The following is a 72089-nucleotide window of genomic DNA, read 5'->3' on the forward strand; positions in this document are numbered from 1 at the left end:
GAAAGAATATTGCCATTCTCTAAGACAAACTCTAACCTTAACCAGCTCCTTAACAGCGCCTAAACTTAACCGTTCTAACCTTAACCAACTCCGAAACAATGCCTAACCTTAACCTTAACCTTAACCATGCCTAACCTTAACCGGCGAAAGAATACACGTTAAAAAAAAAATCACGTTAAAAAAAAAAGATTTTATGGGATTCGAACTCACCAACAACGGACCGCAGGATCGCAGGACTGCTGCTCTGCCAGGTGAGCTATAGCACCGAATGAGAGTCATGGCGTATTTGGACGGTTACGTAATTCCGTAAGCTCTGCCGCTCGGCTCCGCGGAGCGTGCCGCGCGGCAGAGAAAGTTGCGCGTCACGTGCCTGTCGGGGCCAATCAGGCCTACCCCGGAAGTCACTTACTGTTGCGGAACAGTTACACGCCACCCGGACAACGCAGCTGCAGCAGGCCCAAAGGAAGGGACTGATCATGGACACAGGTGCGTCGTCCCACGTCATCAACGACAGGAGTCGATTCAAGAACTTTGACAACACCTTCGACCCGGAGAGACTGCTGTGTACCAATATGAAATAAACCATGCCTCATGAACATATTATTGTCGCCCCATAGCTGACTCTGTCAACAGGGCTCAAACACATACCCAGGTGTGGCTACCTGGTGTGTTACTGCAACACGCACACCTTCCTTCAGCTCAGTGTCACATAAACAGGTAACATCCCAGGGAGGAATAGGCAATGTCTTGAGTGTGAGTGCCTGTATAGTTGTTTCTCTCTCTCTCATTCTCTCTCTCTTCATTTTGTTTATTTTTTGAGAAGTTTGGAGCCAGGAGAGGAGAGGGAGAATAATAGCGGAGGTGAGAAGAGAAGAGAATAGTAGAGGAAGGGAGGGAGGATAGGATAGGGGGGGGGGGAGACAGGAGAAGGGGTGACAGCAAGATGGGTGTTCAGGTGCTGTTGTTGAGGGATCCAGGTCCTGAGCTGGGCTTGGCGGGACTATGACACACTACCGTCATGTGAAGCAGGTGATCGTTTAAAAAATATATAATACATTTTTATTTTTATCCTCAAACTAAATCCTCAATTTGAATAAAGTGATTCAAACTTCTGACGATTTTTAGTTTGAGGATAAACAAATATATATTTTTTAATTTTTTTAATTTTTTTTTGCTTATTACATTTTTTGTATTAAAAACGAAGGTTCGAATGTCCGTTCGAAGAACCCTGACGAAGTTTGAATCGCAAAAAAACAGGGTTCGGTGACAGCCTTACCAAACATATTGTTCAAATGGGACTCAAACATGTTCCGTTGTGATGTCACAGTATGATGTCATAATAGAACATTCTAGAACAATTGTGATGTCACAGTATGATGTCATAATAGAACATTCTAGAACATTTGTGATGCCACAGTATGATGTCATAATAGTACATGCTAGAACATTTGTGATGTCACAGTAGGAAGTCATAATCAAACATTCTAGAACATTTGTGTATCTATTCAACAAATCTCTCAGAAGATCTCATTGAACAGTACTGAACAGATAGACTAAACAACATAGATTGAAGCCTGCATTTCTCAACCAAGGTGCCTTGCCTACCGTTTTGCTGTGGAAAGAGACAATACAGACCCTCTCCCGTTGGCCGGCGGTGCACAGGCATCACCCACACTTTCACAATTTCCCCGCACGGAATTGTCTAGTTAGTTGTTGTTAGCTATTTTGGGAAACAAGCTAACGACATTAGCAGAGCGCTAACTAACTAACTCAGACTGTCGACTTGTGAACATTGGCTTTGTTTTATTGTATCCCTGTTGTTTTGGGAGCATGGAGTTTCACGGAGGTGGATCTGGAGGTGTGGTCGTTAGCGGCAGCAGCGTTCCAGCTTTTCTGACCAAACTTTGGACACTGGTGGAAGACTCAGAAACTGAACCTCTCATCTGCTGGAGCCCAAATGGATCTAGTTTTCATGTATTTGACCATTGTCGCTTCTCCAAGGAGGTTCTTCCAAAGTTTTTCAAGCACAACAACATGGCCAGCTTCGTACGACAACTCAACATATATGGATTCCGTAAGGTGGTCCACGTCGAGCATGGGGTTCTTGTGAAACAGGAGAAAGACCACACAGAGTTCCAACATCCTTATTTCATCAGAGGACAAGATCAGCAGCTGGAGAACATCAAACGCAAAGTCACCAATGTGTCCAATCTGAAGCAGGATAAGCTGAAGGTGTTTGCTGAGGAGATCCTCAGTGATGTTCAGCTGATGAAGGGGAAACAGGAGAACAACGACTCTAAGATCATCTCTATTAAACACAAGAACGAGGCTTTGTGGAGGGAAATCAACAGTCTGAAACAGAAACACTCCCAGCAGCAGAAAGTTGTCAACAAGTTGATTCAGTTCTTGGTCACCCCGGGCCAGTCCAACAGAGTTCTGGGCATGAAAAGAAAGATCCCTCTGATGCTGAACGACAGTAGCTCTGCCCACTCCATGCCTAAATACAGCCAGCAGCACTCCTTGGAACCATTGCAGTCCTCCCAAGCTATATCTGCTTCATCAGGAGGGTTTAGTGCAGCCAGTCTATTTCCTGCTGACAGCCCTCTGAATTCTGGCAGTATAGACTACAGTCTGGAGAACCTACAGTACATCAACGTCGACTCCTTGTTTTTCAGCTCTGTACCCAGTGGAGACATCGATCTGGACAGTCTAGACATTCTGCTGTCTCCAGAGCCTGCTAAAGGAGCGGACGGTGGAAACGACTCTTCCAACACAAGGAAGCAACTAGTGCAATATATGGCCACGCTCCTAGTAAAGACTGAACCAATGTGCTTGGGGCAGGTTGATCTGCCTTCTCTGCTGGAGCTGGAAGAAGATTCTTATTTCACATCGGAACCTTCTGAGGAGGACGATTCCACCATGTAACTAACCTGGACCTGGACATCTCCCAAAACCCCCATTTAGCTAACCTAGACCTGGACATCTCTCAAAACAACCATTTAACTAACCTAGACCTGGACATCTCCTCTCAAAACCAACATGTAACTAACCTAGACCTGGACATCTCCCAAAACCACCATGTAACTAAGCTGGACCTGGACATCTCCTAAAACCAAGCTAGTGTTCACACACCAGCTACAAAAACAATCGGTCTACATCGATCTATCGAACAGGCACAACTTCTGTCTCCAAGCTAACTCTAGCCAGAGCTATTGATCTGAAACTAGCTTCTCCAAGCTAGCTCTAGCCAGAGATATTGATCTGAAACTAGCATCTCCAAACTAGCTCTAGCCAGAGATATTGATCTGAAACTAGCATCTCCAACCTAGCTCTAGCCAGAGCTATTGATCTGAAACTAGCTTCTCCAAGCTCGCTCTAGCCAGAGCAGATGATTACAATATTTCCAGGTTGCTGAATCGACAAGAAAACCTACTAACGTTGTTCATCTTTCATATCCACTCCAAACACACTAACACGGCATTGATGGTAATGTATGCAAGGATGAATGAATGAATGAATGAAATGAATGAAATGAATGAAATGAATGAAATGAATGAAAACTTTATTTAACAGATTGCAGAATGGGTACAATACAGTACGGCTCAATACACACAATTGTTAAGGGGATGCAGACCTGAAAAAGACGTTTGTCTTGTTTCCATCAGGAAACAACCGAGACTCTGCGATGGGTGCGACCGAAGAGATTCTCAGCCCTATCAGACTCTCAAATACTCGTCCAAGAGCCATCCTGGCGGGGATCACCGTCATGAGAAGCTGCGAGAATCCTCAGACGCCACTCCTCCCTGTAAAATGCTCAGGCGGTCTGACAGTCCTGAGAACAAACATATTGACAGCACGGGCCAAAGCCAGGGATGCGTTCTTCATGGGACAAGGCTGCATTCCGTGCAGCCAAAGATTTGAGCAGAAGCGCGTGCACGCACATGCACGGATGGACACAGGAATGCGCTGCACTCGCTATAAGTACCCACCTGGGCTACTTTGCATATCAATAGAGCCGGTCGTCAGGTGTGTTAAATATACGTTCTCAGATACATTCACACCTAACTTGTGAATGAAATGTGTTACATTCCATTCGTAGAGGCAATTAGGCATCGTCTTTAGTCTGTGCCAGAGTCATGATTATAAGGCTCTGGTCTGTGCTTAAGCGAGGGAACATTTATGCGCACGCGCCGGGAGCGAGCGTGCACGTGCCGTCATTAGCGTGTGTGCAATCAGAGTTGATATGAGGAATGCACCGCTGGCCACAGCAGAGCCAAGGCTGTCCACACACACCGGGACAGGGACGGAGGGACCAGTTATTCTCCACAAGAAAACTCTCACAACCACAGCTCACTTCAAAGCTCCAACTCACATTCTAACCCCAGCAAGACCTCAGACACACCTTACGAGCCTGGGGACCACTGGTCAGAGCACATCAGCTCCTCTGGGAAGAAGTACTACTACAACTGCAGGACGGAGATGTCCCAGTGGGAGAAACCCAAAGAGTGGCTGGAGAGAGAGCAGAGGCAGAAGGAGGTCACGAAGATTGCTGTTAATAGTTTCCCCAAAGACGGACTACAGAAGGGAGGCCATGCAAGCATCTGCAGCCTCTGGCTTCACTGCTGCTAAGTCAGTCCAGGTGGAGAAGCCCACCAGCGACCCTGGCCACCCAGTCCCATTCGTCATCCTCAGGCTCAGGGAGCCTGAACCCCTCCACGGGGCTACCGGGCTCCTCCGCCTCCACCGTGCCCGTGCCCAGCACTTCAGACCGCACTGCAGCTCAACAACGCCAGTGTTGACATGGCCAAGATCAACGAAGTTCTCACAGCTGCTGTCACACAAGCATCATTACAGTCGATGCTCCACAAGATCCTCACCGCTGGACAGTCGGCGTTCAATATCACTACTCTGCTCTCTCAAGCTGCTCATCTCTCTAACCAAGTCCAGCAGTCGAACCAGTCGCCGATGTAGTTAATGTCAGACGCTTCATCGCCCAGGTCCTACGTGTCGCCCAGGATCAGCACGCCACAGACCAACGCTGGCTCCCACAAACCCCACCACAGCACGCCTCCCGTCATCTCACAGCCAAAAGTGAGCACGCCGGTGGTGAAGCAGGCATCCCATCCTCATCGATTTATAACAAACATGTGGTGTACACACTGGAGGGGAAAACTGCTTCTGGTATGGACTTTTATATTTTTATGTGGACACTAGTGATGTATTGAACTAATGTTACACATATTGTCAACATTGTTGACATGTTTACCTTTTTTTACTTTCACAAGAAGTGTTTATTTTAGAGTAATGTTTTGTCCATGTATTGTCTTTTTCTAGATCGTTTTTCTACCATCTAACTGCTTGTGGGTTTATGGGAATTACAGAGCAACCTGTTGCACAAGTAACTAACTATTTTGTCATTATTGTGTGTATACTGACAGAGTGATGGCTGTAGTATTGATGAAACTATCAAAATGGTATAGGGTTGGTGTTGAAGGCAGAGGCTCTGTGTAGGATTGTTAGTAACTGTCTAACTGCATAATAACTGTTTACACTAGTAGCTATCTACCTGCATATATAACTGTTTCCACTGGAGGGCGCTCTAGGCCGAGCCACTCAAGTACACCACCATGTGGCGAGTATAAATGTAGATGTCTCCTCCCCCTTCTTTTTCTCCCCCCATGTCTTTCAGTGAGAGAAGACCTGTAGAACTGCTGCTCTCCATGTGAATAAAAGAAACCACGGCAGTTAAGGCTCAAGATAGAAACCATGCCTCTTGACCACATTATTGTCGCCCTATAGCCGAATTCTGTTAACAGTTGGAATCAATTCACTTTAAATTCAATCAATTAAAATCAAAACAAATTGTTTACTTTCTGATGATAGAACATCCATTCATATTTACTTGTCATGAGGTTGGATAGTAAAACCTTTTCATGACAGAACAATATTTAAAATAAAATCTACATCTTGAATTAAAAAGTGAATTGATCCCAACTTTGAAATATTCTCATTAGAATGTACGATTAGCTAATAATATGGATGAATTGTAAGCGTCAAGATAAGTGGGAACTGGGAAGGTGTGAATTGATGTCTTAGAAGAAGTAACTAACTCAGAAGAAGTATGAAAATTAAATATTACATTTTAACCTACTTTGTTGTATGAAAGGCTTCATCTTTTGAGTGCAATAATGATACTTTTTAGAAAATGTTCTGCCATTGACTAGAAACACCTTCAAACAATATCTGAAATAACAAAGAAATAAAATATTATACTACTACCTATCTTGCTAATATGTCTACCGGTATACTACTATGTACTCAGAGTGTAACAGTCAAGCTTGATATTATTTGATGAACAATGCCACTGACCCTTAGCTGCCACAGATGTACCTCCTGGTGACATGCTGTTTACAATCTAAGTTGCTTTGGATAAAAGCCTCAGCTAAATGACTCAATTGTAAAAGTTTTGAATTCTCACATTTAATGTGAGAATTCAAAACTTCATTGTCATTGTTTATTTATCCTGATGAGTCACTGAGAAATAAATCAAACTCTTTTTCTCCTTTATATTTTTTTATAAACAAGCGCTTACAAGGTCAAACATGTACGTTCAGTTGCAAAGATTGCTCCAGGTAAAAAGTCAAGACCAAAAATACATGAAGCAAAAGTAGAATCTAAAATCAGGTAAATTTGAGGAAAATAGTGTTAAAACGGTTCAACCTTGAATTCTGGTCACAAGGTCTTTGAGTGAGAAATTACCTTGAATCAACATTTAATAACAGCCACATTGATGATAAAGGGATTTCTGAGACATTTTCACAAATAAAAGCTGGGACCAAGTTTTGCAGGATGTCCAGATTGTTTTTTTTATTATATTGTTTTGTCAATCTGAAGAAGCAATTAAAAAAAACTAAAAAAGTTTAGTCTGTTAATAATGCTAGAGTGGTCTGGGACCCCCATGCCAAGCCTAAAGGCCTTCCAGGGGGACCCCTAAACATACGCAGTATCACCCCTAAAAGTGAACAGATTAAACAACTATTCAAATCAAATTTGGATTATTTATTTTTCTCTGAACCCTGGCTTCATGATAACTCCCCAGCTGCTGCTCTGACTACCTGGCTATAATATATTTAGAGCGACCTGAAGGGAGATGGGGAGGTGTGATGTTTTATGTTAAAGATAACATCCACTGTACCCAGATCCACTTTTCAGATAAGGAATTAGAGTGTCTCCCCAAATGTCCTTTACCCTCCTAGGGTTGTACTGATCACCAGACTCCAAAGCTATATTTTCTGACCAGCTGAACACACCATACTTAGAGAGTGCAACTTTGATAAAGAAGTACTGTTGATGGGAGATTTCAACAAACTGGGAAGATAAACGTGGCAGAAAAGCCCTAAAAATTTCCTTTTGTTCAGAGGATAAGACCCAAATGGACCTAGTGTTTAGTAACAAGCCACAGAGGATTACTAAATCATTACATTTAGTCACTGACCTATCTGACCTTAACGCTTGTATCTAGAAAACTGTCTAAGAATGGATTTAATCTGACTACCACCAAAAAGCAGACCTACTGTACAGATGAAGCCGTTAGTTTTCATGGACACTTTGCCGCGACGGGCGCATGGTGATGTCACGTCATTGGAATTCATTAGGAAACCAGGCTGCTGTTCTGTTTTACGCCGCCAGGAGGCGCAAAGTTGACGGGCGGCGGTCTGTTGACTTCCTCATTCATCACTGTGTTGATAACAGACGAGCCACTGTCAACGTTGGGATGACACGAGACTGAGAGAGACTTGTTTATTGTTAATTGAAAATACGCTGGTAAAGTGGGGTGGGAGACTTGTTCATTCAAGTAAGCTATAATACAGTATTATATGGCCACCAGACATATTCTCTCCGTGACATTGCATTCCTTATTCATTTCAGTAACGTTATATTTTCAAAGAATTAAGGACATGTCAACAACAGGGTGGATCTGGAATGCAACTATGTCTGGATTATGCATTGAAACTCGAAAGACGGTAAATAAACTAACTAATAAAACATTCAAACTGTTCCAACTTGTGTATTGTTTTCATAAAAGTCGACTAAGATTGTACTCTTGTATTTTGCACTGTATGTCACAGGTGAGCTTGCTAGCCATTAGATTGTTAACGTGATACTCTGCAGTGCAGGTGAATAAAGTAGAAGCACTTTTTTTTTTTTTTTTATCCACTTTTTCTCCCATTTTCTATATTTTTCTCCCATCCCAATTTCGTATCATCCAATTCAACCCTCCCCTGTCACGAACGCTGTTTCTTGCCTCCCACAAGCCGGCTGCAATGTGGACTAAGTCATACATAGCACAAGTCCCCTCCGGTACTTGAGGTAACAGCAGTCGCATCTTTTCACCTGCGCAGCTCGATCTCTCAGTGGCGAGGAGTAACGCGTGGGAGGCTCACGCTGCCCCCGACACTTCCTGATTCTATTGCGCAGGCGCACCAACCGACCTGTAGGAGTCGCTGTCCACAACGCCCGATCCCCACCCATCAGTTTCCCACGCCCTAATACGGCCAATGTGTATTAGTACGAACGACCAGCTAAACTGAAAGCAATGTGGAGCGCTGGGCTCGAACAGGCGAGCCCAGCGTCTCCGCATTCGTGGCGAGCGCCTTGCCCACTACGCCACGTAGCCGCCCTAAGTAGAAGCACTTCTTATAGTGTACAATGGGGGAAATAAGTATTGTTCAGTAAATTTATTTGTATTTCCAATGAGCGTATTCAAGCGAAATTTGCACCAGACGTTTGTATTAACTCAAGAAATCTGCGGTCTCGACTCCCGGAGAGTCAGCATTGCCTTGGCTCGGGCTGATCGCTATACTAACTCGTTTGGCTGAGTTAGGGGGAGGGGAGCCGTGGGTGGGTCCTGGGCATTGTGGACAGCGACCCCTACAGTTCGGTCGGGGCGCCTGCTCAGCGAAGGTAGAATCTGGTGAGAGGTAGTGTGGCCTCCCACACGTTACTCTCCCAGTGAGAATCTGCACGGCCAGGCTGGCTGCCGGCTGGCTGCACATGCGTCGGAGGAAAGCATGTGACAGTCTCCGGCCTCTCGGACCAACAGTAGGGGAAAGTGTGCAACAACCAGGAAGGGGGTTGGGAATTGGCATAACGACTAACAGTGGGATGGAAGAAAAATCGGAAAAAGAAGGAGGGGGAAAAAGATTATCAAAAAAATTAAAAATAACTCAAGAAATCTAAACATTAAAGTCCATATGTAAATAAAGTTATGTGTAATAAAGTGGAATGAAACAGGAAAAAAGTATTGGACACACTAAGAAAAAGCAGTAGACCACAGCAAGGAAAGGCAAGGAACTAGCAGAATGGGTACAGTACAGTACAGCTCAATACATACAATTGTTAAGAGGATGCAGACCTGAGAAAGACTTTCGTCTTGTTTCCATCAGGGTCCCCCATTTTCAATTCATCATATGACACACACGACATACAGATAGACAGTACTGCTACATCTATACATTTATGACATACCAGATTTTCAAATACAGTACTGTTTGTGATACTAAAAAAATCCAGAAAAATAGTGTATATACATTTGACATAGAAACTGTGCATTGGGGGAGGTTGGGTAGGTGGGGTGGGGCTGTACATTGGAGGTGGGGGGGGGACACTGTACATTGGAATACTGACATACATTTGACATAGAAACTGTACATTGGAGGAGGTTGGGTAGGTGGGGTGGGGTTGGGTGGGGCTGTACATTGGAATACTGACAAAGCCATGCTTGGTCTTTATTGTACAACTGGGTTAGGACATTTGTAGGGGCCAGTTTTGAATTACAGTCTCCCGTAGGTGTTCTTTGAGAGTGTTTTTGAAGGTGGGTAGTGATTCACATTCCTTTACAGCTTTGGGTAGGGCGTTCCACATTGTTGTGGCATAATTGCGAAACGTGTTTAGTCCCTTGTTTGAGCCGAATCTGGGTTTTACATGATTTGTGGAGCTCCCTCTGGTGTTGTGATCATGGTATTCACTGACCTTTGGGAAGTATTTTGACATGTACATGGGTACCTTGGTCGTGTAGTGTATCTTGTAGACCAGGCCCATTGCAAGTTGCTGTACTCTGTCGTCTACTCTAAGCCATCCTAGGTTGGCAAAGTGTGCAGGGGTGAGGTGGGTTCTAGGAGTCAGGTCAAGCAGTAGTCTGACTAGTTTGTTTTGAGATGTTTGTAATTTGGTTTTTAGTGCCTTTGAGGTGCTTTGGTACCATGAGGTGCAAGCATAGTCGTAGTACCCTTGAATGAGTGCTCCTGCCAGAGTCTTCAGGGTATTCTTGTTTACCAGGGAGGAGATCCGGTGCACATTTGATAACTCCTCACTAAGGGTCCTCTCCACTACTGCCAAGTCCTTATGAGAGACCAGAATGGCTGAGTCATCCGCATAAAGAAAAAGGTCTGATGAACAGGCATTCTTCATATCATTTATGTAAATGAGAAAGAAGAGAGGCCCCAGGACACTCCCTTGAGGCACCCCGCAGGTGATCGCCTTGGCTGAGGAGTAGGTCCCGTTTACATCTACCATCTGAGACCTGATAGATATGAGGTGACCCAGTCCAATGCGCTGACCCACTGAACCCAATCGCCTTCAATTTAAATAAAAGGACACTATGGTCAACCGTATCAAAGGCCTTTTGTAGGTCCAACATGATCATTCCACAGAATTTCTTTGCATCAATCTTCTTTCTGATGCAGTTAGTCAAATACACCAGACAAGTCTCAGTGGAATGAGATTGTCTAAAGCCTGACTGATGCTCAAATAGGATACTGTTTCTCACTAAATATGTATTGATCTGTTCATGAATGATTTTTTCCATGACTTTTGATAGTACATTTAAAATGCATTTTTTTTTTATCTGAGGTCAATTTACCCTTGTGGTTCAAACTAAGGCTGCTAAGTTTGGTTTTTAGCCTTTTGCTGTAGCCTAGATCCTTTAATGATTTCCACAATTTACTGGGGTTGTTCCTGTGTTCGACTATCTTTTCAGAAAAGTGGGATTTTTTGGCTGTCATAATCTCCCTGTTCACTTCACTTCTTAGTTTCTTAAACTCTTGGTAGTCTGAATTATCCCTTGATTTCTTACATTTTGAAAAACTTAGATTTCTTAAATGTATCAGTTTTAAAATATCATCAGTAACCCAGGGCTCTGTTCTATGCTTGATCCTTACCACTTTGCTTGGTGCTAGTTTCTCCACTACATTTAGAAGAATAGATTTAAAACATATCAAGGCTTTATCAATATTATTACATTTCAGTAGTAATCCTGTCACTTTACTGGAATTAAGTTGACTTAGCCTCTTGAGGACTGCGCTCTCTGTCACTTTACTAAAATAAAAAGAGTCCTCTTGCAGCCCTAGTTGTGAGTAATACTCATTAACCTGTGTTTCTCCGAAACGCCCTGAATGCTCTGGGAGATCTTTTACTAGATTATTTGCCACTGATGTAAAGTACGTGTTCAGCCCCTCCGCCACTTCTTTTTTGTCTGAGGTCAATTTACTCTTGTGGTTCAAACTAAGGCTGCTAGGTTTGGTTTTTAGCCTTTTGCTGTAGCCTAGATCCTTTAATGATTTCCACAATTTACTGGGGTTGTTCCTGTGTTCGACTATCTTTTCAGAAAAGTGGGATTTTTTCATAATCTCCCTGTTCGCTTCACTTCTTAGTTTCTTAAACTCTTGGTAGTCTGAATTATCCCTTGATTTCTTACATTTTGAAAAGATTTCTTAAATGTATCAGTTTTAAAATATCATCAGTAACCCAGGGCTCTGTTCTATGCTTGATCCTTACCACTTTGCTTGGTGCTAGTTTCTCCACTACATTTAGAAAAATAGATTTAAAACATATCCAGGCTTTATCAATATTATTACATTTCAGTAGTTGCCCAATCTACATTATTAAAACACTTGATGAGAGCAGCTTTGCTGTAGTTTTTCAGAGACCTAATTTTCACTGTATTGTGACACTTAAATATATTTCTCTGAATCTTCCTAGTCACAAAGATCATGGAATGGTCACTGATAGTATATTCTACTACTCCACTTTTGCTTATCCTGGACTTCAGGAAGAAAGCAGCCCTGCCCCCTCCCATCATACTGGGAGGCACTCAGGCGATTCCTCGGCATGACCATCTCCCGGGATTTGAAGTGGGAGCTCAACATCACGGGCCTGCTCAAGAAGGCCCAGGGGAGGATGTTCTTCCTCCGGCAGTTGAAGAAATATAAACTGCCGAGGACCATGATGGCCCAATTCTACACGGCCATCATTGAGTCCATCCTCACCCACTCCATCATCTCCTGGTTCCCCGCTGCAGCGGCAAAAGATCTTGCCAAGCTGCAGCGGGTGATTCGCTCCGCGGAGAGGGTTATCGGCTGTCCCCTGCCCTCCCTCAGGTCCCTGCACGACTCCAGGGCGCTGAAGAGGGCGAGGAAGATCATGGCCGACCCATCCCACCCCGGTCACAGCCTCTTCACCCTGCTCCCCTCTGGGAGAAGGCTGAGGATCCCAAAGGCTGTGAAAGCTCGACACAGACTGAGCTTCTTCCCCTCAGCCGCCAGGCTGATCAATGCCTCAGGTCCCCCCCCCCCTCTGCCCCCAAGTGACACTGGCACAATGACACTGACTGCACTGCACTAGTCCGTACTGGAACTCTGCACTCTTCACTTTATATATATATATATATGTATTTTATTGATTAATCCCCCACTGCACTGTTTCGTTTCTTGTCTGTGTTGGTGTTGTTTACTGTGAAAAAAGAAAGGTTCCTGTATCGTCTGATGCAGATCAAACAATCTACAAAAGGTATCACAAGCTTTGAAAATAGTAGAGTCCTTCTTGAGAAAGTCAGTGTTTAAATCCCCAAGGACAATAATCTCTGCTGTGGTAAAGTCATCACAATTAGAGCAGGTCTCTCCCAATAAATCATAAAAATCACTCTGATTTGGGGGACGATAGCACACCCCAACAAGGATTGGTTTTCTTTTGGGGAGAGAAATAGCCAATCAGACTGCCACTATTTGATCATTATTTAAATCATCTCTAACATTAAAATCAATATCTGACCTCACATATATACAGACACCACCGCCATTCCTATTTCTATCTTTCCTTATCACCGTGAAATTCTCTATTTCAATTTCAACATCTGGTACAGAATCATCTAGCCATGTTTCACTACAGCAGATTATTGAAAGAGTATTCTTACTAGCAAGCAGTCGAAGTTCGTGGAGTTTGGGGAGGAGACTCCTAGTGTTTACGTGTATCAGGTGTAATCCTCTGGAATCAAAGACAGAATCCAGATTACCTGCGTCCTTTATAGTTCCATTTTCAATGGTAAAAATTGATGATCCCGCTGTAATTTCACCATCACGGAGAGGTGATCGTGATCGATGTGGATCCACCCGACTATCCCGGCCCAGTCTTTCTTCACTACCCGCGTCAGGTAACGATTTAATGGTAGCTCCAGCTTCCTCAATCCGCTCGAAGTCGCCTCTCCTCCCGTTGTCGTTCCCTGCTTCACCGTCTCCTTCTCCCGATGCTCCGCACTCGGATCACCCGGCGTCATCTCCTATGGCCCTCGGAACAGCTCCCAGGCAGAGAAGTGGAGACGGATCAGTGAAGATGTCACAGGTAACACCCGCAGATTCCCCGAACCTTGAGCTTACCTGAGGGGAGGTCTAGTCGCTCCTCGGCAGATCCGTTAAGTTGATTCCTTCCCCATTTGAAGTTGAATTTCCCGGGCCAGGACACTGATGAATATCCCCGGACAATAGCAGGCAAATTGCGATAAGCCTTCCAGCGTTTACGTTCCGCTTGTTTGATTTGGATTTGATGCGGTGTTGCCCCAGGTGACACACAAACGTAGTCAACACAGCCGCTTTACCGACGCCAAAATGTTTGCCATCATCACGTTTGAGTATCATCAATTTGTGATTTACATTCCTTTAAGAATCTGCAATTAAAATCATGGGGGGTATAGCCTAGAAACCCTGCAATGTTTAACAACAAGATAAAAGTTAGGAGAGCTGTTGTCGCTCCGGCCACACCCAACGCCATAGTGACAGCTGTCTAGTCTCTAGTCTCCGGGTCTGGAAGCTGATGACGTCGGATGGATGTATCATGTGTGCAGAATCGCCATTAGCTTTACCTATAGTAATTCCAGAGCCATATACATTTGAAGAATGTGCTAAAACACAACAGAGAGAGTGTAGAGAGGGTAGATTTACTCCTACAGATGGTATATCACCATTGTTTAAACTTCCAATGTGTGGAATTCAGCGTAGACTGCTATATGGTTAAAAAAGAATACATGAGCACTTATCTGCGCCAAATCTTTTTCTGTTTCAACATCCCGACATTCAAGTTTATTTTAAAGAAGCCTGTAAGGAATTTGAGACTACTACGAACCAGAAGGAACCAACCATAGATTATAGAGTAGATGAACTAGCAGAGTATGAGTGTTTTACTAGTGGAGGACATGCGACATATGAGAAAAGAGTTGTGGTAGGTAACACAACAGTAAACTGCAAGACCACGTGGGTGGTGTCGTGGTTTCCAGAGTCAAGGATGAGGAATTTGTTCATAAGAAGACTATTTGGTTTGAGAATCCTGAACCAATGGATCAAACGTGTGCAACTATAAAAATGACCAATCCACTTTTGTATCTGTTGAGTGAGCAGACATTTGCTGTCGCAGAGTTATTAGATGTGTGGTGACAATATTCTGCTAAATGAACTCCCACCACGATGGGTAGGCATGTGTGCCCTGGTAAGACTAAAGATTAATGTAGTCTTAATGTATGATGGAGTGAGTGAGATGATTAAAGTGGATGAGGCTTTAAATAAGCTTGATAGAACAAGGAGAGGCCTTTGGTCTCCTGAAGGAACAGATGGGGTTGTTTTGAATGAAATTAATCAGCCCACTGGTGTTCCAAAGGAGTTCAGAGCCCAGAATGTAGTAGAAGCAGGGTTAGCCTCCATCTTTCCATGGATCACAATTAACACAAATGTAAATTGGATTAACTACATCTATTACAATCAACAAAGGTTCATGAACTATACACATGCTGCATTCACGGCCATAGGCCAGCAACTACACGCCGCAAGCATAATGACTTGGCAGAATAGACAGGTTTTGAATTGTTTGATGGCAGCCCAGGGAGGAGTGTGTAGTATGTTCGGTAAATACTGTTGCACGTACATTCCAAACAATACCGCAATAGATGAACGTTTTGCTGGTTATGGAAAAATTGGAAACGCTGGCAGCGAGGGCCTTTCATGGGATTGGCTAGAGCTAAATTTAGGGAAATGGGGTGCTATTTTAGCTAAGATAGCAGTATCTGTGGTAGTGGTACTAATTGTAATCTTCTTGTTGGCATGTTGCATTGGACCCTGTGACGAGATGGTGTCGAAGGACAATGGACAGACGAATGGACACTGAAATTGACATACAAGGAGCGATGATGATGAATGGACAAGGCATACAGCCATCAGCCCCGTATCTGGATACAGGATACTACGAAGGACTGAACCAGGAAACACAGAACTGGGAAAAGAGGGAACAGGGTGACACTAATGTCGGACAATATTGAATGTTCTCATCTAACTTCTGTCACCATGTCATAGGGTTTTGGGGGTGGAGAGAAAACTATAAAAGAAGTTGAACATGTAATGTAAGTCAGGATAATGAGCAACCTTGGTTTCATGTCTTGAACCAAATAAACGTATTCCTCACACCGCGGAATTCCGATTGGATCTCAGCAGCCTGCCGTCTCTTCATTGACATTTAATTTATAATTGGTACTCATAGAAAATCTACCATAAAGTGGCACTCAACGTGGGTGAATAGGGGCCGGGGGTCTTTTGATCTACACAGCAGACTGCCGGCATACAAGGTGCGATGTTGTCTCTTATATAATTACATAATTAATTGTCTGCTGTGTGGTATCAGGAGGCTTGCTGGTCGTAATTTCAAAGTAACCTAAAAAAAGCACTGAGGCCTGGCAGCAGACTTTATTGTCTCCCTTAGGAAACATTTGTTTTAAGCATCAAGAGACAAAGATGACGTAGCAGCACACAGCCTCTCCATATACACACAATACATCAGTATACATGTACAATCACACTACAGTTAACATGCAGTATGTCACATACCAAAGTCTAATGACCATACAGAATATAAGCTGGAGCGGGCTGTATGTGAAAACCAGCCCCTCCAGTAGTGCATTAAGCACAGTCCCGGGCAGGTAAGAAATAAACAAAGGCGTTTTCAAATGGCAAATGATATTTATTATAGCGGGGCTTGAAACCCACTGTTTTCCCAAAGGAAAAATTATGTTTATTATAGTGGGGATTTAAACCCACAGCACACACAAAGGGTAAAGGGTAATGGAGAACAAACAGGGAATATATAAATAAGACAAACAAACACTAAGCAAAATATAGACGTGTCATAAGACACAAAGCTATTAAGCAGAGGTAAACACTGGGAACCACCCAGCAATAAAGCACTACAGTATATGTCCCCCTTGATGGAGGGAGATGGCGCAGAGGCCAATAATATATACAATAATAATCCCACCTGTTAGGGAATCACACAAAGTGGAAGATAAGACCAACACAATAAGATTGCCCACACACAGTGGTTAATGGTTACAAAAGGTGCTAAAAAGCATCCACTCAATAATGGTGAGATAGGCAACCTCCAACGCTCTGGTCACTGGCAATTGACACAGAGAGGCGCCAGGATGTGTCATCTCCCACTCTATATCCACTCATCTCCCTCGACTGTCTGAAGGTGCACCAACCAGGTGCAACCAATCCAATCAAGGAGATGAGTGGCATCTGTGAAACAGAAACAGGAGGTTAGGAGATGACACAACATCACACAAACAAAACAACACATTAAATATACTAACCTGAACCATGGTTACATGGTGTTAAAATATATGGCAATAATGATAATGAACAACCCACGTACATGACAAGTATCACACAGATCCATATACACACAATACATCAGTATACATGTACAATCACACTACAGTTAACATGCAGTATCACACAGGTCATAGGTCGACAGGACTACCCTATTGACTGTTATTTTTGTGAATGAACTGTGTGAGCCCTATTTTCTTTGCCCCAGGTTGTGTACAAACCAGTGACATTGACTGTGATTAGGTTAACATGGGACTGCTGAGTGGGGAACTTAGACTAATTGGGGAGGCTTCAGGCTAGATCTTTCCCATATGGATTGGCTGGTGTGTTTTGAGCTAAATCGACCTGGACGTAAAAAGTGGGTGGTATGTTCCCAGACAGAGTGGACAGACACAACCGGTGCAAAAAAGTAAGAATCTTTATTGACAAATTGAATATAGTAATGCAAGCACAGAAACAATGTGAAATGTTGCCGGCCAATGGCTCTTCTGGTTTAGAGGTGTCGGGAGGCTCTCTGGCTCCGCTACGATATGACTCTCACTACTTGCACAGGATGGGTTAGTTAACTAGCATTAGTCTTGGTGTCACAGTTACATTAGCCACTCGCCATAGGTGGAACACACACAAAATCACTACAATTATACTATACACACTATAGGCCACTCTGACACATCCACACACACTGTAGGCCACAAGGATTATGGTCCAGTTTTTAATATTAGGGGTAGTTCAACCAAAATAATAAAAACAACCGGTGTGCTATGTATCCATCCAGATACATACACAATGGAGCTGAATGGCACTCAAAGTGCTAACAAAATACATTTGAAAAGTAATGTCCAGTAATGTCTTCAGACATTTTTGTGAACAGTTTCATTTAGGAACTATTTTATACTGAAGTAAAGATAATTCATTCCCACAATTCAAATTTTTTATGCAGAACTTGTAGAGTATTTCTACATTTTACTTACAGTAAGTAAAAGATCATTCTTCCACCACTATTAATGATTAAGGAAATCAGCAATGAACCAGAGATGTGCATATTTTTCAAGAAATAAACATATAAATCGACTAATCAACTTAGTTTTGGTCAATCAAGACCAAACTGACCTAATAATTGACTATGAGGGAGGAACCCTAATGGCTGTACAGCATTTCAAATTACAAGACTCATGAGTCAATACAAGCATATAATCAGAAATTGTATTGACTACATAAAAAGAGGAGGTACAGAAACTTAGTATTTAATATGAATGAAGATGAAGGTCACAAAAGAAAAACAAGTCAAGACTCAATAACATCAACTGTTCACGGTTGACAATATGTTATTGTTGAGACATCCTAGTCATTAGGTAGATATTAATGAACAAGGATCCAGAATTATATGCATTCAAGATGACAAAGACGTTTTCAAAGATCCTGTATGACAGAGCAGTGGAAACTAGGGGTGGGTGGTATAAACGGTATACGGTATAAACGGTATCAATTTGCTCTACGGTATGGATTTTGACTATACCTTGTAACCGGTAGAGCAGCTCTAAAATAGCAATGATGTCATGTAACCACAGCGTGACTATTTCACTCGTATTTGCCCCTAAAAATAGATAGAATTAGTCATAGATAATAGATATGTGCGAACTGGAAAAAGTTATTTAGGAGCACAGAGGCTTTGCGCAGTGGGCGTGTCACACGCAATTGTCATTTCATAATAAACACAGAAGCAAACTAGCTCTTCCGCGCTGTGCTTGAAGGCTGTGTGACAACTTCTCTCGCGAGTCGCGCAGTGTCTATGTGTAATGTAAACTCTGCAACGAGTCCAATGGTCTAACATGCTTTGCATCCTCGCCATTCTGGAATGCCCACGCTGCGCTAAAACCTTATGTAATGTTAACTGTCGATGTGCTGGTAGCCTCTGCAAGCTAACGTTAGCTGGCTCCAGCAACTTGTCGATGTGCTGGTAGCCTCGGCAAGCTAACGTTAGCTGGCTCCAGCAGCTTGTCGATGTGCTGGTAGCCTCAGCAAGCTAACGTTTCCATAAACTGAACTAAATGGTTTCTATCCAGTATGAGTTTTCATGTGTGTCTTCAGATTGCCTTGCTCACTGAACCCTTTTCTACAAACTGAACAACTAAATGGTTTCTCTCCAGTATGAGTTCTCATGTGTTTCTTCAGATCTCCTTTCTGACTGAATGCTTTCCCACAAACTGAACAACTATAGGGGTTTTCTCCAGTATGACTTCTCATGTGTATCTTCACATATCCCTTCGTACTGAACCCTTTCCCGCAAACTGAACAACTAAATGGTTTCTCCCCTGTATGGGTTCTGATGTGTTTCTTCAGATATCCCTCCGTACTGAACCCTTTTCCACAAACTGAACAACTAAATGGTTTCTCTCCAGAATGAGTTCTCATGTGTCTGTTCAGACCTCCTTTCTCACTGAACCTTTTCCCACAAACTGAACAAATATAGGGTTTCTCTCCAGTATGAGTTATCATGTGTTGCTTCAGACCTGCTTTATCATTGAACCCTTTCCCACAAACTGAACAAATATAGGGTTTCTCTCCAGTATGAGTTCTCATGTGTATCTTCAATTTTCCTAGATGACTGAACCCTTTTCCACAAACTGAACAACTATAGGGATTTTCTCCAGTATGAGTTATCATGTGTATCTTCACACATCCCTTCGTACTGAACCCTTTCCCACAAACTGAACAACTATAGGGATATTCTCCAGTATGAGTTCTCATGTGTTTCTTCAGACATCCCTTCGTAATTAACCCTTTTCCACAAACTGAACAACTAAAGGGTTTCTCTCCTGTATGAGTTATCATGTGTCTTTCCAGATCTCTCGCCCTACTGAACCCTTTCCCACAAACTGAACAAATATAGGGTTTCTCTCCAGTATGAGTTATCATGTGCATCTTAAGATTTACTAGATGACTGAACCCTTTCCCACAAACTGAACAATTAAATGGTTTCTCTCCAGTATGAGTTCTCATGTGTATTTTCAGACCTCCTAGCTGACTGAACCCTTTTCCACAAACTGAACAACTAAATGGTTTCTCTCCAGTATGAGTTCTCATGTGTATCTTCACATATCGCTTCGTACTGAACCCTTTTCCACAAACTGAACAGCTAAATGGTTTCTCTCCAGAATGAGTTATCATGTGTTTCTTCAGACTTTCCTTACTACTGAACCCTTTCCCGCAAACTGAACAGCTAAAGGGTTTCTCTCCTGTACGAGTTATGTGTGTCTTCAGATCTCCCTTCGTACTGAACCCTTTTCCACAAACTGAACAACTAAAGGGTTTCTCTCCGGTATGAGTTATGTGTGTCTTCAGATCTCCATTCGTACTGAACCCTTTTCCACAAACTGAACAACTAAATGGTTTCTCCCCAGTATGAGTTCTCATGTGTGTTTTCAGACTTTCCTTCCTAGTGAACCCTTTCCCGCAAACTGAACAGCTAAAGGGGTTCTCTCCTGTATGAGTTCTCATGTGTCTTTCCAGATCTCTCTCCCTACTGAACCCTTTCCCGCAAACTGAACAGCTAAAGGGTTTCTCTCCTGTATGAGTTCTCATGTGTATATTCAGATGTCTTTTATCACAGAACCTTTTCCCACAAAATGAACAACTAAATGGTTTCTCTCTGGTATGAGTTCTCATGTGTATCTTCAGACCTCCTTTCTCACAGAACCTTTTCCCACAAACTGAACCAATATAGGGTTTCTCTCCGGTATGAGTTCTCATGTGTAACGTCCGAATTCCCTTACTACTGAACCCTTTTCCACAAACTGAACAACTAAATGGTTTCTCTCCGGTATGAGTTCTCATGTGTATCTTCAGATCTCCCTTCTTGCTGAAGCCGGGACTACTTCGTATTTTCTGTGTCTTCTTTGGTTTCAGAGTCATCAAACCTGGTCCTTCACTCTCCTTCCATTCATCAGTGTCATCAGTCTCATTTTCAGAACTTTTATCATCACTGTCTTCAGTCTCAATTAGAGAACAGTCTAAAGAAAGGGGCTGGCTATCTCTAGTTGGTTCTAAATCACCAGCTGGATCCAAGTTACTGGCTGGTTCTGATACTCCACAGTCCTCTCCATCAGGTTCTGTTTTCATCTGTTCAGTTGAGGTGCTGGGTAAAGAGTAAACTTCTCTGTTTCTCTTCCTACAGGTTTGAAGAGGCTGGAAGGGCTGAGCGTTCTCTTGACCATCTTCACATTTCACTGGGTGTCCTGTGATCTCGGAGCCACCAGCTTCTGACTGAGGTTTATCATCATCATGCTCACATTTCACAGAGACAGGCTTGAATGTGCACTTTACATCAGCCTCCTCCAGACCTTGAAGCTGCTCTCCCTCCTGACTGCTCCAGAGTTCCTCCTGTTCCTCTTTAATCTGTAGGGGCTCCGACTCCTCTTGGCCCAGACTGGGGCTCCTCTCCTGCTGCTCAGGGGGAACCTCCTCTTCGCAGATAAACACCTGTAAGGCAAGGGAGTCTAGAAAGAAGGGCATACAATAATTTAAATGTAATTTGTTGTAACCATTGCTTTTGAAAGTAATAAGTCACTGTTTCACACTACACTCCATGTGAAGCCCAAATAAAAAAGACATTAGCAACTTCAGAGGCCAGAGGGTGGGACCTATAAAAGTGTTTTCTGCACCTCGCTCCCTCATTCTGGGCAAGATACACTCATGTCATGTGATACGTAGTAGAGCCTCAAGCAGTGTTCATAAGATATAGCGTACCAGACACTAACTAGCGAGCAAGTCTGGGTGATCAACAGATGCTTTTGAGAACATTTGGGCATCTACAGTCAGAACAACTACTGTACTCTGTGTTCAGTTAAAGTTTTGGTTCCTACCAGTTTTTGGTTCCTACCAGGTTTTTGATGGCGGAACTAATGGTTGAAGCCCAGTGTCCGGGGACGTTTTATGCAGACGCACGCGTGTCAAGAGATAGCTTCAGTCACAGTCTTCTTGTAAAGAGATAGCTTCAGTCACAGTCTTCTTGTAAAGAGTTCATAACGTCAAGAAGATGATAAAGTCCCCATAATTTCCTCTCTTATTGCATGCAGCCAATAAGGTACGTTTTGGTGTTGTGGTTGTTGCTATGTAGGCCCAAGCCATGTAGCTAAGTGCTAAGTTCAAGTTTCAAGTTTCTTTAATAGTTGTCATACAGAAGTACAGAATACTTTCATACAAAATGCTTCTTACTGTTACGCTCCAGAGACTGTGCTAGACAAGATAGTATCAAATAACATAGTATAGCATGTAATTTAGAAGTAGAAAATGAGGTCACAGTGTTCAGTATAGACATATGTACAATGTTCGATGCAGAATAGACGTAACTGAGTTACCATATAATATACAATACTATGCAGTGTACTAATGTACAGTACTATATAGTGCAAAGCAGAAATGGGATGAGGTACAATTTAGGTACAATTTACAGTAAGGTGTACGAGTTGTAGTGCAATCCTTCATCAATAAATATAAAGTGTGGGGAGTGGGTGCTACAGTGTGTTTGTTTAAAGTGAGTGTGTGCTATAAAGTGTGTGGAGTGGGTGCTACAGTGTGTTTGTTTAAAGTGAGTGTGTGCGTGTGGATGTGTGTGCTATGTGCGTTTGATGGTTGTTGTTGTGTAGTGTTCATTGTTCGTTTAGCAGCCTGATGGCCTGGGGATAGAAGCTTCTTCTGAGTCTTTCTGTGCTCGCCTTGAGACTCCGGTATCGCTTGCCTGACCGCAGCAGTTCAAAGAGGCAGTTGTTCGGGTGACTGGAGTCTTTAATGATTCTCTTAGCCTTGCCCCTGCAATGCTTGTTGTAAATGTTCTGGAGGGTGGGGAGCCCCCCTCCAATTGTGCGTTCGGCTGAACGTGTCACTCTTTGTAGTCTGCTTCGGTCTTGTGCAGTGCTATTCCCAAACCAGGAGGTGATGTTGCCAGTCAGGATGCTCTCTATTGTACATGAGTAGAAGTTCTTAAGGATCTTCTGACTGACTTGGAACTTCCTTAGGCGCCTGAGGAAGTAGAGGCGTTGTCGTGCCTTCTTCACAACACTGTCAATGTGTGTGGTCCATGTCAAGTCCTCGGATATGTAGGCTCCGAGGTACTTAAAGCTGTTGACTCTCTCCACCGGTGCCCCGTCGATGCTGAGGGGGCTGTAGTCCTTGACCCCCGACCTCCTGAAGTCCACAATCATCTCCTTTGTTTTGCTGACGTTCAGGGAGAGGCTGTTTTCCTGGCACCATCCCGCCAGGACCTTGACCTCTTCCAGGTAGGCCCTCTCGTCGTTGGCAGAGATCAGGCCCACCACCACTGTGTCGTCAGCAAATTTGATGATTGTATTGCTACTCCGCTGAGCCACACAGTCGTGTGTGTACAGGGAGTAGAGGAGGGGACTCAGAACACAGCCCTGGGGGGCCCCTATGTTGAGGGTGATGGATGAGGAGGTGCAGTTGCCTGCTCTCACCACCTGGGGTCTGCCCGTCAGGAAGTCCAAGACCCACTGGCAGAGGTCATAGTTCAAGCCCAGGTCCCTGAGCTTGGCTATGAGTATGGAGGGGACTATGGTATTGAATGCCGAGCTGTAGTCTATGAATAGCATTCTCACATAGTTCCCCTGCCTCTTGTCCAGGTGTGATGCTGCTGTGTGCAGCACATGGGCTATGGCTAATTAAATGTTTGCTATGTAGGCCCAAGCCATGTAGCTAAGTGCTAACTAAATGTTTGCTATGTAGGCCCAAGCCATGTAGCTAAGTGCTAACTAAATGTTTGCTAAATGAGTTATTATTGCAGAAGGACTTAATGTGTTTTGTAGGTTAAGTTCATTTGGTTAACAATATTGCAAAGACATGTGACACTAAGAGACAAGTAGAAATAATATGGATGTATGTTGTTATTGTTTGATCTGTGATTTATTGTATTTCATGTATGTGTTTCACAGTTCTCACGGTCCGGATTTGAAATAAATCCCACCAGTACTATAAAGAACGTGTTTCTGTCATCATTGCATAAGAGGGAATTACAACTACTGCGATTTTAAAATAATATGATTGTGACAGAGTGGTTCTGTCACTGACGCCGGGGCAGCACGCACGCACACATGCACACAACATTCGCTCATAATCTACATTCATACATGATCAAACATGCATACATATCCATTAGTCTAGGCATACATGCATTTATACATACATTTATATATCCATTCATACATACATTTATTTATTGTTGTTGTGGTGTGTATATATATTTATTTGTTGTGATGTGTATATATATTTATTTATTGGGTTGTGTATATGTATTTATTATTATTATTGATGTATTGGTATTGGAGGTTGTTTTTGTATAATGTGTAGGAAACTGCAATCCATTTTATGTGTAGCACCTGTATAGTTTGTGTTAATGAATTATGTGTGGCACCTGTGGAGGGGAGAGGGCAGGTGTCATGAGGGCTGCGTGCCCAAGGTTCTGGGTTCTTGCCCTGCACCAGTTGCAACGTAGGTGACTGAGGGAAGTGCCGTATGTGTCTGTTAGTCTGTTTGTCTCTGTGTCGGGGCTTCACCAGACAAAGGTTGCTAAAGATGAGTAACTAGGGAAGTGCCGCGCAGTAAGTGTCGTCTATCAATATGACGTTATTGTGGAGCGCATATGATAGACCAGGTAGTATAGGTTTTGTTATTTTATTAGTTTGTTTAAGTCACGTATTATTGAAATGTCACCTCTGCACCTGGAAGGCTGGAAAATAAAGACAACACCAAGACCATTTTCCCGACTACGCCATTGTTTGTGTGATTTCGGAGGGGAGAGGAGTAGAACCCTGTCACAATGATACAATACATATGATCAGAACTGTGACGGGTACAACTCTGGCTTGGATTGGTTTTTACTGGCTTTTGGAGTTGAATGGGACACATTGCTGTGTGGATTTGTGCCTTGTATTAATGATATAACATAACACTTAACATTATCAAGCTTAATAATAAATAAATAATAATAATGCAGGACCTGTTGCAGAGGTCTTTATTCGGCATGCAACGACACTCAATGTTTTTAGCGGTACACACAGCGGTTAGTTTTTAGCACACACACCGGAACACACACGCATGCATTGTCTCTTTAGAATCGCCGATGCTATTTGTCTCTGCGATTAACCCATCCCGTCGTCCTTCCCCCCCCAAGGGCAGCCGGGAGCAGACAGGCGTCAACGTGAGCCGCGCCAGGGGACCAATCCAAGTGCTCCTGTCCGTCTTCGTCAAGGACGCCACAGCGTTAGCGATCTGTTGTTGTGCATGTTTTTCCATTGGGTTTATCTTATCGGGGGGGAAACCCTTGCGAGCACAGGGAGAACATGCAAACTGATATCACTATCGGAGTTGGACTTTCAGCCCACTGATGAAAGCCTTTGCCTATGCAGCATTACCAAGTATTATGAACTAGGTGTCTGTGGCGACATTCATGGGAAAGATCTTGCTTTAAATATGTAAATAAAGTAATAATTGACCACAGGGAAAAAGGTAAGTAATAATTGACCACAGGGAAAAAGGCATGTTGTGTTATGTAACGTGTTACGTGAGAACAATGAACACTACACAACAACAACCACCAAACGCACATAGCACACACATCCACACGCACACACTCACTTTAAACAAACACACTGTAGCACCCACTCCACACACTTTATAGCACACACCCACTTTAAACAAACACACTGTAGCACCCACTCCCGACACTTTATATTTATTGATGAAGGATTGCACTACAACTCGTACACCTTACTGTAAATTGTACCTAAATTGTACCTCATCCCATTTCTGCTTTGCACTATATAGTACTGTACATTAGTACACTGCATAGTATATTATATGGTAACTCAGAACATTGTACATATGTCTATACCGAACACTGTGACCTCATTTTCTTCTTCTAAATTACATGCTATACTATGTTATTTGATACTAGGGCTGGGCGATATAACGATAACGATAAATATCGCGATATATTTTAATAATCGATATCGAATATCGAAATTTTAAAAAAAATCGAAAAATCGTTTTTTTTTTTTTTTTTTTACCTGCAACAGGGCAGTTTGGACAGAGACAGTGGACAGACTTGTCTTTCTTGCCTGCAACTTAAAGTAATGGCTTTGCTTGTCCAAATGACAATACTGACCAAATTCAGATTTCTTTTTCTCTTGTCCATTTATTTTGTTTGCTTTCTAATTTAAAATACATTTTGAAACCGTCTGTACACAGTAGGCTATGTGTGCTAGCAGAACTAGACTCCAGTCACGAGTCACAGTGCACATGTGCGGTGGTTTGTCCACCAAAAAAGCGCCAAAAGATCGAAAATAAACTAGCAGAGCCAGAACTGTTCAACTCCTCTGGAGCCACAGCCAGCAGAGAAGCCGGTTTACTTTAGCTTTTAAACCAGCTGCAGCCTGAGAACTGGAGTGTGAGGGGATGTAACACTAAAGATGGCGGCAATGACAAAGAATTGCTGCAAAAGAAACATACATCTGTTGTTAAAAAAAAAAAAAAAAAAATGTTTTTTTTCTTTTTTTTTAATTTTTTTTTATACTTATAACAATTCGATAATTATCGATATCGAGAAATAAAATAAAATTATTATCGTTATCGCGATATGATTTTTTTCCATATCGCCCAGCCCTATTTGATACTATCTTGTCTAGCACAGTCTCTGGAGCGTAACAGTAAGAAGCATTTTGTATGAAAGTATTCTGTACTTCTGTATGACAACTATTAAAGAAACTTGAAACTTATATAAGTTACATATAACGTAATATAATTACGTATTGTATTGAAAATGTACGATGTGTACGTATTATAAATAAGTACATATTACATACTCATAGTATTGCTGTGTGTGTATCAGGGTGGCTGGGGGGGTTAGTGTAGTAGTGAGAGCACTCGTCCGTGACCGCAGCAGTGTTTCCTCTAGGATTTGTTTCAGGGGGGGTGGTAGGCCCCCCGGAAACTACTAGTGTCGTCACAGGGTGTCACGGGTACGTGGTGTCAACTGTGTCGTCATAGATGCACGCAGTAAGGCGGCTGTTAGTATCGGTGCATTTCTCTACACAGAGCTGAAATTAAACTATTGCACATAAATTAGGTAAATAAATATTAACAATATTTACAACATATAAATTACCTTATTTTTCAATTCAGTTCAATTCAACTGCCAGTGCAGTGCAACAATTAAATAATAATTAAATAGTTAAATAATACAAAATAATCATTTAAATTAAATTCAGACATTTAAAAAAATAATGTAATTTCTTTCAAAGAGATGTCCTTTAAATCTTCATGCCTCTCCCCATCTCTGGCTGACATCACCATTGTGATACATAATGGTTAGGCCTTTGTGTTTTCCTCAGTGAGGGATTCTCTTTTGTCAGTCAGCAGCGTTTTGTACTTGCTGAAGCTTCTCTCTGTATAATTATTTTCAAAGTTTAAATATCACGTATAAAAAGATCCACCGCACAGAGAAACAAAGCAGACGGTGGTATGGCATTTCCAGATTTCCACCACTATTTTAAGGCATACACTTTAAGACCACTGACAACATGGTTTGATCCCCAAGCATCAGTATCCTGGAGAAATTTTGAAGAAAATATAGTAGCTCCACATAGGCTGAAGGACATAGTGTACACCAAATTATCAATTAAGCAATGCGAACGGAAATTTGGCCCCATAATCACTCATGCAATCCGGATATGGCGTGAAACACAAAAAAAAGACTCTATCCCACATACATGGCATAATCATACTCCCTTATTCAATAACAATGCACTCTTGATTGGAAAACAACCTATAAGATTCCCTAGATGGGAAAAGCAAGGCATACACACATTAGGAGACGTTTTCAACAAACAGGGTTTTTGTAGTTTTGATGAGATATGCAAAAAATGTAATCTCACCAAGTCCTCATATTATTTTTACGCACAGTTATTGGCATGTTTGAAGGCTCACGGTGTTCCATTAAGGATACCAATTGTACACCACAGATACCACAAATTCTTCTATGAAAGAGAGACATCGAGAGGTTTTGTTTCAGATTTTTATCATCAATTACTAACGGCCTCGTATGAAACCCTACATCTAGACTCAGTCTGGAGGAGGGATATACCAGACCTGGAGATAGACTTTGACTGGCAAGAAGCCTGGGCAAATGTACGCCTTGCATCAAGGAACCCGGACCATCAACAAATCAATCTTAACTATATTCACAGGACATACTTAACTCCTATAAGACTGAACAAAATGGGTCTTAAACAAGACTCCAAATGCTCCTTATGTACAAATGGGGATGAAGGGACATTTATGCACATGTACTGGGACTGCCCACCAGTTAAGATATTTTGGAAAGAAGTGACCCAGCAATTGTCAAATCTCTTAACTCTGGATATACCTGTACACCCCTCTGTATTACTGCTGAATGATATCTTTGAGCATGCAGTACCTCCACAGCTAAAGAGATTGGTTTTATCCGGTATCACAGTGGCTAAAAAGCTGATAGCATCACGATGGTTTCAACCGGAAAAAATGTGCCGTAAGGTCTGGATTCTTACATATCTCGATGTGATTTATCAAGAAATATCAACAGCTAGAATTTTGGGTCTCAATGAATCCAAAATGGCAATGTGGTTAGAAGTGGTGGAGAGAATAAAAGCCAGCATATAATGGTAGTGTCTGGTTAGGAACAAATTATAATGGTTGGATTATCCAATGGGGGGTCCGGGAGAGGGGGGTACGAGCTGGAGCATATGTGTATTTGTATATCCTATTGTGTGTTGTCATGTTTGTTTATGTGTTTGTTTAAAAAATAATAAAAAAATAAAATACAAAAAAAAAAAAAAAGTTTAAATATCAACATTATCTGGCCATCCTCAGTAAATACTATCAAACTCCTCTGACCTCATCTGGTCTTTCAAAAGACCAGAGTTGAGGCGGGCAGGCATGCGGGCGCACGCGCGCACACACAGAGAAAGGGAGAATGGCTTATATGGTGTGGCAGACCGGCTGGCGTGGCGTTTACTGCAGTAGCACCCGTGCTATAGCCTGTGTGTGAGAAAAGAAAATTGCGTGTGAAGTGAATCGATGGGCCACGCTATTCTGTGGGATGCCTGGGAGATCTATTCCCCCTCAACTTAGACGAGGAAGACCGGCCCATGCCGCCTGCCTTGGCTGGGCGGTTCGGGAGCGCCCAACTCGAAGACGTGAACCTCACCACCGCCCTACAACATGTGACCATGGTGGACGGCCAGCCCATAAACGGGGTAAGACAAGTCATGTTCCCACATTTTGCAATTAAGAACAAACTATTGGGCGCACCACGTACAGCGCTGAGGTGTAATGCGGCCGTCCCGAGTTCGACTCCTGGACGCAGCGGCTAGGGCTGGGCGATATAACGATAAATATCGCGATATATTTTAATAATCGATATCGAATATCGAAATTTAAATAAAATCGTTTTTTTTTTTTTTTTTTTTTTTACCTGCAACAGGGCAGTTTTAAAACCAGAGACAGTGGACAGACTTGTCTTTCTTGCCTGCAACTTAAAGTAATGGCTTTGCTTGTCCAAATGACAATACTGACCAAATTCAGATTTCTTTTTCTCTTGTCCATTTATTTTGTTTGCTTTCTAATTTAAAATATATTTTGAAACCGTCTGTACACAGTAGGCTATGTGTGCTAGCAGAACTAGACTCCAGTCACGAGTCACAGTGCACATGTGCGGTGGTTTGTCCACCAAAAAAGCGCCAAAAGATCGAAAATAAACTAGCAGAGCCAGAACTGTTCAACTCCTCTGGAGCCACAGCCAGCGGAGAAGCCAGTTTACTTTAGCTTTTAAACCAGCTGCAGCCTGAGAACTGGAGTGTGAGGGGATGTAACACTAAAGATGGCGGCAATGACAAAGAATTGCTGCAAAATAAACATACATCTGTTGTTAAAAAAAAAAAAAAAAAAAATTATATACTTATAACAATTCGATAATTATTGATATCGAGAAATAAAATAAAATTATCATATCGTTATCGCGATATGATTTTTTTCCATATCGCCCAGCCCTAGCAGCGGCCTTTGCCGAATGTCTTTCCCCGTCTATCTCTAGGGATGGGTACCTTTCACATTTGAATCGATACCGGTACCCAACGGTAAATCTTTTCGGTACATTAGTCTCAAAAAAATTTATTTACCTACCTCAGTTGTGAAAAAAAAATCCAAACTTCAAATAACTACAATTTTGACCGTTTTCGGCTTGCTGCTCCGACTGTTTTGTTGTTGAATCAAGTCAAATCCTAGGTAAGCATATATTGTGCGTGTGAACGTTGACATGAAAAGAAAAAAGGTAAAAAAAAAAAAAAAAAAACTGTATGTCACTTGAATCGATACTCGGTAGTACCGACGTGTTTCGGTTCGGTACCTCAAAAGTACCAAATTCGGTACCCATCCCTATCTATCTCCCATTCTTCCTCTCTCTCTACCAGACTGCCCGGTAGCAAAAATCAATAAAAAAATCTACTAAAAACACAATAAAAAAAGGACATCAAGAAGGCGGTGGAAGACTACTGCCGCAGTTTCCCAGAGTGCCAGCAGGCGGCGCCAAGACCTCACGCGAGGAGCCCGTTAATTCCCCTCCCCATTATCTCCGTGCCTTTCAGCAGGATCGCAATGGACCTGGTGGGACCCCTACCAAAGAGCGGACGGGGATATCAGTATATCCTCATCATCCTTGACTACGCCACCAAGTACCCAGAAGCGATCCCACTGCGGACGATGGCCACGAAGGGAATTGATGATGCTGTTGTCCCGGGTCGGTCTGACTGATGAAATCTTGACCGACCAAGGCACTCCGTTCATGTCCCGGATAATGAAGAACCTGTGTCGCCTGATGAAGTTAAAACAGTTGAGAACTTCTGTGTATCATCCCCAGACAGACGGCTTGGTGGAACGGTTCAATCAAACCCTCAAGCAGATGATAAAGGCGATGGAAGCTGATGGACGGAACTGGGACCAGCTGCTCTCGTTTCTATTGTTTTCTATTAGGGAGGTTCCGCAAGCGTCTACCGGCTTCTCGCGCATCGAGCTGCTGTATGGCCGGAAGCCCAGAGGGATGTTGGACCACGCCATGGAGGCCTGGGAAAACTGGGGTGGAACGGTACACATTCGAACCGTACACCATTTGGCACAACCTCCACGGCTCGGGCGTGGGTGTATTGTTCGGTTCAGGGGATGCGCAAAAAAAGAAAAATAAACTTCATTTGGCATGGAGGCGAGAGATGGTGACGTGCTGGATGCTGGCAGCAGCAGCAGGTGCTAGTCAGTTTGTGGAAATGGCAAGCGCAATATAAATCAATCTTCATTACGACTTTACAAACATAGCCATTAACATTACATAGGCCTACACGCATCTTGCCATAACGTTAGCACGGTTTGTGACGCAACAAGTACACTGCACGTTTAACTATGGTAGCCCGCCAGCTCTAATACAGCCAAACGAAATGTTACCGTAGCTACTAGCTAGCAGAGGAGAAAATGGGAGTCTGAGAGGCGGGGTGTTGAAAGACAATGATAGGCGTTTATTCAACATCCAAGAAGGCTAACATACAACTGTGTTTGCTAACTCCAACCGGGACTATTGCCACTTTTCCACTGCATGTTATCAACTCGATTCGAGTCGAGAAGGTCCGAAGGTACCACACGCTAAATTGTCCGTGCGGACCCGCCAACCAATAGACAGTTCTAACTCACCGAATTACGTAAATCCACCAGTTTCACAATAATTACTGTGTTGCACTCAATATTTAAATAATGTTAGTCTAAATAAATGTAGACAGACAAAGTACGTATTTTTTAAATAGAATGAACAGAGCAGTGTTGTTTTGAAACAGTACAGTGTGTTAGTTTGATTTATGCTGCATTTTATATTGATGGCCTTCTAATTTGTTTGTTTATTTTAAATAACAGTGACACTTTTCCTTTTGATAAGAAATCCAGCCATATTCCTTTCATTGTATTTCAAATAATGCACTTTAATTTCAAGCGGAAAACGAATCTTTCCATTAACACATTGAATGCCACGACCCTTCCGGGAAGTGCATAGGCCATGCCACCCATTAACCCCATGTAATCGCTCACCTTGTTTGTAGAGCTAAACCTATATTTTATATTATAGCTATGGATCTAATAACGCTGTCGATTGTCAGTGGGTTTCTTCCGGTCAACAAAAAACAGATAATTTTTTTCATTCATACTTTTCCGTTTTATACCGTGGTGAATATGAGTATAGTTGTAGAGTGATCCTGTGTAATCCCAGGGAACTCCGTCAAACAGCCCTTTAGTGAAATCCACTAAACACGTTGCCATTTCTCGCCTGATTATCGAATCATCCTGAAATCAACGCTAGATTATGGGTATTATGTTTCATCATGCATGCACGAAAGGGGATGGGGGAAAACCGGCCCTCCGTGCTCTGACCGCAGCCAACACACACACAGATCAACACGGATCAACGCAAGATTGATAATATATAGTCCTTACCTTGTATATGATGTACTGCAAAAAGAATAATCCAATTATCTGATAGCCATTCCAAATACTGGTCACGGTAGTGTGTCCCACGTTTACCACCAAAGAAAATGAACGGGCTGGCGGTGTAGCCTCGTCGATGCATCGTTATGAGCGTTTGCCTTGCTGGAGTGTTTAGACCCCGCCTGCGCGCTGCAGCTCGGCCAGGAAAACAAACCACATAGTTTCAAATGGAGTGCAATAGCGGCCGCAAGGCGGTAGGCGACGGTATCGCACCGTTGCGGTCTCAGACAGAGTGCAACACAGTCCTACACCATAGCAGGATAAATTATGGAAATAGCGAATAAAAGAAATAACGATCATAATAACGAGTATACTCGTTGTTGGCGGCCAACGATTGATGGGCTATAACGAGTTAACTCGTTCTTGGCGGCCATTGTGTTCAGTCTTTGTGTGCCAAACATTATTTAATTAAGGCAAACCGCTGTAAACCTTTTTCTTTTTTTTTTCAAATACATGAGAAGCATGTTTACATTTTTGGAGTGTTACATTTATTTTTTTTACAAAAAAAATACACGATTTTGTGAACCTTTCCACCCCGAGCCGTCACCCAACTGAATCATGGTGGAACATGTCGAGGAGGTGAGAGAATGGCTACTATTTGGCCCATGGTTAGGGAACACATGGCGGCCGCCCAAAGAGTATAAGCAAGGGTGTACAACCGGGGAGCGTCCCCACCTCCGAGTGCAAGTTCCTGGCAAAGTGGATTGGACCCTATGAGGCCATGGAAAAAGTGGGCGAGGTCAACTATAGAGTGGAGAGCCGGGGCGAAGACATCCGACCAAGGAATACCACGTAAACTGGCTGAATAAATGGGTGGCCCGCGATGTGTTTTTCTCTCTCCCGTCCTCCAGTTACAGCGAAACCGGAACCGGCCACAGTACCGATAGGCGAGCAGCTGACACTAGGGCTGGGCGATAAAACGATAACTATCGCAATATATTTTTCCTCGTCGATATGAAACGTGGCCGATAATAAATCGATAATAAATTTTTTATATAAATAAATAAAAATGTGTATTGTGACCTGCAACAGGGCAGCTTTAAAACCAGAGACGGTGGACAGACTTGTCTTTCTTGCCTGCAACTTAAAGTAATGGCTTTGCTTGTCCAAATGACAATACTGACCAAAGAGATTTATCTCTTGTCCATTTATTTGGTTTGCTTTCTAATTTAAAATACAGTTTGAAACCGTCAAACCGTATGTGTGCTAGCAGAGCTAGTCTCCAGTCGTGAGTCATGGTCCACGTGTTGGTGGTTTGTCCACCAAAAAAGCGCCAAAAGATAGAAAAGAAACTAGCAGAGCCAGAACAGCCACTTTTTTTTGGTACTTTCGCTTTCAAACATGGGACCTGTTCCTCGTACCTGGCTAACTGAGTTAGCCGGATAATTTTCAGGATAACTTGACTTAAGCTAGACATTTCCGTTCCCCCGACGTCGGATTTTCTAAATCACTATGGCAACAGATCAGAAAGTTTGAACCTGCTCCGGCGCAGGGTTAAGTTCAGTTAGCTGGATAAACTGGCCACGCCCTCGCAAAGAAATGCCAGCTCTCCTCACAGATTCCATTATACCATTCTGAATTATGTTTGTGTGCTTTGTTTTTCTAGAGGGGGCTTTTGAAATGTAAAATAATAGACCTAAAATTCTGATAATAAATCATATTCAGCCTATGGATTTATGGTCCTAAATAATGCACGTCATAGTTATACGGATACGGCGCTCGCATGCAAATGTGAATCCCGCGGGATATTTTTAATTAATGAAACCTATCGGGTTTGGCTCTGATTAGTTTCATATTCTTCGCTGTGGATGTATTTGCTTAACGGAGCGCCCGAAGTGTCTTTATGCGTGGACCGTGGATATGAATTACGAGGAATCTGAATCTGTGGATTGTTGAATTGTATCACTGTCACTCACACGTTATTGTGATATTGTAACTGGGATTAAAATGTCTGAGGAGATATGCTGTCTGACGGATTTGATGACGTGGACGTGACTTGAGAAATTGAATGAGCCTTTGACGTTTTGATGAATGAATTTGAGAAAATGCATTTATCTGTTCAAGCACTGTTATCTGATGATGAACATGAGGTGTCACTGGTATAAACCAAAGGTTAATCAATTCAATGCATGTATGGATGATGTCCGAAACAGATTAAAACCTGATTAATAGTGAAACCGTATAGCCTTCCTCCAAGCCTCTCTGACACGTTATTTCGGGGGTCGCGCCTTGAAAACTTTGGGAACCATGTATTTATATATAAAGTACATGATACCTAAGCCGAGCGCATACAGTACAGATATCCTCATAAGTATCTATTAATTCATATCAATTAGATACTCTTTGGGCTTGTTTTTATCTACTTATTCTGAAATAGTTGAACTAATTATTTTCGCTAGCAAGATCTCATTCGATTATTCATTCCATTAAGCTACTGCCAGCAGGAAATTTTTTTTCCCCTTGTTAGATTTCGATCAATCAGCCAGTATCACCTCTGTATCTGTTGGCTCGTGTAGTTTCTGCGTTGTGTTTATTTCTCAGACGTCTCATAATGGCTGTACAATCTTTGTCATCCCCCTTTAATGCAATCCTTAATCATAATAACTCGACACTTGACAGACGCGATACCTTTCTCCGACAAACGTTGTTTATTACATAAACAAAAGCCTTGAATGTTACCCATCGTATTGTCCTTGAAAAGTCTTTGATGGAAACTACATTCATTATTCTAATGATCTCTCCTTTCACCCCACTGGGTGATCACCGCGGCCTGGCTGTTATTACAAAAGCCTTCTCTGTGTGTTTGCCACGTCAGTCCTCCCCCACCCCCCCTTTCCCCGCGACTATCGTCTACCAGTCTCTGATCAAGCTTCCTCTCTTCAGTGGTTCGTATTCAGTCTAACTGCACCCGGAAGAAAACTCACATTATATTATCTTCGCCATAGCAACGACAGGCCCGCCCCTCTTCTTGTTGCCATGTGCGCTGTCATGGCAACTGCTGTTCAACCTTCACACACATTAAACGTCTGTTTCTAGTGGTGTCAAACTCTCTCTCTGACCATTCTGCTAATGCAATCCTTATCAAGATGACGAATGACCTTGGAGCTCCCACCCTGCTCGCTGTGGAGACACACTGCCTGCAAACACACTCTCTTCTCGTCTGTGTTGCTCTCAGATGGCTATAAGCAGTGCTGTCATTAGGGATGGGTACCGAATTCGGTACTTTTGAGGTACCGAACCGAAACACGTCGGTACTACCGAGTATCGAATCAAGTGAGAAACCAAAAAAAAATAAAAAAATATTAATTCTTTTTTTTTACTTTTTTTCTTTTTTTTTTTCATGTCAACGTTCACACGCACAATATATGCTTACCTAGGATTTGACTTGATTCAACAACAAAGCAGTCGGAGCAATGACAAGCCGAAAACTGTCGAAATTGTAGTTATTTGAAGTTTGGATTTTTTTTTTTTTGACTGAGGTAGGTAAATTAAATTTCTTGAGACTAAAGTACCGAAAAAAGGTACCGTTGGGTACCGGTATCGATTCACAGGTACCGGTACCGGTTCAAATGTGAAAGGTACCCATCCCTAGCTGTCATACACCAATACATATACCTTTTGTTTACACTGAAAAACCTTGAGATCCTTCACCCTTCTTTTTCCATTTTTCTCCCCTCCCAATGTTAGTCGTTATGCCAATTCCCAATCCCCTTCCTGGTTGTTACGCACTCTACCCCCTACCGTCGGTCTGGGAGTGCGGAGACTATCACATGCTTCCTCCGACACATGTGTACCCAGCCCATCACTTATTTTCACCCGGCAGCGCGGACTCTCACCGAGAGAGTGTAACGTGTGGAAGGTCACACTACCCAGGGTTCGAAATTAACGGGGGCTTGGGGCATAATGCCCTTGAAAATGGACAAAATGCCATTGAAAATCAGTTAAGGGGGGCACTTAATGCCCCCGACAGTTTACTAATTATATATATATTTATCCGGTAATGGAGCGTCTGTGTATCGTACGGTTCAGATGACGCGCAAATAAAAAAAATCATTTGGCGGAGCCGGTGTTCTGCACTGGCTGCAGGCAGCAGCAGCAGCAGCACTGCAGCCCAATAGGGTCCAGCTGCAGCCAGGTGCTAGTCAGTTTGTGTAAAAATGGCACGCACAATATAAATCAATCTTCATTACGACTTTAAAAACATAGCCATTAACATTACATAGGCATACACACATCTTGCCATAGCGTTAGCAGTTTGTACAAAACAACGCACGTTTTAACTATGGTAGCCCGACGCAGCCCGCAAGCTAATACTGTACAGTCAATGAAATGTCACCGTAGCTACTACTAGCTACTGTAGCAGAGGAGGAAATGGGAGTCTGAGAGGCGGGGTGTTTAAAGACAATGATAGGCGTTTATTCAACATCCAAGAAGGCTAACATACAACTGTGTTTTACTAACTCCAACCGGGACTATTACCGCTGTCCCACTGCATGTTGATGTTATGAACTCCTCCTAACGTTACCGGAGCTGAAGGTGCCACACGCTAAAATGTCCGTAGGGACCCGCGCCAACCCATAGATAGTTCCAACTCACCGAATTACGTAATCCACCACAGTTGCACTCAATATTTAAATAATGTTAGTCTAAATAAATGTAGACAGAAACATAATAATTTCAAGCAGAAAACGAACTTTCCATTAAGAACTGACAATCAGGGAATTTAAACATGGTTGACATTGTTTTTGTGTGTTTATATTAAAGAAAGGAAAGTCTAGTGCTGGCTGAGCATATTGTTTGTTTGCACTAAGTTAATACTTTGACAATATATTTTTCAGTCAGTTCGGTCTTTGTGTGCCAAACATTATTTAAGGCTGTAAACACTGTAAACCTTTTATTTTATTTTTAATAAATGAGAAGCATGTTTAGATTTGAGTGTTAAATTTTTTTTTAATACAAATTAACGTATATCGAACTGAAAACCGTGACCCCAAAATCGTGATACGAACCAAACCGTCCATTTTGTGAACCGTCCCACCCCTACCGTTTATCATAAAAATTCAGTGCCCCCGAAATACAAAAAAAGCCCCCGAAAATCAATTAAGGGGGGCAAAAAAAGCCCTTGAAAAAAAATGTTAATTTCTAACCCTGACACTACCTCTCTTAGATCCTTCCCTCGCTGTGCAGGCGCCCCGACCAAACTGTAGGAGTCGCTGTCCACAACGACCCAGACCCACCCACCGGCTTCCCTCCCGCTGACTCCGCCAATAGAGCCAGTATGACGGCCGGCCAAGCCGGAAGCAACGCTGACAGCTGGATTCGATACCAGTGTCTCTTGCGTTGGTGACGAGCGCAGGCACATTTAAAGAAATATAATCTGATTGATTGGGGTAATGAGGGATTTAAAATTTGCCTATAGATAGATTATGCATTTAACTTGTCGGCGAGGCTATTGAGCCGTACTGTATTGTACCCATTCTGCAATCTGTTAATAAAGTTTTCAATCAATCAATCAATCAATGCCGTTAGAGAATCAGGATTTCTGCAATCGACACCTGCTGTCTTTTCAGGTGACAATTATCCTGAGTATCAAGTCTGGTTCGAATTAACAAGACTGAATCAGTGTTCGAGGAAAGCCTGGATTCAAACATCGGGTTAATTGAATCTGGATAATGGGACTTTTGATCGACTTAGTTGAACCAGGTATGGGGTATAGGGGCCAGAGCCTAATAACTGGAGTGGGAGGGGCTGTAACACTACAAATGGCGGCAACGACAAAGAATTGCTGCAAAATAAACATACATTTGTTGTTTAAATAAAATTATAAAGAAAACATTTTTTTTTAATACTAATAAACTAACCTTTATTAGGGAAATGCGAGCGGGAGGCTACCTTCAATCAAACTCGATAAAAAAAAGCAGTGCAACAACCAATGGCTGTTCAAGAGGTGATTTGACATGCTAGCTGTCATAGGGGTGTGCAAAAAAGTTTGAAAGATTTGAAAAGCAAAGTTTGAATACAATTTTTTTTTAAATGTGTGCCAATGAAAATGCTGCCGCGTGCCTACCTAGTGTTGCCGACCCCTGCTATAGGCTGCTACACTACTAGGTATACACTAGTGGTGGGGGGAAATATCGATACGTAGTAGTATCGCGATACTTTGCATGGCAATACTGTAGGGGTGGACGGTATAAACGGTATAAACAGTATGAATTTGCTCTACGGTATGGATTTTGACTATACCTTGTAACCGGTAGAGCAGTTCTAAAATAGCAATGACGTCATGTAACCACAGCGCGACTATTTCACTCGCATTTGCCTCTAAAAATAGATAGAATTAGTCATAGATAATAGATATGTGCAAACTGGAAAAAGTTATTTAGGAGGCTTCGCGCAGTGGGCGTGTCAACACGCAATTGTCATTTCATAATAAACACATATCACCGAAGTTTCAATTTCAGTTCCTGGCATTTTTAACCAGTGGAGAAAGGTAAGATATTTCCCTATCGTTTTTCTTATATGAATTATTCTACGTTAATAAAACATACCTGGTGATCAACTACAGTTTGCTGTGAACATTATGATGTGTAGTGTTCTGACGGCTGGGCAGCGCGAGCTGGATGTTGGATTTTGCGAGAAGCATATGCAGCTGCAGAGCCGCAGAATCCACCATAACCCACCCATCTGTACCGGCACCGTGCAGTACTCCAATTCAGCCATTGGCAATTCAGCTGTTGGGTGGGGGGCGCTGTTGAGCGGTCCCCAGATAGAGCCTTAAAACAGCTGAATCTGCTGCTCTGCAGCGACATACTCTTTGCAAATAAGTCGTTGCGAGGTGGAGAGAGTCATCACGCAAACCCACGATAATGTTGCCGTCTCTCTCTGCCAAATTTCTCAGTTCTTCGCTTGATATAATTAATACAAATGTCCAATATAACGGAATTCGTTAGCTCATAAAAATGTGATTATAACAGACTGCTGTTTATTAATGTCGGGCGACTGCCCACAGACACCCATTTGATTTAAAGTCGGCAGCAGCACGGAGTCTCGGGACTTATTTTATTTGGAATATAATGACTGTATACGCAAAAGTAGCCTAGTTTTAAGTAAAAATATTATAAATCTACATGCCTTGAGGATGTCATTTATATAGCCTGCCTATCAGGCAAAAAAAATTATTCGAACGGAAACACTGATAACGTGATATATACCGTTACCGTCTATGCTTCAAATTATACAGTGATATAAATTTTAGACCATACCGTCCACCCCTACAATACTGTATCGATACAGGGACGCCAAGTATCGATATTTAATTATTTATTTATTTATAAAGATAATTAAAAAAAGATTATATATTTTTTTTTTTTTTTTGTATAAGGAAGTTGTATTGTTCATTTCAATACCTTTAATAGTACAATAGTCCACAGACACGTGTGCATTCAGTTAAGTTGGAATATGACTGTAATACAAACAGTTCAGTTTGTCAGGTACATGCAACACAGATTACAGTGTTTACATCTGTCTGCTTGAGAAAATACCATGTTCTGCAATAAAAATGATTGAAGTGAGATGAACAGACTGAACTTTATTTTTATTAGATAAAACATGTTGACAGTTTTACTTTGCAGTTGAAAAAAGGTAATAAATCGCAATATAAATATCGCAATACTCAGCATATCGCAATATATTTAGTAACGCAATAATATCGTATCTCGACTCAAGTATCGTGATAGTATCATATCGTGAGGCCTCTGGTGATTCCCACCCCTAGTATACACACTATAGGCTACACTACTAGGTATACACTATATAGGCTACACTACTAGTAGGGGTGGGAATAGGGCTGTCGCGATAACCGCATCACCGCAATCCCGCGGTGTTGTCAAGTCGCGGGTGTAGAACAGACAACCGCGACAACTGCGGGTAAAATAAAAGGGGCGTCATCATTTTTAACTTAATTTAATGACAAGGCGTCCGTTTTCCAGTAGCATGAGCTAACTTCACATTTCCATACAGTTTACAACTCACAGATGAAATCAGGATTTATTTTCATATCCCGGACTCGAGCCCCCAATGTATACCTTTTCCTGTATTAATCTGAGCCGTAGTAGAGTACAGGGGAGCAGGGCCGAAGTGCCGGTCAAGTAACGTGCTTGTTATAACTAGCCGGACTTCGGGGTAATTCCCTCTGTAAAGTGGTGACAGTAAACCAGGAAACGGTTCTCTCAAGGACTGGGTGTTTATTTCCGTTTGCAGCTCTCTATTCTTCATGTTAGTGACTAACGTTACATGCAGATTGGGTGCTGCCTCTCTGCCGTGGTCCAGACGCTAGCTACTGGCTAGGCTAGCTATCTGTAGCATTGGCATGGTACAGACGCTAGCTGAATGATGAACAATGATGACACAAGTTGTGATATTTAACTAGCTATGTATGTGCATTCAAATTCACTAACATTAAAATAGTGATATAATAACGTTAGTTTTAAGTAAAAAGAAGGGCATATATCCCACAACGCATCGCTCTTAACACTTTCAGAGCCGGCCGTGTTTTACTTTTTACCCCCTTGAATGCCCACATCCACTCCAATGTTAACGTTAATATCGCCTAATCTATGTTTTAAAGTATGGCTGTGTCTAATCTGCCCGTCGCATTATCAATGACCTATTTCCAGTCAACATTGTCGAAGCAGATTGTTTTTTTATCGGTTAATTTCCGTTTCATAGCATTTAGAAAACCCCTTGTTTTCACGGAGAAAGAAATAGGTTTCCATGATAACCGCCTTTTACTGGAATATTCTAGAACGTTGTCATTGTTCGGCCTATTTATGAATCGTTTTCAAATAAACGCTAGATTATCGATAGTATATGTGTACGCATGCACGCTCGTGGCGCGCACTGAAAATCGCTTCTCCTATTTCCTGACGGCGCACAGTCAAACAGCCTATCAGAAAATGGGTCTGATTATCCTTAGACTGGTAACATAGATTCCTTACCTGAGATCAGATGGTATCCAAATGGGTTATTCCAATTCCTGATCGCCATTCGAAAAAATCGCTCCTTTTATTGATCGACCGTGTATACCAGGGCTGTACACTGCGACGAGATTATCGCAAATTGCCCCTTTAATTGGCCGTTGCGATTGGTAAATAATATTTGGGGGCGGGCTTGCGAGTAGTGATTTCAAGCCTTGCATTCGCATTTCACTCCTAAATGATCCAAGGCGTGTGATGACGCTGAGCACTCAGGTATGATCAGCGGGGAAAATCAACTGAGCACTCACTCTGATAGACTGGCTGACTGTCTGATTTAGCTATGAAGAAAAGTAAAGTTAGTAGTAGGGATGGGAATCGATGGTTCCTAACTGGGTTTTGGTCATATGCTCCCGAAATTCTCCCGCTGTTTGGCTGCTTCTATGTGCAGTGAAAACTACTCGAAATGCTTTAAAACCTAGTCATTGATTTAGTTCAGGGTTAGCCGCGGAGCTAACGCTAGCTAACGCTAGCTAACGCTAGCTAACGTGAGCTAATAAAGCTCACAGAGAGAGATAAACAGCTGACAGCAGGTAGTACAGGTACAAATACAATAAAACAAGGGGTGGGGGCTGTTGTGTAAACCTTGTGTCTCGTCAATCTGGTCCACACGTTACTCGTTCATATCTCAGCCCGTGCTGAGATATGCCCATTCCGCGGTCTGTTAATAAAGTTTTCAATCAGACAGATGTATGGAAAGGCTTTTATTATAACATTCGTTGAGGTAAAATAATTATGCCTCATTTAGTCATCCTGCGGAGCAATGGTCTCCTACTCGTCGGCCGCAGGGAGCTAATGTTAGTAGCTTTGTTGTTGTCAGCACACAGGGCATTCAGGAAGTCAAAAACGAATAGCGCTTGCCGATTGGTGCTAAGAACAGCAGGGCGGGTGCAAGCGGTGTGACGTAATTGGCAGACTCGACTGTCAATCAAAATTATTCTGTTTTCAGTCAGAATGAAAGAATGAAAACTTTATTACCAGATTGCATAATGGGTACAATACAGTACAGGAGGATGAAGACCAGAAAAAGACTTTCGGCTTTTTTACATAAGGGTCCTCCATTTTCAATTCATCAAAACATTTAGAGACATACAAATATACAGTAGTTTCATAAAAATGCTAAAATGCTATTGATTGATTGATTGATTGATTGATTGATTGAATTAAAACTTTATTAACATATTGCAGAATGGGTACAGTACAGCTCAATACATACAATTGTTAAGGGGATGCAGACCAGAGAAAGACTTTTGTCTTGTTTACATCAGGGTCCCCCATTTTCAATTCATCATATTTCATATCTAAATCATATAATATCTCATTGCTAAATATATGCAATATATAATCTAATAATCCAATAATCTAAATCTAATATATAATATAAAAATGCTAAATGCATGGGTATTTTATTTTGTCTTTAATGTTAGCTTGCAAACTCAAATACTGTCTTGGTAAGCCTCATAATGAATTGTTTGAGGTAAAAAAGAAAAACATTGTGATGTGTATCGTGTATCGCCGAAAGGTCAGAAAATATCGTGATATCATATTTAGGCCATATCGCCCAGCCCTAGTTGGTTCATTATAAAAGATACAAACCTGACAACAAAAGCACTTAAATGTTAAATAAAAGGACCACAGTAATGAGGCAGGAGGAACAAATTTTTTTGCACTATAATGGTAAAATTGTTATTTAAAAATTTGCCCCTAAAACATATTTTTTGCCCCTAAATTTCTAATTTAGGGGCAAGTGTGCCCCTAGTGAAAAAGCTTAGCGTACAGCCCTGTATACTGTAAAACACATATTCCCCGCTGCTCTGAGAGTCCAGCATGAAGCTGGTAGACGCCGGTTGCATGAGTGAGAAGTAAAATGTGGAGTGCAGGTTTTTTTTTTTCATTCATTTTCATTGAGTTCAATCCAAAAGGGTGAATTACCATCTGGGAGACGATAGGGGGCGCTTTTTTCACATCCGAGCGCCTGAGGTAGCTGAATTTCCAACGGTAGACTCGGTTGATGAAATATGATTTCAGATCGCAAAAAAAAAGGAGAGAACAAACGAATATTCTCGTGAGTGGGCATTCAACCCGCGGGGGGTAAACACGAGAAAACTTGTGGATGGCATTCAAAGTGTTAAAGGAGCAGGCAACACCCTACTACCGTTATCACATTTCAGAACGTTGATGGACAAATAGATAGATTATCAAACATGTTTAAAATAGTTTCGGGACTCCTACGACCTTAGAATTAGTTTCTAATCACGATCGTGGGTAAACTTGCATGTCTTAATAATAAAAAAAATATATAAAAAATATACAGGAATAAAAAAATAAATAAAAGAATGTTTAAAAAAAAAAAATTATAGAAGTGCTGTACCACCGCATCCCGCGGTGATTAGCCACACACACAACCGCGGTGAGAAAATGTCATACCGCGACAGCCCTAGGTGGGAATCACCAGTTTCATCACGATACGATAGATTATTTGGACAACGATGCGATATTTGCCGATATCACAAAGTCTGCCACGATACGATTCGATTCAGGTGCCTGCGATCGACGATATGAGATGATATTATATGCCCATTTAACACAATCAGTAACATTTAGATCAACTAAAAAAAGGCAACGGAAATATCATTTGACATTTTTATTTGAGCTCTTCCAGACATTTAAATGAAAAACAATCTATTGTTTTTAATACAAATAGACCTGTTCACTGTAAAGTGCCACGTTTTGATTGAGTTTTAAACTTTAAAGGGGACATGCATTATAAATGGCTTTTTCTGTGTTTAGCATGGTTTTATAGTAATAGGGGATTAGGCGATATTAACGTTAACATTGAAGTGGTGCTGGGCATTCAAGGAGGTAAAAAGGAATTAAGCTTGGGCTCTGAAAGTGTTAAGAGGGGGGGGTTTGATTTGATTGAAGTTTATTTCAAATATGCAACACAAAAAATAAAAAATAAAATAAAACCCCTCTTTCCAAACGCAGACACACAGAAATAGAGACTGCCCCCCCCCCCCTTCCCCAGTCCCTAATGGACCTCTCTATGGCTCTGATCAGCTTAGCTTAGTTCGCTTACACTAACGTAATGTTAATTTCGGTCTTTAACCAGGACTGTACGCTAAGCTTTTTCACTAGGGGCACAGGTGCCCCTAAATGAGAAATGTAGGGGCACAGAATATTTTTTAGGGGCATTTTTTTAAATAACAATTTTACCATTATAGTGCAAACAAATATGTTCCTCCTGCCTCATTACTGTGGTCCTTTTATTTAACATTTAAGTAATTTTGTTTTCAGGTTGGTATCTTTTATAATGATAGTAGAAAAGACTCACGCACATCCCAAGTGTAGTCACGGGTGCTAGACTCGAAATAGATCTGTAATGTTTGTGGGAAAAAAAGTCTGCACACAGTCTATAGTGTTCCCAAGTTTTAATGTACTTGAACACAACGTTTCGGCCTGTGGCCTTTTTCAAGTATCTTTTATAATGAACCAACTGAGAAAATGTGTAAATCACTAATAGAACAAAAACAACAAACTGTGTGTGTGTGCGCGCTTGTAGTGCTCCTTGAATGAGATCATCACAACACACACACACCATTGCATTAATCAGGAGGACAAGAAACTCTGCATACCTTTCAGGGACCGAAAGTAGAGAGCGCCACCCGCCATTGGCGCTCAGTTTTTACGTTTGGCGCCTCCCACTGAGAGGTCTGACCGCCGTGTGGCGGGCAATCAAATAGTCATGTGAAAACCGAAAATCATGATCCAATTCTTTAGCGGAGTTCTCACTCGCTGTCTCAGCACAGACATGCAGTGCACCGCGCACTGCTTCTGCTGCTCCTACCCCTCCCCACCTGTTTCTGTATGCCTGCATGTAAACAGAGGCTATTGCCTCCGACAGTCACCGTGACATTAGTCTAGTCAGTGTGGGACCTTCGTGAGATAACGTTAGCTACCGTTACAAAATGACCCAGTCAACTATTCACTTAGTTTAATACATGAGGCATTGTGTAACGTTATCCAGCCGGCTAGCTACGGATAGCTCCAGACATTAACAAATGCTCCAGCAATAGTCCAGTGCATAATACCTCCGTTGGCTAGGTAGCTCACTAGTCACTACGAAATGTCGCAGTAAACTAAATAGTTCACTGAGGCGTTGTCCCAACGCCATCCAGCAGTAGCTACAGAAAGCTCCTGGCATCAATGTCCTACAACAACATGCGTATTCGAGTCCCTGGCTTACATCGCTGCTGAATAGGGTCCAGCTGTAGCTCAGGAGAATCCTTTTGCATGCTGAATGTAGCATTTAGGGTCCAGCTGCAGCGCCGGAGAATCCTTGCTGGAGCTGGAGGCCACTCGAGTATACACACAGACAGTGGAGCTGTTTGCAGACAGCGAGGTGGCGATGTCTCACAGATAACACAATCACAAGTATGATTATATAATATATATATTTTATTAAAAAAAAATATATATAAAATAATAATAATTTTTTTTTATCAAAAAAATGTTGGCAGGTAAGAAATATGCTTGGCGGGTAGATTCTTCCCATCTACCCGCCACTAGCCGGTGAGTCAAAAAGTTAATTTCGCTCCCTGATACCTTTGTTTCACAATGAAAAGTGCTTTATAAATAAAATGAATTATTATTATTGTAAATAACCCCGTGAAAGGTTTATTATTTTTATGGGTAATTACCTGCTTCATATATTACGATCTCGCCGCAAATTGCCCCTTAATTTGGCCGTTGCGAGTTGGAAATATTATTTGGGAGCAACGTTGCGAGTTGTGATTTCAACCCTGCATTCGCATTTCACTCCTAAATTAATCCATACAAATTGGATACATTTAAAAAAAAAACATTAGCCTACAACCAAGGCTGTACAGTGCGACACAATGTCGTGGTGCTATGAAATAATCTGTCGGCAATGAATGAACTTACTGCGATCACCGATAGCCTGAGTGAAAAAAAAGATTTGCGTGTGGAGTGAATCTGGGTCACGCTATATACTTGGTACTTGTAGTCTATCGTGCGATTAAAGACCATGTCCCTATCTGCGTAGTCTATACATCCAACACCAAATCCCATAATTCCTAGCAAAACGAAACTGAATGTGGCCTCTCTTCCTTTCAATATGGGCTATTGCATCGCCAAAGAAGCACCTCCTTTCAATACATTTAAGACGCAAATTTTGCTCTGCAAGAACAACTGAGTGGATATCAGTCCATCTTATGACAACCACGTCCGATGTGGAGAGATGATAAGATGATGATGATTGACGTGATGATGTGATGATTGATTGACGGGGACATGGACACTTTTAACGTTCACGTTCAGCCATGCATTAGCCATTAGGTGAGTACTATTAGGACGTGAAATACTGTCTACTTAAATTTATAAAATATCAACCTATCTATCTATCTATCTATCTATCTAATAATGAGACAATATGCAAATAAGATAATACTAATAATTGTCACGGTTCCCCCGTATATGAAATGAAAGTGGCTTGCAACTTTACTGCTGGTAAAATCACTGTTTATTTCTCGTTTAGCATAGTATTACATTCCACTTCTATAAACAATCAAAGTCCTACCGTAAGAGCCTCATACGGGTCAATTAAACCTTTTTGATTAGTCTTTCCTTCAAGCTAAGTTGGACTGAACATTTCACTGTCAAAAGCGCAAATGTAAATAAGGTTGCGTCGCAACACGGTTTTCAAAATAAAGGTCACATATACAAATAACTCTCAATTCTTATTAAAAAAAGTCCCGGATATACATAAACATTAATTGGCATAGATCTCTATAAACGGCCCAACACATTGATCACTTTAGGCACACACTGAAACCAGTAACATCACAAATATGAAGCAGGTAATTACCCATACAAATAATAAACCTTTCATGGGGTTATTTACAATAATAATTCATTTGATTTCTAAAGCACTTTTCATTGTGAAACAAATGTATGCAGAGTTTCTTGTCCTGATTAATGCAATGGTGTGTGCACACACACAGTTTGTTGTTTTTGTTCCATTAGTGATTTACACACTTTCTCAGTTGGTTCATTATAAAAGATACAAACCTGAAAACAAACTCACTTAAATGTTAAATAAAATGACCACAGTAATGAGGCAGGAGGAAATTTTTTTTTTTAATAATGGTAAAATTGTTATTTAAAAATTTGCCCCTAAAAAATATCTTTTGCCCCTAAATTTCTCATTTAGGGGCAAGTGTGCCCCTAGTGAAAAAGCTTAGCGTACAGCCCTGTTATCCCAAGACTGGTAAAATAGATTCCTTACCTCAGATCAGATGTTCTCCAAAAAGATCATTCCAATTCCTGATCGCCATTCCAAATATCGATCACGCTTATTGATTGAGTATTGGCTGCAGGGTTTCCGTTAGAAAAAATTGTTGCCGGCCTCAGTGTCCGGTAGATTTCAATCTACCAGTCAAATGAGAGAAATTCCGGTCAGAGTTTATTGAGCTTAAAAACAATTGATAGGCAAAAGAATGACAACAAAACAAAAGAATGACATCATCAAGGCATGTAGATTTATAATATTTTGACTTAAAACTAGGCTACTTTTGCGTATAAAGCCATTATATTCCAAATAAAATAAGTCCAGAGACTCCATGCTGCTGCCGACTTTAAATCAAATAGGTGTCTGTGGGCAGTCGCCCGACAATAATAAACAGCAGTCTGTTATAATCAAATTTTTATGAGCTAACGAATTCCGTTATATTGGAATTTTTTTTTTTTTTTTATCCACTTTTTCTCCCATTTTCTATATTTTCTCCCATCCCAATTTCGTATCATCCAATTCAACCCTCCCCTGTCACGAACGCTGTTTCTTGCCTCCCACAAGCCGGCTGCAATGTGGACTAAGTCATACATAGCACAAGTCCCCTCCAGTACTTGAGGTAACAGCAGTCGCATCTTTTTTCACCTGCGCAGCTCGATCTCTCAGTGGCGAGGAGTAACGCGTGGGAGGCTCACGCTGCCCCCGACACTTCCTGATTCCACTGCGCAGGCGCACCAACCGACCTGTAGGAGTCGCTATCCACAACGCCCGATCCCCACCCATCAGTTTCCCACCCCCTAATACGGCCAATGTGTATTAGTACAGACGACCAGCTAAACTGAAAGCAAATGTGGAGCGCTGGGCTCGAACAGGCAAGCCCAGCGTCTCCAGATTTCGTGGCGAGCGCCTTGCCCACTACGCCACGTAGCCGCCTATATTGGACATTTGTATTAATTATATCAAGCGAAGAACTGAGAAATTTGGCAGAGAGAGACGGCAACATTATCGTGGGTTTGCGTGACGACTCTCTCTCTCTCTCCACCTCCCAACGACTTATTTGCGAGAGTATGTCGATGCAGAGCAGCAGATTCAGCTGTTATTGGCTCTTTTCTGGCTCTATCTGGGGACCGCACAGCAGCGCCCCCCACCCAACATTGAATTGCCAATGGCTGAATTGGAGTACTGCAATGGCCGCTGTAATGGCCGCTGCTGCTCTGGCTCTGCAGCTACACATGCACTCGCAAAACCCAGCACTAAGCTCTCGCTGACAACATTATTATACCTGCTTGGTGAAGCAACGATGAAACAAATGTAATGATTGTTTCGTTCATCGCATAGGCTATTTAATTTTAGCCTATTTTAATACAATTCAAATAATCAAATTGTGCTTCGACTCAGGGAATTATTTTCACCGGACATTAAGACCGGAGAGATTAAATATGTCGGACTTCAACAGATTTTGCCGGTCAAATACCGGTAATTACCGGCTAACGGAAACGCTGATTGGCTGCTGTGAATATAATGTTCCAGGCTGATTCCCGTCCCGTGATGACTTCCATGTTGATCAGACGGATTGCCAGCACAAGTAACCAGCTGGCTCCGCCCCTACATATCTACAGATCCCAGGTCAGTCTAAGCGACTGACCAGCAGTTACACAGGGATAGACGATAGGGGGCGCTTTTTTCCATTCTGAGCTCCTGTAGGGGCTGCTGTACCAACGGGAGACTCGGTTGATGAAATATGATTTCAGATCGATAATAAAACGATATTTGTCGTCGTGGGCACTCAGTGGGGGGCCTAATAAAACGAGTTATGTCGTCCGTGGCACTGAAAGTGTTAACACAATGGCGGCCAAGGACGTATATATCCGTGTTTTCGAATCCAACGGTTGTGGACCGACCACGGACATGTCCGTGGCAAGGTTGTTTTGGCTTTTATTCCATTGTAATAACCTATTCAAGGTCACCGAGCGGCACTGCAGATGTACCCTACTCTTTGAATTCGAAAAAGTGCATTACCGGCCAGATCCTCTTAGGGGCGCTATGTCGATAATGCAGTGTTACCTGTGGCAGAAGTTGTCTTGTTTTTTCTGGATTTCCAATGTAGTTTTCTACTAACCTGAAGCGATCCCTATAGCCTGTTGCACGGAATACGTTTTGGGACGCGGATTTCACTATGCAGTAAAGGAATTTATCATCAGCCAATGGACATATCGATCTACCAGATGGCGATCGATAACTGGGAAATGGTCTGGGGGATCCAACCGGTTCACGGTAAGATCTTTTTCACGTAAATTACACGCTGATCAGGCCTTGTTATCATACTCAACCAGCCGATCAATGAATGTGGCTACTGAGGCGAACACGGTTATTGGTAATCAATAATCAGAAACAACGTCCCCCGCCCCCCCCCCTCCCCTGCATTCATGGTTGAGGATCGTACGGATCATATGCACTTTGAGTTTTAACTGTAGCTTCTGTATAACCAAAATGCCATTGGATATAACGTTAGTAGCTATTAGTCCTTTATCCAGCCTTCCAGGAAATATACTAGACCAAATCCCTTATATTCAAGACGCTATAAAATGAGAATGTATTGATGAAAAAATTATTTCTTTAAGCCATTTTGAAGGGACGGTTTATGGTCTCAATTGACAATGAGAATGGACAGATAGCAATACTATAAAGTATAGATTTAGCTCTACAAACAGCCTCACAAACTATGCAAGTCTGTTTTGATATGCTGGCCGTCTAGAGTGATATTAGACGCATCCAAGTGGCCGGGAAAGTGTTAAGAGCGATGCACTGCTCTGTTGTTCTATTAACACTATGGCGACCGTTCGGCGCCGTCTAATATGGTGCCAGAGGACCGATGTACTTTCAAAGAGCTTTATATAATTTATAGTATTGCCATCTGTCCATTCTCATTGTCACTTGAGTGCATAAACCGTGCCTTCATAATGGCTTAAAGAAAATAAAAATCCATCGGTTGGTTGTCATTTTATAGCGTCGTGAATATAAGGTATAACACACTTTTCGTCTTAGGCTTTTTTCCCGGGAGCTAGATAATAGGATAAACGTTGGCGCCGTTATATCAAACGCCATTTCTGCTGTGTATATATACGAATGAAATAAAACAAACTGCGTAGCATCCGGACTATTACAGAGCATCTATGGATGAAATGGGGGGCGGCGGGGAACGCCGATTACTATTATTGATTTGCATTACAGTGTGCGTTCAATATAGCATTTTCATTGACCAATCACGTTACGTTATAAAACAATGTCCAATCCAGCTGTAATTTGGGGTAATATTATCCTACCGTCAGGCCATGTGATCGCCGGCAGCATTTCCTCACCACTCATCGGATTCTGGTAGATCGATATGCACATTGGCTAATCATAAATCCCATTATGCCACGCTGAAAAAAACGCTCGGCAAACTGATCCAAGATGGAGGATGTTCGGCTGGGATCAGGGAACTATGATCCGCCCACAGGACTGTACTTAAAAAAAAAAAAAAAAATCACAATGATACTGCAGTGGAGCGATGGCGCCCCTAAGCGGGTTTGGCCGGTACTGCATGTTTCGAAAATCAAATATCTGAAAAGAGGCTGGTAGTGGATCGGGTACCTAAGAAGCGCTATAAATAAGGAATAAAACAATAACAACTCGTCACGTATATACTCGTGGCTCTGGTCCACATCGCGCTTTTTCAAAACCTGTATATATACGTGGACGGACGCCATAGTGTAGGAAAAATCCAACATTTTGGGAAATTTGCTTATTTAACATCTTCCCTGGAGTTAGACAAGAAGATACATACCTTTTATGTCTCTCTGCATGCATTAGGCTTAGGGAACGCCCGCACCGTTAGCGTAGCTTAGCTTCATCACTGGAAGTGGGTCAGACCTTTACCCTGAAGTTCCCTACAGTCCCCTACAGTCACGAAATACACTCCAAATAAAACTCCAAAACGTTCCTGTAAACATGTTGTGACCTGTGTATTTACCACGTGGAGAAATAAAAAATAATTGAATTCGACATTTACGTTTTCTAAGCAAATATACTCTGAACTATTTTTTGCCGAACCACTCCTCTCTGGGCTCAGTGATTTCACGTCACCAGTGCTACTTTCTAACGTGAGGCCAGTGTTTGTTTACATTTTCATTTCATTCAAAGGATCCGAACAGATTGAAGTTATTATGGATACCATGACTGTGGTAAGTTTTAATTTATGTTTTTAGATGGAAGGCTGTATTCCATCTGTCTAACTTTAGCGAATATTGTGAGATTGATGAATAGGACAGTCATAACGTTGCTGGACTATCGACCTAGTTAGCCCCGTTCGTGACTGCGATGCACGGCTACAGGGTTTGGGCGAGTGAATCCACACTTGTGGTATTATTATAACTCATTTATTGTGTAATGCTAGCCCCTTAAAACTTACCACAGTCATGTGGTAAGCTCTGTTGTAATATAAAACTGAACTTTGTAAAGAAACTCAAAGTTGAGAGTGATGCACTGCTCTGTTGTTAAGTTGAGAGCGACACACTGCACTGTTGTTCTAAGGTCATTTAGAACTGAACTTTGTAAAGAAACTCAGTGTTAAGAGCGATGCACTGCTCTGTTGTTCTATTAAGTGTTATGAGTGATGCTCTGTTGTAAATGTTATTGTATATTTCTATTTAACTATTTTATCACACTTTTGTCTCCGTCTATTAGTATTATATTTTATTATTTTTAGAATTGTCTATTTAAAAACTGAATCAAACTGCACTTTAGTGAATGAAAGCGTAAACAGAGAGGCCTATTGGGTTGTTAGATCCTAATGTAATGTGAACTAAGGCTGAGCCCGAACGTTCGAACGTTCGTTCGTTAAGCTGACATTCGGACTTTAATTAATGGGTTCGAACGTTCGGTGAAAAAAAATAAAGCAGGCGCAACGACGGTGAGGCGATGTGAAGCGGCGCGTCCCCCGAGTCGCTCGGCTCAACCAGTATGGTCTCTGCCGGGCTGTTGCTGGATACTCAACCAGAGCTCTAGTCTCAACCAATGCAATAGAACAATTTTGATTGAATGACAGGCGATTCTGCCAATTACGTCACACCGCTTGCACCCGCCTCTGCTGTTACCACCAATCGGCAAGCGTTTATTATTTTTTTACTTCCGGCAATGCCGCCATTGATCTGCTTGCGAGAAGCATTAACGTAGCGTTAGCTCCCCGCCGACTCGCCGAGGAAGTAAAAGTCGTAACAAGGTTTACATAGGTGAACCTGCGGAAGGATCATTAATGAATACCAGCCTTTTTCGGCCACGGAGCGCGAGCTTCATGGCGGGAGGTGGTTGCGTTGGAAACAACTCTGGCCGAGGCGGCAGGCGTGTTGGGAGCCCGGCGGGACCCCCGCGCCGGTGTCTCTCTGTCTCTCTGCCGTCCCCCGTTCCGAGGTAGACGGTGGAAGGAGCCGAGGCGCGCGCCTCTCTCCTTCCCGTCGACCAAGAGTGAATACCTGTTATTGAACGTGTAACACTAACTATATAACGTTAATGCCACCAAACGAATGCCTTTGTTTACCCAGCCCCTTACGTGACTGCGGTGTGCAAGGGCTATTGTTTATCATAAGTAGAAACTTTGATGCAGTACTCAGTAGCTTGTTTATTTTCTTCTGAGTGCTTTGTTTAATTACATGAACAGCCATCACTGTAAACATGTTTTTTCACCAATAGATTATGCAATGCCGCCCTCCGTAGGATCTATAATACAAAAATATATATATATAAAAAAAAAAAATGTAATAAAAAAATGTTTTATTAAAAAATTTACAAAAAACGAACGTTCGAACGTTCGTTCGATAAACCCTGGCGAACGTTCGAACCCTAAAAACAGGGTTCGGGCTCAGCCTTAATGTGAACAACTGATGGACCTTACCTTGCTGCCTCTATGTTGTTCTGCTGCTGGTGTAGCCGGACTAGTTCTACTCCTCAGCAGACCCTTGTTGCTACGACTCTGCGCTTTGTTGTGTTTTTCCAGACAAAGAGATTCATGTTCATCTTTAAGTGAAACTAGTGGTGTATTTATGTTCAGCCTGTTAGGTAATAAAGACAGAAACAATGCAGCAGCATTAGGTTACAATGATGGCGTCTGCAGCACACAAGGCCCAGCCTGGTTATGAAACCACTGCAAGCGGCTAGTAATATTATGCAGAATAAAACATTCAATTGTGCAATGTCGTAATCTCAAATGGGAGCCTATTGATCAAAAGGGTGACCTTAAAGTTCAAAGGACCTTCTGATTTAACAAACCTGCTTTGTGTTTCTTCATCTCAGTTTCAGCACCAAAACATTCAGTAGTTTCACGGTGAAGAATCTGGAGATCAGTCTCTCCTCTAGTTCATCCTCCTCCACGGTGCTCCACCTTAGTCCGTTCAAACACATCACATATATCTTCTGCAGCTGCAGTTAGTCCATTCATTACACGATCTCTGCATTATAGTTCTAGATATGATCAGAGAATTAAATTAGCATTCGTTTATTGGCCATAGTTCTAGATATGATCAGATAATTAGATTAGCATTAGCGTATTAGCCATAGACAACGAGGTGAAGCTACAGTACACAAAGAGCGCGTGCTGACGTCATTTCCGCTGGGCGGGGACTGCTTCAAAGCTCACTCTAATGTTGCCAGTAGAGGGCGCTCGAAGCGCAGTCATTGTAATTGCGGGAAGTACACTAAATGGGAGGTTTACACAAAATCACTATAACTAACACAAATACATTTTGGAGAATATTCTTTCTTCTCTCTAAATGCATTCCATTGAAATGGGAACTAGGATACATCGGTGTGGTCTCGGTAAACACTTTTAAAAAGCAGCTAAAGACTGTGTTGTTCAAACAGGCTTTTGGCTATACTATGTCTGTGTAAATCTTTTATGTCTTTTTATCTTTTTTTTTCTTTCACGTTTTTAATTACTTTCTTTTTAACATGCTGCTATCCTTGCACTTTATTGATGTTTTTATATGTGAAGCACTTTGTGAACCTGGTCTGTGAAAGGTGCTATATAAATAAACCTGACTTACTTACTTACCCTGATATGCCCTCTCAGAACACATACTGTATGTGAGAATGCTCTTCATTGATTATGGCTCAGCATTCAACACCATCATTCCCTCTAAACGTGTCGCTAAGCTCGTTGATCTTGGACTGGAGACCTCCATCTGCAGCTGGATATTGGACTTCCTGACGCTCAGGTAGGCAGCAGGGATGATTTTACCACTGGGGCACCAGGGGCACGTGCCCCTGCTGAAATCTCAGGTGCGCCTGAGGTGCCACCCCAGTTTTTTTTCTTTTTTATTATTAATTAAAAGAATAACATAAAAAAATTAGTGCTGTCAGGCGATTAAAAAATTTTATCTAATTACAGGATTTGTAATTAATTAATCTAATTAATCGCATGTTAATCGCATAACCATTTTATGCCTGATATTCTATATTCATATTTCAAATAGCATGTGTCCGCCTCCGGATGGCAGAATTCAGTACTGTATCTACAAAACCTTCTGTTTAATCATCTTCCATCTATTAAATTTGATTGATATTCTCATTTGGTTCATTACAATTTACTCAAAATACAATTTTCATTCAATCAATCACCGCGCAGATTGATTGATTGAATGAAAATGTTATTAACAGATTGCAGAATGGGTACAATACAGTACGGCTCAATACACACAATTGTTAAGGGGATGCAGACCAGAGAAAGACTTTCGTCTTGTTTACATCAGGGTCCCCCAATTGTAAGTAAGGGTGCAACTTGCACCGTGCAATCCATTCTTTGTGGATCTAGCCCACAGTGTTTGACACTGGGAATACATTCCCTGAGATTCATAGATGTCCCTAGAATCAGATACCAAGAACATGCAAATGACCCATATTAAAAGAAAAGTCTGTAAATGTGTATTCTACATTCTTATGGAACGAATGAGATACAAAAAAATAATATATATATATATATATATATATATATATTATATATATATATATATATATATTTTGTAATTAATTTTTAGTTAATTTTCATAATGCGATAATTTGCTGTGTAATTAATTTATCTAATTAACGCGATAAACTGACAGCCCTAAAACATACATAAAATATAACCCTAACTAACCTTACTGTCATCATGCACTTGTCCTAATATACTAACCTACACTGTAGCACTCAACATTTTGATGAACATTGTTACTCAGCTGATAGAGTTGCGCCCTTTCTGATGATTTGTCGTACAGAACTTGTAAGTCGCTTTGGATAAAAGCGTCAGCTAAATGACTAAATGTATGTGCCCCTGCCCATATTGGCGCAAGCTGATGCACATTTAAACCAGTCTGTAGCCAGTGTCGGCGCCATGGGGGGGGGCATTCGCGGGCCATGAGGTCGGACTCGGCACTGACAGATTTGTGTTCATTGTGCTGCTTTTATAAAGCCTCAAATGACGGCTTACAATATTTCATGAAAGCAAAGTGTTTTGTTTGTCTAAGATTTAAAAAGGTTTAAACTTTACAGCACTGACAAAGTTGAACAAAGTGCTGTACAAGTCCCACAACATAAAAAAAAAGTAAAAAAAAAAAAAAAAAAAAAAAACACTTTTAATTTTTTTTTTTTTATAGTTGATTCCATTTTTATTGCTCAATTCCGCGATTCCGTCCGCGATTCCGTGATCGCGGATTCCATATGGCTCTACTGTCTGCGCCCTGGGGATGAAGCCCTCTCGTCCCGCTACTCTCCAGGCATCGCCTCGATTCGTCTCACGCCGACCATTGCCGCCATCTTGTCCATGCGCGTGTCGCGCGCCCTGGTCGCGTTTCTTCATGCACGCTGTCTGCGTGCCGCGTGGATCTGCAGAAGCCACACCAGACCTTTGGCCTTTCTCTCCGCATCGCCAACACGCCAGCTCCGTCGTGGGCCTGGTCCTTTCCGTTGGCGTCGCTCGGGCCTTCAACACCCTCGCTCCCGCCTCCGGCTGGGTGGGTATCTTCTGAGGCCTCGAAGTTTCTTAACTTGGCCTTGAACTGTCTCAGCGTCATGTCCGCTGAACCGTGTGTTACCAGGAGTGTGAACAGTTTGTACAGCTCCGGTAGTCTTCTCATCATCATCGCCATCATTAGCCCATCGCTTGGTGCTTCTCCTGCACTCCTCAATGGCGTCGTGATCTGCTCCGCTCTGTTGACGTATTCGGTCACAGTCTCGGTGTGCCCTCTCAACACCTCCAGGCTTTCTCTGCCTTTGTCTTTAGTGTCGCGGAATATCAGCCCCAAGCTGGTGTCGTCGAGCAGTGGCGCTAACTCACAGTACGCGTCTGCGTTACGCTGGTCGTCCAGGGCTTGCTCTTCCGCCGTCAGGTCTCCCGTGGGGGCTGCCAGGATCATCTCCTTCAGTCCCGCACCGTGCATGCAGCATAGCATGCGCTCTTCCCAGAGCTCGTAGTCCTCTGCCTTCCCATTAAACGAGGGCCATTTGCTCCTTCCTTTGGTCGCCACGAGTTCTAAGACGGGGTTCTCCCCCCCGCCTCCGTTGTGCTCAGCAGGCTCCCCCTCCCCCGGTGCCGCCTCCTCGGGGCTCTGCGCGCTGCTCTCCGGGCGGGTCCGCTTGTGCTCCAGCAGCCCATCGGTGGGGTCGGTGCCCCGCTTCCTCTTGATGCGCAGGATCATTGTGTTGGATTCCATGTTGCTCTTTGATGGTGGGCGTAGCTTTTGCTCCTGTTGGCCTAGCGTCTAGCCACGCGGTACTCCCGGTGCTAACCTAGCCTATACTTTAGCTAAACTTGCTACCCTTATTATTTCGCCCCGGCGTGATCTGGGCCCATAACCTGTTGACAGAATCCGGCTATAGGGCAACAATAATGTGGTCCAGAGGCATGGTTCCTATCTTTAGCCTTTAACTGGCGTGATTTATTTATTCACATGGTATGAGCAGTAACACATGAGTCCTCCTCTGTGAGAGGTAGGTGGGGGAGAGAGGTAGAGTAGGAGGAGACATCTCTATTTATACTCGCCACCTGGTGGTGTCTTGAGTGGCTCCACCTAGAGCGCCCTCTAGTGGAAACAGTTATATATATATATGCAGTTAGACAGTTACTAACAATTCTACCTAGAACCTCTGACTTCAACAAAAAAGAAAAGATCCAGGCGGAATAGAATATGCCTAGGAGTATAACGGGTTTTAAACTGACGTCAAATTGGAGCAAAACAAGCTGAATCCACTTCAAGAATACGCATGACATTGGGTATATACTAATTACAACAAGACATTCATTAATTGCATTGTTACTGTTCACATGTGTGGTGTCGTCTTCGCCCGTCACAGTCATAAGTATAAGGATACAGTTTGAATGACATTTCAGCACCAAGGCGCTGTCCACCGAAGTTATTAAATGTAGTGAGTCTTCTTGAAGCAGATTCAGCTTTTTTTGCTCCGATTTGACATCAGTTTAAAACCCATTGTGCGCTGTAGAATTGTCAGTATGTTGGAGTTTTCCTTTAAGTTTGCCAAGATCTTTCATCTTAAATTTGGCTCCCAAAATGTCTTTTACATTTTGGATTGTTTGACTGTTGCTTCCTGCAATGATAAGATCATCAACCCAGATGATCAAAATAATCCTTTCACCTTTAGATGTTAGTTTACTGTAAACACAATGGTCAGCCGGATTTTTAATAAAACCATTTTCACTTAGAATAATCATGGAGCATTTTATTCCAATTCCGTCCTGATTGTTTCAGACCATACAGTGATTTGTTAAGTTTACAGACCATGCTACTTTATTTTATTTCATACTTATCTTGTCTAGCACAGTCTCTGGAGCGTAACAGTAAGAAGCATTTTGTATAAAAGTATTCTGTACTTCTGTATGACAACTATTAAAGAAACTTGAACTTTCTCCCCCTTCTCTGACTTAACCTCAAATCCTTCAGGTTGTTCCATAAACAACTCACAGTCTATAGGAGCATGTAAATATGCCGTTTTAACATCCATTTGATGCAACTCTAAATCATGTTGTACTGCGATTTGCATTAGACTACGTCATATTTTCAGTTGGAGAAAAGGTTTCCTTATAATCAATACCAGACACTTGACTATAGCCTTTTGCTACATACCTGGCTTTGCATGTTTTAACTGGGTTCTCTTTCACTGTGTAAACCCATCTGCCCCCCACTGCATGTTTACCTTCTGGCAGTGTGGTCAGGGTAAATGTGTCATTTCACCTCAGTGAATCCATTTCCTCCTCCATAGCTTTAGCTCATAATTGAGAATTTGGTGATGTCATACTAGCCTCCTTCAATGTTTGGGGCACATCACAAATAACTCTATAACAGTAATCAAGGGTTAGTTCTTCTTGGTCATCAGATTAGACTTTACACTCATAATCCTTCAAATATTGAGGAGGTTTTCTTTCCCTTTGTGGATAAGATGTACTCTGGAAATATTGAGGAGGTTCTCTTTCCCTTTGTGGATAAGATGTCCGCTGGCTACTTTGGCCTTCACCCGTCTGAATGTTATCACAAATCTCAGTCTCATTTTCCTGTGACTCTTTTGGGATTACATTTGCCTTTTCAGTTTTTGGTAGGTGGTTTACAGCTCTCCTCATACTGAAATCTTCATCACCTGTTTCCTGCTCTGTTTGAGTCTGACTCTCAATGACATTCTTGGTGATGAATTTGACCAACCTATTACTATTACTTTTCTTGTGTCAGGATAAAACACCAAATAAGCAGGGCTGTTCTTATCATAGCCTATAAAAATACCCTTTTCACATATTGAATCCAACTTTTTCTTGTTTTGCTTGTAAGCATAGCATGGTGACCCAAATGTAAATTTTTTTTGAACGGTTAGGCTTCTTTCCTGTCAACATGTAGTATGGAGTCTGTCCTACACGTTTGTTGTAACACCTATTTCGAATGACAGCAGCAGTCATAACTGCATATGTCCACAACTCTTTTGGTAGGTTACTCTCAATTAGCATGCATCTTGCCATTTCAAACAATGCTCTCCAATTTCTCTCAGCTGTCCCATTTTGATGGGGTGAATAAGGAGCTGAGGTCTCATGTCTGATGGCATTTCTACTACTTAAATTGACCAGAAGTATACTCGGTACCATTATCAGATCGAATGCATTTGATTTTTCCATAAGATGAAACGTCAGCAATGTACTTCTCAGTAGCCTTGACTGTGTCACTCTTAGATTTAAAGAAATAAACAAAAACTGCTCCTGAATAGTCATCAGTAAATGCTAATGTGTATCTGAACCCATCTTTAGCTGTAGGATCTATATAGGTCCAGACAAATCTGTGTGTACAAGCTGCAGTGCAGCCTTTGCCCTTTCATCTGGCTCTCTGCTCCTGCTCTGAGCAAATTTACCTTTTGTACACACTTCACATGTCAAATTAGATGTATCAGTTTTGCCTTTAATTGTCACACTCTGTGACTTTTTGCAATTTCAACACATCTTCGTAGTTACAGTGACCTAGAATTTCGTACCATGTTTTGATATCATAACACCCATGACATTCATCAACATTTTCATCATTAACTGTGTTTAAATAAAACAATCTATCATACACCTTAACACTTTCAGTGCCAATGACGAGATTTCTTGTTAGTTCATGCCAACCGTTGAGTGCCAGCCGATTAGAGATCTCGTTTTTAATCGTTATTTTTTTTATTATCAATTTCCATTCATTTTTCATCAATCTAGCCTCACGTTACCAGTGGGAATCTGTCTGAGCTCGAACAGGGAAAATACCGCCCCCTATCGTCTCTCCGGATGGTACTGCACCCCATTGGATTGGATTGAATGAAACGCATGGAGAAAAAAAAGTCCTGCTTCCACATTTTACTTGTCAGGCATGTAATCCGAGCCTACTGGAGTCATTGCACACCATCAGAACCGCAGAGAATGTGTTTCCAGTACCCAGCGTTGGATCAATAAACGCAATCGATATTTGGAATGGCGATCAGGAATTGGAATAATCTTTTTGGAGAACATCTGATCTGAGGTAAGGAATCTATTTTACCAGTCTTGGGATAATCTGAGCTATTTTCACCTATATATCAGCGTGTGCCATGTGTGTATGTGTGTGTGTGTGTGTGTGCGATCAGGAAATAAGATAATCAATTTTTCAGCCCGCTTCTATAGCGTGCATAAGTACACATATACTCGATAATCGATAATCTAGCGTTTATTTGAAAACGATTCATAAATAGGCCGAAAAATTACAACGTGTTTTGTGTATTCCAGTGTATTCTAGTAAAGGGCGTTTATCACAGAATCTTTATTGTTTTCTGAAACTTTCAAAAAACTAGCGTTTTTCAAAATGGTATAAAACGGAAATGAACCGATTAAAAAACAATCAGTTTCGACAATGTTGACTGCAAACAAGTCATTGATAAGCGACGGCCATATTAGACACATAATTTAAGATATAGTTTATGCGTTCGCAAATATGAGAGCTCTGTCATTGAATAGAGCGGTGGCACGCAACGGGGTTCCTAGGTACCACATGGCTGGCACGGAAAGTGTTAATATCAAATGTTGTACCGTTCTCGTGAATGAGCTTGTTCTGTCCTTCTTTGAATACGACCGTGGCTCCATTGGTCGTCTCTGCTTTGACCGAGAAAATGTCTTGGGGAAAGGATGGGACGTACAGCGCCCCCGTCAGCATTGTCTCCACCTCTCGACCCGTATTGTTTTTCAGCCAAACTTTGGCTGCACCTCTCTTCAGCGCTATGCCAGAGGCCCTCACTCCATCAGCCAACTCCAGGACATGTTTTCGTGGCTCGAAACTCTCGACAAAGTATTTGAATTTGTTCATGTCAGTCACTATGTGCGATGTAGCACTGGTGTCGACCATAAGCCCTCTTTGCTTCAGTCCATCACCTGGGTCACTGTCCACCTGTCGTTCGCGGGCCTTGAAGGCGAATGTGTGGTGGTGGTCGTGGTCCTCTTCATCCAGGTCAGCAGCTTCACATCAAAGTATTTGCCTCTTATTTTCATCACGCCGTCATCAACTGAGCTCCCACTGAACTTCTCAGTGCTCTCGTAGCTCCTCAGCTTGGTCTTGAACTCGGCGAAGGTGATCTTCTCATCACTTTGTGTAGTGTGGGTAGAAAACTGCTTAAATGACACCGACAGCCCCTTCAGAATCATAGCTATCAATAAACAGTCACTTAAAATCTCTTCTGCATTCTCAGTGCTGTGATAGCAGTCTCTGCTCGTATAATATAGTCTGTGATGCTTTCATTAGCATATTTCTGGAGAGACGTAAGCTCTGTATACAAGCTGATCACACGCGGCTTTCCTGTACCTGCGTAGTGATCCCTCAGAATCTTCAACGCCTTTTTCCCATCGTCCGCTGCATCTCTCATGACCAGAGACAAACTTGTATCGTCCAACAATTGAATAAGTTCAGCGTCTTCTGCGGCTCTTACCGTGGCTTCTTCTGCGTTCTCTTCGTCTCCGCCACTGTCAGGCTCTTTCAATATGGTGCTTTTCAGCCCTTGTAGAAACGTTGCTTCCCACAACTCATAGTTTTTCTCATCTCCTTCAAAGCACAAACGATTCCATCGGCTTCCAAAATCCTTTCTGGGCCCATAACCTGTTGGCGCAGCAAGCCATTACCAGCAAAGGTCTAGATAGCCTTGGATATAATACTACGGAGGAATAAAAGACGCCACACACTTGCATTGTAGTTCACATGACACTGACTGAATCTCACGAGTGAGCCAGCAATGATCCCTTTATTAGCACCAGCTGTGTAATTGACAAGACTGACTGATATGACGTCAGCATAAGAGCATTCAAGAGATGAATCGTTCACAACAGTTCAACAAATAGGCTATTCAGCCTATTAATAAATGAAATAAAACAAAAAACTAAATCTTAAAAGAAGTGTATGTTAGATCGCTGATTGGTGTGTGTTTGAATTTGTTATTACATCACGTTGAGTTGATGGGTAGTCAGAGCGTGAGTGAGCGCGAAAACTAAAAACATACAATTTATAGAGGGTCCGTCACCGTCAGGGACGGTAAAATAAAAGACAAGGAGACGGAACATAAAAAATGGACATATGAAAATGGTTGCATGGTGGGGCAGGGGCACTTTCTTCACGGCCTCCTCCAAGGCCTCCTCCTGGTCCTCCAACATCTAACGTTGGAGAAACCAGCACCTCTGAAGAGCTTTTGGTAAGGCGCCATGAAGTCTGCCAAGAAGCGCCCAGTGTTAATGCAGCAGAAGCTAACGTGGGTTAGCCATCATGATCCACAACCGTTAAATGAGGAGGGGATCTGGACTACAAAGTACCGGTACATTTTATCACACTACCACAAATCTCTCGTGGCAATGCCCAGTGTACTGACTGCGTTCAAGCACGGATTAACTTTCTGCGCCTCCACAGCAATGTGCGAGAACTCGTTCTCAACGCTACGGAAAGTTTTTTCGGACCACAGACGGACAATGCTCCACAAACGAAAGGCCCAATTGGTTCAGCTGGCGTTTGAGAAAGACCTCACGTGAAAATGTACAACTGAGTGGAAGGTTCAGTGCCACTCGCCGCCTTCAACTATTCTAATGGTAAGTCATAATGTTTAATTTGCATAAGCCAGCCTTGGCCCTTTTAACAATATGCAAAATATGCTGTATACTGAAGTTATTCTTGGTATATACTCTCCAACCTACCAAAGTCAGCCCATGTCACCCCACTTCTTAGAGAGCTGCACTGGCTTCCCATTGGCGCACAAATCCGCCTCAAGGTCCTACCGTGCAGCAAGGGGAATGGCTCCCTCCTACCTCCGGTAATGGTCTCCAACTACACACAATTTTCCATCTTCGACTAAAAACACACTTCTTCAATCAACATCTGAAATAAAAAAGAAAACTACTAACTATTGTACTGTCTTTCACTATTATGCACTTTGCTACCAAGTAATCTACCTTGTCTATATTACATACAAAGGGATTCATGACATGTGTACACTGCCTCCTCCCCCCTCCCCCCCCCCCGCTGACAAATCCCTCATCCACACTTTAATTTCCTCCCGCCTAGACTACTGCAACTCCCTCCTCACCGGCATCACCTCCACCTTCACCTCCATAGATTCCAAATGGTCCAGAACTCTGCTGCTTGCCTGCTCACGAACACCCGGTCCCGTAACCACATCACTCCTGTCCTCCACTCTCTCCACTGGCTCCCGATTAAGGAACGCATACAGTTCAAACTACTACTCCTCCTCACCTTTAAAGCCCTCCATAGCCTGCCCCCCCCCTACCTGACTGACCACCGTCTCCCTTACCGCCCCAACCGATCGCTCCGGTCCACTTCCACTGCTTCCCTCATCGTCCCGTCATACAAATTTAAAAGTTTTGGAGATCGGGCTTTCTCACGAGCTGCACCCCGACTCTGGAACACCCTCCCTCAGACCAACAGAGACTCTCCCTCACTCTCCACCTTTAAATCCCGACTCAAAACCTACCTGTTCTCCAAAGCATTCAACCTTCCCTACCCATAACCACCCTCTTTCAACCTACCACCTCCCTGTCCCCTTCCCAATGCACGTCATAGTTACACGGATACGGCGCTCGCGAGTCGCGACACACAGTATGTGGTTATTTTAATAACTGAGCATTGCAAATGTGAATCCCGTGGGGATATTTTTAATGAATGAATGGGCATTTGGCTCCGATTCGTTTCAAATTCTCCGCTGTGGATGCATTTGCTTATCGGAGCGCCCGGATTGTGTTTCATTCAAGCATAAATTGAAGCGTCTTTATGCATGGATTGTGGATGTGAATTACGACTAATCTGAATCTGTGAATTGTTGAATTGATCACTGTCACTCACACGTTATTGTGATATTGTAACTGGGATTAAAATGTCTGAGATGCGCCGTTTGACGGATTTGATGACGTGGACGTGACTTGAGAAAATGAATGAGTAATTGCAAGCCTTTGACGTTTTGATGAATGAATTTGGGAAGATGCATTTATAGATCTCATTCGATTATTCATTCCATTAAGCTGCCAGCAGGCACATTTAAAGAAATATAATCTGATTGATTGGGGTAATGAGGGACTTAAAATGTGCCTATAGATTATGCATTTAACTTGTCGGCGAGGCTATTGAGCCGTACTGTATTGTACCCATTCTGCAATCTGTTAATACAGTTTTCAATCAATCAATCAATCAATCAATCAATGCCGTTAAAAGATCTGGATTTCTGGGATCGACACCTGCTGTCTTTTCAGGTGAGGCGGCCGCGCGCAATTATCCTGAGTATCAAGTCTGGTTCGAATTAACAAGACTGAATCAGCGTTCGAGGAACAGGGAAAGCCTGGATTCAAACATCGGGTTAATTGAATCTGGCTAATGGGACTTTTGATGGACTTAGTTGAACCAGGTACGGGGAATAGGGCCCTGGAAGTAATAAAGTGGGCGGTATGTTCCCAGACAGAGTGGATATAACGGGTGCAAAAAAGTAAGAATCTTTATTTGACAAATTGAATACAGTAATGCAAGCACAGAAACAATGAGAAATGTTGGCGGCCAATGGCTCTTCCGGTTTAGAGGTGTCGGGAGGCTCTCTGGCTCCGCCACGATATCACTCTCACTACTTGCACAGGGCCCCATTCCCCATACGTGGTTCAACTAAGTCGATCAAAAGTCCCATTAGCCAGATTAAATTAGCCCGATGATTGAAATCAGGCTATCCCGGAAGATATCGCAGACAAGTTAATTGCATATCTATAGGCACATTTTAGGTCCCTCATTACCCCAATCAATCAGATTATATTTCTTTAAATGTGCCTGCTGGCAGTAGGCTTAATGGAATGAATAATCGAATGAGATCTTTCTAGCAAAAATAATTACTTCAACTCTTTCAGAATAAGTAGATAAAAACAAGCCCAAAGAGTATTTAATGATACGAATTAATAGATACTTATGAGGATATTAGTCCGTCAAACAGTGCATCTCCTCATCAGACATTTTAATCCCAGTTACAATATCACAATAACGTGACAGTGATACAATTCAACAATCCAGAATCAGATTCCTCGTAATTCACATCCACAATCCATGCGTAAAGACACTTCAATTTATGCTTGAATGAAACACAATCCGGGCGCTCCGGTTAAGCAAATACATTCACAGCAGAGAATATGAAATGGATAGAGCCAAACGCCCAATAGGCCTTTTACAATAACCTCGGATCCAAGTTTCATTCATTAAAAATATCCATTTAGTTGTTTTTAATTATAGGCCTATTTCACACTCAAAATCCCCCCCCCCCCCCCCGTGGCTGCTCACAACCCCTCTAGAAAAACAAAGCACAAAAACATTATTCAGAATGGTATAATGGGATCGCTGAGGAAGGGAGCTGGCATTTTTTTCCGAGGGAGTGGCCAGCGTATCCAGCTAACTTAACTAAACCTGCGCTGGAGCAGGTTCAAATCTGTTGCCATAGTGATTTGGCCAAACCTGCTTCGTGGAACCGAAAAGCCTGACTTATGTCAAGTTATCCTGAAGATTATCCGGCTAACTCAGTTAGGCACGTACGGGGAACAGGGCCCATGGGGTTAGTTAACTAGCATTAGTCTTGGTGTCAGTTACATTAGCCACTCGCCATAGGCGGAACTTGGAAGACACACAAAATCACTACAACTACAACCGTCTGTAGTGTGGTAGTGAAAGGTTAACCTTCTGTGGTGTGGTAGTGAATGGGTTAAAGGGGTAGTTCAACCACAATAATAAAAACAACATGTGTGCTATGTATCCATCCAGATACATACACAATGGAGCTGAATGGCACTCAAAGTGCTAACAAAATACATTTAAAAAAACTCAACAGTAATGTCTTCAGACCTTTCTGTGCAGTTTAATTTAAGAACTATTTTATACTAAAGTACAGTTCATTCCCACAATTCAAATTTTGTATGCAGAACTTTCTACATTTTACTTACAGTAAGTAAAACATCATTCTTCCACAACTAGTAATGATGAATGAAATCAGCAATGAACCAGCGATGTGCTGAATTTTCAAGAAATAAGCATATAAATCGACTAATCAACTTAAAGTTTTGGTCGATCAAGACCAAACTGATCTAATAATTGACTATGAAGGAGGAACCCTAATGGCTGTACAGCATTTAAGATTACAACACTCATGATGAGTCAATACAAGCATATAATCAGACTTTTTATTGACTACATAAAAATAGGAGGTACATAAACTTAGTATTTAATATGAATGAAAATAAAGGTCACAAAAGAAAAACAAGTCAAGACTCAATAACATCAACTGTTCACTGTTGACAATATGTTATTGTAGATAGTAGATATTAATGAACAAGGATCCAGAATTATATGCATTCAAGATGACAAAGAAGTTTTCAAAGATCCTTTGTGTTTGACAGAGCAGTTGAAACCCTCTGCTCAACAGGAAGGTGGTTAATATGAAACACATAGTTACCCATTTAGCTTCCAGATAGCATATTTACTTTCTCTTTCTGCAGCTTTAAAAGCAGAATAAATAAAGTTACAGCACAAAACTGACGGTCTGTTATCCCGAAAATACACACACTCTGGAGTATCTTTGCCCATAATATTTTATGTATTTTGACGTGCAAACCATGTGGCATTGTTTCAGCAAAAGCCAATGTACGGCACAATTAAAGGAAAGCCACACATCTCTCTCAACATGACAATACAAATCCTTCTAAATTTCTCCCATATTCACAATTATGCCTAATGTTAAGAGCAGTAAAAACGCCTTTCATCGTATGGATTTTGGCACGTATTTCAGCACCATGGACAGAGAGCGGAGTTCTAATTATCATCATTAGTCATTTGTTTAAACTTCACAAAAATGTAAGATATGGAATTACATAATTTCTAGTAGCAATGGGTGTTCAAACAAGTCTCCTATCTCACAAACCTGTTAATGATTTAATCAAATGACCCAGTCCACATTCCTATTTCTTTTGTCCGCAGGATCATTTTGCAATAAGAATAAGCAATAAATGTGAAAATATACTTGACAACGTAGACATTCTACACGGACCCAAGCTTATGTCATGTTGCAGCGTTCGCTTATATCAATAACTGACAAGAAATACACTTGAGCCCAAGCTGTTCCTATAGCAACACAATTCCACTGAAAAACTCTCAATAGTCATATGTATTTATAATAATAAGTATGTATATAGTCAGTTCAAAATGATCAGTAAGGCAAAATGACAATAATTGGTTGTAGATTTGTCCAATATGTTTATTAATGTGAACAAATATATTGAATCACTACATGTTTTACAGCCATAGTCTGAAATTAACCTGTTTGGCTCACCTGCAGTAGGCCTACTTTCTAAGTGTATTGTGAGAGTAAAAATTTTTATTGTGGTATGGTGGTTCTCTGTTTCATTGTTTATCCGTGGCTTTTAAATAAACAGATAAATCCCCACCCTAGATGCAAAATAAGAACAGTCACCTTTAGCCTAAAGGCAGTCTGTTATAAAGAGTCAAGTCAACTTCCTCTTGTAGACTGGACTGATGATTGCCCCACTTTTTACAGCTTGGCTTTTGCTCCAATATTGGTGGAGTTCCTGGAGTTGCCTCTATCGTTCCTTGCATTTATATTCTGAATAGGGAATACACAAGGGTGGCACGGAGCGAATCATCAGTTTAAGTGACACTCGTTAACTATCATGAAGGAGACTTGCTCTATTACAGGAGACAGGGAGAGCCCTCAGTCAGGGTGTCTCCAGGTTAGGAGACAGCTGTACAGGGAGAGCCCTCAGTCAGGGTGTCTCCAGGTTAGGAGACAGCTGTACAGGGAGAGCCCTCAGTCAGGGTGTCTCCAGGTTAGGAGACAGCTGTACAGGGAGAGCCCTCAGTCAGGGTGTCTCCAGTTTAGGAGACAGCTGTACAGGGAGAACCCTCAGTCAGGGTGTCTCCAGGTTAGGAGACAGCTGTACAGGGAGAGCCCTCAGTCAGGGTGTCTCCAGGTTAGGAGACAGCTGTACAGGGAGAGCCCTCAGTCAGGGTGTCTCCAGGTTAGGAGACAGCTGTACAGGGAGAGCCCTCAGTCAGGGTGTCTCCAGGCTACGACAAAGTTTGAGAATTTGAATAACAAAAACCAAAGAATGGCTGCATTTTGTAAAGTGATATCGAACTTATAAATCTTGTAAAAATTTACTTTACAGGCATTTGATGCTTGGTGTTAATTTTTGACCCTGCTTATAGCACCCAATAAATAAATGTAGACTGAATGATAAATATGAACTGAATTTAAGACCATTTCATGCTTTTTAAGGCGTTTAATTAGTAAAAGTAAATATTAAACCACGAGTATAGTCGGGTTAACTCGCCATCGCTTCCATGCCAATCACGAGTATAGTCGGGTTTTAATTGTTGTTTCTTTTATTAGCGATATCCATTCGTTTTCATCCATCCAACCTGATGTTATCGTTGGGAATGGGTCCGAGCTCGCAAAAGGGCAAATACCGCCGCCTATCGTCTCCCGGATGGTATTGCACATCATTGGATTGGATTGGCTGGGACTGTGCATCAAAAAAATAAGTCCGGTCCAGGTTTTACTTCTCGGGCATGCAGCTGGATACTATTGCATTGAGTCCCCCCACTGAGAGCATCCTGGATCATTGTGTTTTGGACTATAATGTTGGATCAATGGATGCAATCTTTTTGCATGACATCAGATGTGAGGTAAGGCCTTTATGTTACGAATCTTGGGGTAATCAGATATTGCTATCACCGCCATCGGAGCGTGTGTGTGTGAGGTTCGTGCCGACCAAAGTACGGAGAAGCGATTTTTCAGACCCCGCTTCTCTTCGTACATGAGGACACATATACTATCGATAATCTAGCGTTTATTTGAAAGCGATTCATAAATCAACCTAAAAATTACAACGTGTTTTGTGTATTCCACTAAAGGGCTATTATCGTGTCTTTCTCTGGAATTACTAGAAATCTCCAAAACTATACTCGTATTCAAAACGGGCGCTGTTGGCCCGGAATGAGTTAAATAGTAAAACTTTTGTATGACCCGTGGACTCCCTGATAGAGCAGAAAAGGTCTAAGAATGATCTTAATTTGCACACTGGAAACAATCTTTAAAAATGCTCCTACAAATTCAAATTGGCGCATGTTCAAGATTTAGTCTCTAAAGTCTATTATCTAACACATTCCTCATACATAAGAATGATACATAGCCTACATATGAAATTCATGGGCTGTTTTGCATCATGTCCGCCATCAAAAGATATCTTTAGTTATACGTTTCTTCTTGATTTGGAGTAGTGGAAGTACAGTAGTTGAAACGATGCGTGTCTTGAGAAAATGGGGAAACGCATAATTATTATATATAGAATATAGAATATGTGTCCATCTCATTATCTGTGCTTTCCAGAATTCATATTTGGATTCGGGCTCAATAGTGGTGTGCATCATTAATTAAAATTTTGATATCCAATCCCAGTAAATATTGTGTGTGTGTGTGTGTTGGTCTGATAATTAGACCTCCGCTCTCTGTCCATGGTGCTGAAATACCTACCAGAATAGATAGGATAAAAGTTGTTTTCACTGCCGGGCATTAGGCATTGTGAATATTTTTAATTTCATTTCAACCTTTATTTAAAATCGTAAGCATCTGAGGTTTCCCTCATTTACAGAAACGACGATTGTACAGTACATAATAAAAACAATATTCACAGAAATTTAAACACCAGAGTAAAACAAATTAAAAACGTTTAAAAATAATTTTAAAATATCAACTAAAACAGTTACAGGTAGTCACACAATGGTCTGAAATCATACATTTAAACATTCCAAGGGAAGGGAGAACCTCCAATTTTAGCGTGAGTTGAAGGACATTCCATGAGTTAGAGGCATCAAAGGAAAAGGCTGACTTCCCTAGCTCAGAACAAATCTGAGGAACCCTAAGAACCATCCAGTCATTCGATCGAGTTGAATAGGTTCCAATATTCCAATTTAACAGTGAGGAGATATAAACAGGTTGTTTACCAATAAGGGCTTTAAAAATAAATAAATACCAGTGTTTGTTGCGCCTTTCTGCAAGAGAAGGCCAACCCACCCTATCATACAGGACACAATGGTGAGTATCATATCTGTCACCAGTTATAAATCTGAGAGCTGAGTGATATGCAGAATCCAGAGGTTTAAGAGTTGATGCCGCAGCATGCCTATAAATTACATCACCATAGTCCAAAACTGATAAGAAGACTGATTCCACAATTCTTTTTCTACTAAATAGAGGAAAATTGGATCTGTTTCTGTACAGGAAACCAATTTTCTGTCGCAGTTTAGTGGCAAGATTTTCCACATGGAACTTAAATGTTAATTTCTCGTCAAGCCACAGGCCAAGATATTTATACTCAGTGACTCTCTCTATACAAGAGCCACTGACAGTAGATATCCTCACATCATCAAGGTTAATATTCCTTGCTCTTGAAAATAACATAAACTTTGTCTTACTAGCATTAAGAACCAATTTAAGACTAGTAAGGGCATCCTGTAGAGCATAAAAGGAAAGTTGCAATTTCTCAAAGGCCAGCTGTACAGAGTCTGCAATACAGTACACAATTGTGTCATCAGCATACAAATGGGCATGACATCCATACAAAGAAGAAACAATATCATTAATATAAATTGTAAAAAGGACAGGACCCAAAACTGAACCTTGTGGCACACCTTTAGTCATGGCCAAGAATTCTGATTGTGCTTGACCTGATGGCTGATGTTGTACTATGTTTGGCTCTAAAACCAGATTGTTGAGAGCTAAGTATGGAGTTAGTTGAAAGGTAATATTTGAGTTGTTTACTTACTAGTGTTTCCAGGACTTTAGCTAAGCAAGGTAGCCTGGAGATAGGACGATAATTATCTAAGTTATCCCTATCACCTCCCTTATGTAAAGGAATCACCCGTGCAGATTTCCAAACTAGAGGAAATCTACCTGATGAGATAGAGAGATTCAAAATATAAGTAATCTGTTCAGCGATAACTGGTGCAGCCAACTTAATAAAAAAATACTCTAAGTTATCCTCACCTGTAGAACACTTTGCATCAATTGATTGCA

The 72089-nt window shown here is 42.0% G+C and overlaps 1 pseudogene across 1 annotated transcript; it reads left to right on the top strand.

The window, feature by feature from the left end:
• The first annotated feature begins 3483 nt into the window (after positions 1-3483).
• Positions 3484-54000, top strand: LOC311247313 (WW domain-containing adapter protein with coiled-coil-like; annotated as a pseudogene). The gene is made up of 6 exons: positions 3484-3491; positions 3666-3872; positions 4269-5152; positions 29157-29281; positions 30940-31164; positions 53971-54000. The product of its transcript is annotated as a WW domain-containing adapter protein with coiled-coil-like (transcript).
• The last annotated feature ends 18089 nt before the right edge of the window (positions 54001-72089 follow it).

This window comes from Notolepis coatsorum (genome assembly GCF_963971535.1).
Source record: "Notolepis coatsorum genome assembly, chromosome: 20".
NCBI classification, from domain to species: Eukaryota; Metazoa; Chordata; class Actinopteri; order Aulopiformes; family Paralepididae; genus Notolepis; species Notolepis coatsorum.